The 70,801-nt window shown below is 46.1% G+C and overlaps 1 protein-coding gene and 4 pseudogenes across 6 annotated transcripts; 3 read left to right on the forward strand and 2 right to left on the reverse strand.

The window, feature by feature from the left end:
- Positions 1-2,166: 2,166 nt before the first annotated feature.
- LOC100396163 (protein shisa-5 pseudogene) lies at positions 2,167-2,963 on the reverse strand (annotated as a pseudogene).
- A 3,113-nt stretch (positions 2,964-6,076) lies between these two features.
- Positions 6,077-6,617, forward strand: LOC100399299 (small ribosomal subunit protein eS10 pseudogene; annotated as a pseudogene).
- A 7,675-nt stretch (positions 6,618-14,292) lies between these two features.
- DDX3X (DEAD-box helicase 3 X-linked) lies at positions 14,293-29,990 on the forward strand. 6 transcript variants are annotated; one of them, XM_002762799.7, is made up of 17 exons: positions 14,293-14,430; positions 17,582-17,639; positions 19,027-19,074; positions 21,206-21,338; positions 22,226-22,384; positions 22,468-22,567; positions 22,944-23,079; positions 23,735-23,820; positions 23,949-24,047; positions 24,171-24,331; positions 24,985-25,129; positions 25,212-25,356; positions 25,954-26,135; positions 26,221-26,338; positions 26,580-26,733; positions 27,027-27,166; positions 27,348-29,990. In XM_002762799.7, exons 1-17 carry the CDS (start codon positions 14,386-14,388, stop codon positions 27,425-27,427), a joined length of 1,989 nt encoding a protein of 662 aa, XP_002762845.2. In that variant the 5' UTR covers positions 14,293-14,385; the 3' UTR covers positions 27,428-29,990. The 6 variants fall into 6 exon arrangements, with proteins under 6 accessions (XP_002762845.2, XP_008987404.1, XP_054107457.1 ...); XM_008989156.5 differs by having other exon boundaries at positions 27,030-27,166; XM_054251482.2 differs by having other exon boundaries at positions 19,030-19,074.
- Positions 29,991-49,392: 19,402 nt separating this feature from the next.
- Positions 49,393-49,931, reverse strand: LOC100400508 (large ribosomal subunit protein uL11 pseudogene; annotated as a pseudogene).
- Positions 49,932-52,325: 2,394 nt separating this feature from the next.
- LOC100396531 (glutathione S-transferase A3 pseudogene) lies at positions 52,326-53,730 on the forward strand (annotated as a pseudogene).
- The last annotated feature ends 17,071 nt before the right edge of the window (positions 53,731-70,801 follow it).

The raw sequence follows: 70,801 nt of genomic DNA on the forward strand, positions 1-70,801 counted from the left end.
ACCATGGTCAGTAGATGGTCAGCTCCATGAGGTGAAGGACTTCTATCTTTCTTGTTTGTCACCATATTTCCAGCTGACAGGACCATGCTTTGTGGATTTTGCTGAGTAAATGAATGAACCATCCCCTCCAACCATTGTTTCCAAAACTCACTGCTTCCAAAAGCTCCTTTGTCATTCCTATCCCCCTCCCGACAAGTCTCTGCACACTAGGTGTCTTCTCCTCATCCCCGAGCCAACCCCACCAGAAATAGCCTTTTCGCTCCCATCTGATGATCTGAATCCTGCCCGTGTTTCCAGGTGTGAGTCAAATTCCAACTTTGAAGTCTTCACAAACATTTTTCTTTCTTTTTCTTCCAAATGATTGCATTTATTCTAAACAAGGGTACAGACCCCAAACTCTCAGAAACACAGCAACAGATACATACAAAGCTAAGCCAGCTCTGGTGAAACAGTAACAGGGAGAGAGCTGCCAGCCAGGGCCCCATACCCCACCTTTGGTCCAGACGGCCCCTTAGCCTTGGTGTCCCTGCTGTGGGAACACACTGGACTGGGGTACAGGAGTTGTAGATTCGCTGAGGCCGGCGTCGGGGGAAGCAGGCACTCAAACATGAGCCAGGTTATTCCTCTCCTCCAGGCCAATTTCCCTCCACAACCCAGGGGCTTCAGTCTCACATCACATTTTTATTTTTTGAGATGGAGTTACGCTGTTGCTACCCAGACTGGAGTGCAATGGCACGATCTCGGCTCACCGCAACCTCCGCCTCCTGGGTTCAGGCAATTCTCCTGCCTCAGTCTCCCGAGTAGCTGGGATTACAGGCACGTGCCACCATGCCCAGCTAATTTTTGTATTTTTAGTACAGACGGGGTTTCACCTTGTTGACCAGGATGGTCTCGATCTCTTGACCTCATGATCCACCTGCCTCGGCCTCCCAAAGTGCTGAGATTACAGGCGTGAGCCACCATGCCCGGCCGTCACATCACATTTTAAAACAGAAAATAGGCAAAATGGGCTGGGCGCGGTGGCTCACGCCTGTAATCCCAGCTCTTTGGGAGGCTGAGGTGGGCAGATCACGAGATCAAGAGATTGAGACCATCCTGGAGAACATAGTGAAACCCCGTCTCTACTAAAAATACAAAAATTAGCTGGGCATGGTGGGGCGTGCCTGTAGTCCCAGCTACTTGGGAGGCTGAGGCAGGAGAATCTCTTGAACCTGGTAGGTGGAGGTTGCAATGAGCTGAGATCATGCCACTGCACTCCAGCCTGGTGAGAGAGCAAGACTCCTTCTCAAAAAAAAAAAAAAAAGAAAGAAAGAAAGAAAGAAAAGAAAAGAAAATAGGCAAAATGTTTGGCTAAAATAAAACAAAAATGCTGCAGGGAAGAGACCTACTGTGCTGGTGGACGGGCTGCCCTGCTCACCTGTGGGAAGGGCAGGTCCAGCAAAGGCAGGAGAGCTCCCAGTGGGCCGCTAGGCTGTGTGTGTGTGTGTGGTCCTCCACGTGGTGCCAGGGAGGATGCACGGACAGGGACAGTCCAGGCAGACAGCTATCTGGTGAGCAGGTCTCTGCCTGAGGTGTTCTGGCATCAGGAGGCTGCCTGACCCCCAATGGGCATGACACATGCTCCAGGGAACAAGGGGACATCTGCCCAAAGGATAAAAGACCAACTTGGTCAGAGCCCAAGCTTTGCCTGCGTCATGGCCCTGGCTCTGCAAAGGGTACCCCCAACTCTGGGAATAAGCCATGGCCTCAAGCAGCAGCTGGCTATGCTGCTGAAACCAGGACACATCTGCATCAGACTCACAGAAAGCTGCGCCATCTTAGTGTGACAGGCCACACTCGGTAACCCCAGGGTAAGCTGGAAAAGAACTCCAGATGTGCCTTGGAGAGCCCCCCACCTCTAAGGAGCCACCTCCCAGGGAGCCCCCACCAGCCCATTCTTCAAGTTTGGCTTGAGATTTTAGGAAGCATGATTTCAGGTGAGGAAGAGAACAAAGTCCTGTCCCGGCCCACTCTGGCAAGGATCACTTCCTACCTCATCGGCATCAGAGGAAGTCACATATACAGACAGGACACACACAGCATGCACGGGGCTCGAGGAACCACGCCTGCACACCACTCCCACACACACGACATAACCAAGTGGCAGTCAGAGAGGCCCAGGCACACTCAGGGGGCCGCCTTTGGGGCATCCATGTAGGCCGGGTTGGAAGGAGGCTGGCTGGTGGGATAGGGTGCAGCTGTTCCTCCAGCCAGGGTCTCGTGGTAGGACAGCAGGCCAGGTAAGGTGGTGGGTACTGTTTTGGGTAGGGTGCTGCTGGCATCGCTGGCTGGGGAGGACATGGGGTGGTAGCCCTGGTAGCTTGGTCCAGGGTAGCTGAGCCTCACACTTGGATGCTGAGGGTAAGGGGCATGCACCACAGTAGTGGACATGGTGGTGGTCACAACTGGACACAGTCGGCCTCACATCTTGTAGAGGGAGCAGCAGGAACAGGTGAAGCAGATGATGATAGTGACAACAGACAGCACAAAGATGGTCAGGCTGATGGCCACTGTTGTGCTGAACCCCTTATTAGCCTCTGCTTTCAGCCAGGGGCTTCCTGTACCCCTGGACTTCCTCTCTTTCCATCATGGGCCACTCAGTTTCAATTTCCTCTCTTTTCAGAGAAAGGGAAAGCAAGTCTCCTCTGGATGACATCAGCCACAGGAAGGACTGCTTCCTGAACCTTTGAGCCCACAATGGTACCTTCCTCCTGAGAACAGCTACTGTGTTTTCGGTACTATTCATTCATTAGTCCCACATTCAGAAAGGTGAATAGAATGCAGGCCCTGCCATTGAGGAGCTCACAGTCTAGATGGCCAGCTACATATTGCCTCATGTAGCATGTGTCTTGTCTCTCCAGTTCCATGACAGCAGAAGCCATGTCCTAAACTTCTTTGCCTTTCCCAGAGCCCTTACGTAGCATGGTGTTCAGTAAACATCTCTCTCTCTCTCTTTTTTTTTTTTTTTTTTTTTTTGAGATGGAGTCTCACTCTGTCACCCAGGCTGGAATGCAATCTCGGCTCACTTCAACCTCCACCTCCCAGGTTCAAGCGATCCCCTGAGTACCTGGGATTACAGGTGCATGCCACCATGCCCAGCTAATTTTTTTTTTTTTTTTTTGTATTTTTAGTAGAGACGGGGTTTTGTCATGTTGGCCAGGCTGGTCTCAAACTCCTGACCTCAGATGATCCACCCACCTCAGTCCCCCAAAGTGCTGGGATTACAAGCGAAAGCCACCACGCCCAGCCAATAAACATCTTTTGAACGAGTAAAATAATTTGATTTGATTTGATACTTTCCCCCTCTGTGGTTTACTTCTGCCACCTAGGTAAAATATCACCCATATGTAGAAACGTATTTTATTTATTTATTATTATTATCATTATTTTTTATAGAGATGAGGTCTTGCTTTGTTGCCCAGACTGGTCTTGAACTCCCAGGCTCAAGTGATCCTCCCACCTCAGCCTCCCAAAGGGCTGGGATTACAGGCGTGAGCCACTGCACCCAGCCTAGAAATTTATAAGTGAGGAAACTGAGGCACGGAATGGTGAAATAACTTGTTCTGCACTTCAAGTGACTCATGGTTGCTTCATCCAGAACACATGCTGGACAGCTTTGAAACCAAAGACAGCTCTGTGTCCTTGGTGCCAGTATTTACATGTCTCTTAGATTCTGAGATGCAAATTGTGCCCCATATACACATATGCAGACTTCATCAAAATCATGCATATGTTTGAAGTCAGACTTTGGTTTATGCAGAATGATTAATATTTTTTCTTATATTCAATATCAAGTTGTGTGAAAGGTAACACATGATAGATTCAGAAATATTCCAGAGAGGAAAGAGTGGGTGGCAGTTGGTGAGCTGCAACATTTTTCCTTTCACAGAACAATTCTTGTAGAAGGAACAGCGCTGCTGACTTTTTCTATTTTCAGCACAAAGTAACACTTAACTAATTAATATTCAAGTGAAGGTGTATAGCCACAGACCTCATTTAATCAGCAAGTGCTGCAAAACAGCAAACTAACCCACAGCAGAGGATGCAAATAGGTGGTCTGCTGGCGAAACTGAACTCACAGAAAGGGTTTCAAGGTTTCTCAACTTAATTTTGAATACATATGAAATGATATTTATGGCCGGGCGTGGTGGTTCATGCCTGTAATCCCAGGTACTTTGGGAAGCCAAGGCAGGTTTACCTCCCAAAGTACCTGGGATTACGAGGCCAAGAGATTGAGACCATCCTGGTCAACATGGTGAAACCCCCATGTCTACCAAAAATACAAAAAAATTAGCAGGGCGTGGTGGTGCACACCTGTAGTCCCAACTACTCGGGAGGCTGAGGCAGGAGAATTGCTTGAACCCGGGAGGCAGAGGTTGCAGTGAGTCAAGATCGTACCACTGCGCTCCAGACTGGCGACAGTGCGAGGCTCTGTCTCAAAAAAAAAAAAAAAAGAAAAGAAATGATATTTATACATTTTTTTCTTTTTTTCTTTTTGAAACAGAGTTTTGCTCTTTCACTCAGGCTGCAGTGCAGTGGTGCAATCTCAGCTCACTGCAACCTCTGCCCCCCGCCCCACCCCTCCAGGTTCAAGCAGTTCTCCTGCCTCAGCCTCCTGAGTAGCTGGAGTTACAGGCACCCACCACCACATGTGACTAATTTTTATATTTTTAGTAGAGACGGGATTTCACCTTGTTGGCCAGGCTGGTCTTAAACTCCTGACCTCAGGTGATCCACTCGCCTTGGCCTCCCAAAGTGCTGGCATTACAGGCGTGAACCACCATACCCGGCCGATATTTATATTTCTATAAGGCAAGAAAAATACAGGAAAACCAAAGGCTCACATACCCATCAATCTAGCCTGAAAAACAGAACAGCACCAGTAGCCCTGAAGGCTTCTAGACACATACAGTGCACTGAAATAATCGGAATTAGCTGTCAACAGTTACAAATTGGGACATTTCACACAAAAATCTGGATTTCCAGCCTCTCTTGAAAAAGCTGGCACCACGGCGCCTATGTTCCCATAGGGAAATATGGGGCTGGCACTGCATGGGATGGCCGTACGGATCACCCCATCCCACCCTTATCTGTTCTCTGCTGCCTCCTCCATCCACATGACCCATCGAGCCCTGGAGGCACCTGCGTTGGTAACCCATGCATTTCCTTTCTGGATTGGCTCCTTCTCCCTTGATGCTGTGCAAGCTCTCCATTTCCCTAGTTCTCCTGCCTATACTTTGGGATATCTCCTTTCCTGGTGGAGCAGGACCTTTAAGAGGCACTAGAAGTTCAGGCAAGGTGGCTCATGCCTATAATCCCAGGATATTGAGGGGCTGAGATGGGAGGATGGCTTGAGCCCAGGAGTTTGAGACCAGCCTAGGCAACATAATGAGACGCCATTTCTACAAAAAAAAAAAAAAAAAAGAAAGAAATTTAAACCTAGCCAGGCATGGTGGTGCACATCAATGGTCCTAGCTACTCAAGAGGCTGAGGCAGGAGGTTGATTTGAGTCCAGGAGTTCCAGGATACAATGAGCTATGATCATGCCACTGCAACTCCAATAAGGGTGACAGAGTGAGACCCTGTCTCTTTAAAAAAAAGTACAAACCACAGTGCTTCAAATAGTCATAAAAAAAAAAAAAAAAGAAAAGAAAAAGAGCCATTAGGCTCCATGGAGATGTGCAGACAAGGAGAAACTGTCTGCCTTCAATGGACGAGTATCCATGGAGGAAAATGACCTGTGGATCAGGCACAGTGACTCACACCTGTAATCCCAGCACTTTGGGAGGCTGAGGTGGGAGGATCATTTGGGGCCAGGAGTTTGACACCAGCCTGGCAAACATGGTGAAACCCCGTCTCTACTAAAAATACAAAAATTAGCCAGGCATGGTGGTGCATGCCTGCATTCCTAGCTACTCGGGAGGCTGAGGCAGGAGAATCACTTGAACCCGGGAGGTGGAAATTGCAGTGAGCGGAGATTGCACCATCGCACCAGCCTGGGTGATAGAGTGAGACTCTGTCTCAAAAAATAAAAAATAATAGACTTTCCAGCCCTGGACCCGGACTCTACAGCCGCCGAGATGTTGATGCCTAAGAAGAACCGTATTGCCATTTATGAACTCCTTTTTAAGGAGGGAGTCATGGTGGCCAAGAAGCATGTCCACATGCCTAAGCACCCGGAGCTGGCAGGCAAGAATGTGCCCAACCTTCATGTTATGAAGGCCATGCAGTCTCTCAAGTCCCGAGGCTACGTGAAGTAACAGTTTGCCTGGAGACATTTCTACTGGTGCCTTACCAATGAGGGTATCCAGTATCTTCATGATGTCCTTCATCTGCCCCCAGAGATTGTGCCTGCCACCCTCCACCGCAGCCGTCCAGAGACTGCCAGGCCTTGGCCTAAAGGTCCAGAGGGTGAGCAACCTGAAAGACTCACAAAAGGGGAAGCCGACAGAGACACCTACAGATGGAGTGCTGTGCCACCTGGTGCCAACAAGAAAGCTGATGCTGGGGCTGAGTCAGCAACCCAATTCCAGTTTAGAGGTAGATTTGGTCGTGGACGTGGTCAGCCACCTCAGTAAAGCTGGAGAGGATTATTTTGCATTGAATAAACTTACAGCCAAAAAAAAAAAACCTTAAAAATAAATAATAAGGCCAGGTGTGGTGGCTCATGCCTGTAATCCTAGCACTTTGGGAGGCTGAGGTGGGTGGATCACCTGAGGTCAGGAGTTCAAGACCAGCCTGGCCATCATGGTGAAACCCCGTCTTTAAAATAAATAAATAAATAAATAAATAAATAAATAAAATGCCTTGATAGTGAGGTCTAGACTGGTGTTTGACCAAATATTTGGGGTGGACGTGGTCAGCCACCTCAGTAAAGCTGGAGAGGATTATGACCATGACCTAGCCAAATTGACACATTAAAATTAACCGTTTTTCATTGGCTGGGTGAGAGTGTATGCAGGGACTGGAAGGTGGAAACACAGGTGCCAGAAGGGGGCGTGGTGAACAAGGTGCTGAGGTGGGAAGATGCTGAGCACTCTCAGAGAATCGAGAGAAGCCCAGCAGAGGAGCAAAAAGTACAGCATGGGGGTGAGGTGGTAGAAGGGGGCAAAGTGCACAAGAGGGGTGGGGAACCGTGGAGGACAGGAGCAATTGTGACTGGATGAGCGAATGCTGTGGGAGGTGTCAGAGGTTTTCAAGCAGGGAAGTGGCACAACAGGACTGTGTTCAAGAAGAAAACTCTGGTAGACACATAAAGGGTGAGGTTGAGGAGGACAGATTGGAAAGTTCTTCTAGACAAATGATCCAGTTTTGTTTGTTTGTTTGTTTGTTTTGAGATGGAGTTTCACTCTTTCACCCAGGCTGGAGTGAAGTGGTGCAATCTCGGCTCACTGCAACCTCTGCCCCACGGGTTCAAGTGATTCTCCTGCCTCAGCCTCCCGAGTAGCTGAGATTACAGGTGCCCTCCAACACGCCCAGCTTTTCTTTTTTTTTTTTGTAGTTTTAGTAGAAACGGGGTTTCGCCATGTTGGTCAGGCTGGTCTTGAACTCTTGACCTCAAGTGATCTGACACCTCGCCCCCCAAAGTCTTGGGATTATAGGTGCCCGGCCTATTTTTTTTTCTTTTTTGAGACAGAGTCTTGCTCTGTCACCCAGGCTGGAATGCAGTGGTGTGATCTCAGCTCACTGCAACCTCTGCCTCCCAGGTTCAAGGGATTCTCCTGCCTCAGCCTCCCAAGTAGCTGGGATTACAGGCATGCGCCAGCACTCCCAGCTAATTTTTTTGTATTTTTAGTAGAGATGGGGTTTTACCATGTTGGCTAGGCTGGTTTTGAACTTCTGATCTCAAGTGATCCACCCACTTTGGTCTCCCAAAGTGCTAGGATTACAGGTGTGAGCCACAGCACCCGGCCTTTTTTGTTGTTGTTGTTAGATAGGGTCTCACCCTGTGTTGCCCAGGGTGAATGCAGTGGTACGATCATGGCTCACTGCAGTGTTGCACTCCCAGGCTCAAGAAGTCTTCCCATCTTAGCTTCCTGAGTAGCTGGAACTACAGGTGCATGCCACTACACCTGGCCAATTTTTTATGTTTTGTAGAGATGGGAGCTTGTTATGTTGCCCAAGCTGGTCTCAAACTTCTAAATTCAATGGATCCTCCCACCTTGGCCTCCCAAAGTGCTGAGACTATAGGCGTGAGCCACTATGCCTGACCCAGATTTTCAATTTCTTTCTTTTTCTTTATTTAAGAGACGGGGTCTTGCTCTGTCACCCAGGCTGGAGTGCAGTGGTGCAATCATAGCTCACCACAGCCTTGAGCTTCTGGGCTCAAGTGGTCTTCCAGCCTCAGCCTCCCAAGTAACTAGGACTACAGGCATGAGCCACCGTGCCCAGTTTGTATTTCTTGAGAGGACACTAGGTTGGACAGTTATAGCAAGATGTCTTTAAAGGGCTGGGTGTGGTGACCCATGCCTATAATCCCAGCACTTTAGGAGGCTGAGACCAGAGGGAGGATCACCTTAGCTCAGGAGTTTGAGGCTGCAGAGAGCTATAAGTGCACTACAGTCCAGTCTGGACAGCAGATCGAGACCCTGTGTCTTTAAAAAAAAAGTATTTTAAAAAATCAAAGTTAAAACCTTGAAAAAGTTTTAAAAACTTTAAAAATGAGCCGGGCACAGTGGCTCACACCTGTAATCCCAGCAGTTTGCGAGGCTGAGGCGGGCAGATCATGAGGTCAGGTGTTTGAGACCAGCCTGATCAACAGGGAGAAACCCCGTCTCTACTTAAAAATACAAAAATTTGCCGGGCATGATGGCGCGCACCTATAATCTCAGCTACTTGGGAGGCTGAGGCTGGAGAATTGCTTGAACCCAGGAGGCGGATGTTGCGGTGAGCCGAGATCATGCCACCGCACTCCAGCTTGGGCGACAGAGTGAAACTCCGTCTGATGAAATCTAATAGACATCAAGGTCTGTAGGACAATAACAGCAATAATCTATCTGTAAGTAGGAAGGTGTAGGAGAGAGTGAGTTGGTTTGAAGTATGGAGTATAAAATTTCAACAAGGGACTGATATGCAGCCCACAGCCCTGTGAGGTATGGCTAGGCTTTCAGTTCTGTATCACCTGAGAGTGATTGCTAAAAATGTTCCTACTACCTAAGAGGCAGCGTGGCCTCCTGAGGGCATGTGACTCAACCCCCTTCACTGTACTTCCAAGACTACAGTCTTCCTTCACTTTGCATGAACAAAGGCAGCAGTGCACTAAGCTTTGCTGTTTGAAAATATTTTTTACTAATTTTAGCGGTAGAGAAGATGCCCTTTGATACAATTTTGGTTTTGGTCTTATCTTCTTTGCGGAAGGAAAGCAGATTCCAGGCTGTATCTGCTGTTCAGGAGTACAACAATTGCCTAAAACATTCCTAGTTTTGTATGGACCAGACCCCAGCCTAGAGTAGAAGGGCTTACGGCAATATCCTAGAGCCTAAGATCTCTGCTTTGCCCTTTAGAACTTGAATTGGCCTCCATAGTAACATTTTCCTAATTACCATAAATCTGATTATTTGCTTTATCAGAAGCTGCAAACAAATGAACAAGCCCAAAAAGGCTATGACATTTTAAAACACAAAAAGAGAATAAGTAGGTCTGGGTGCAGTGGCTCATGCCTGTAATCACAGCACTTTGGGAGGCCAAAGTGGGCGGATCACTTGAGGAGTTCAAGACCAGCCTGGCCAACAGGGTAAAACCCCGACTCTACTAAAAATATAAAAATTAGCCGGGCATGGTGGCAGGCTCCTGTAATCCCAGCTACTTGGGAGGCTGAGGCATGAGAATAGCTTGAAGCCGGGAGGTGGAGGTTGCAGTGAGCTAATATCACGCCACTGCACTCCAGCCTGGGTGGCAGAGCGAGATTCTGTCTCAGAAAAAAAAGAAAAAAAAAGGGAGCGAGAGAAAGTAGGGAACTGCATTGACCTCCACACCTATAATTATCCTTATTATAGGGAAGTTCCATGTCTGAACTTTATTCCAAATCCACCCTAACGAAAAGTATGAATCAGCTGGCCCTTCCCCTGGACCTTGCAGAAAAATGACTAACAATTATGAAGCTCACTAAAGGCTTTAAGTTACCTATCTCTTGGAATCCCTTTTACAACTCCTTTTCTTCTAGCTTCGGAATAGCCCATCTTGTGCCAAGTTTTAGGTTACTTGGGCACATTATTTAGGTGCATTGCGATCATGTGATTTTAGTCTATCTTGGTCTCCACCCTGCATAGAGAAGTGTGACAAATTTTCTGCCCTCTGTGGGCTCACACACAGCTGCAGTACCACACGGAATTACAATGGCGGTTTGAACAGTGGAGACTGTGGAAGCCCAGTGCAGAGAGCAACCTCCTCTACTAGGGTAGTTGAGAGGATGGGGAGCTAGACACGTATATGTGGATCCAGATGCTACCTGGTGCTAAGCTCTTACTCCCTGCAAAGCACTTAAAAAAAAAAAAAAACAACAAAATTTAAACACTACCTCTCCTCCCTCACCCCCCTTTTTTTTGAGACTGGGGTTTCACTCTGTCGCCCAGGCTGGAATGCTGTGGCGCAATCTCAGCTCACTGCAAACTCTGCCTCCTGGGCTCAAGCGATTCTCCCACCTCAGCCTCTGGTGTAGCTGGGATTACAGGCGCGCGCCACCACGCCGGAACTCCTGGACTCAAGTGACCCCGCGTGCCTAGGCCTCCCAAAGTGCTGGGATTACAGGCATTATCCACCACGCCCTGCCTCAAAAAGCACTTTCAATTCATGCACAAGCCCTTGAATCCCAAACACTCTCAGAGGCAGAGACTACTTTTTGGGGTGGGGGAGGGGGACCGAGTTTCGCTCTTGTTGACCAGGCTAGAGTACAATGGCGCGAATCTCGCCTCCCGAGTTCAAGCGATTCTCCTGTCTCAGTCTCCCGAATAGCTGGGATTACAGGCATGCACCACCACGCCCGGCTAATTTTGCATTTTTAGTAGAAATGGGGTTTCTCCCTGTTGGTCAGGCTGATCTCAAACTCCCGACCTCAGGTGATCCGCCCGCTTTGGCCTTCCAAAGCGTGAGGCTGGGCGTGAGGCATCGCGACCGGCCGGCAGGGACTACTTTTATTCTAACTTTATAAATAAGGAAGCCGAGACACTGTCAAGGGAGTTGCCCCGTGCCTGTAAGCAGGGAGCTGAACTGCTAGTTAGAGGAATTGTAATTCCTAGGCTCTGGTTCACTGCGCACCGCCAGGGATGGGGGTGGAAGAAGGATGGGGTGGCGTTGCAGGAAGTACATTCGCATCAAGCACTCAAAATGCCTGGAAACATTAAGAAAGGGAGCGTGCAAAAACATTTCCCTGGTTTCAGCCATCTCTAGCCCTTTTTAGGTCACTTCAAATAAAAATTGCAAATAACTGCCATGTGGAGAAGATATGCAAATGCTGCTTAATGGAAAAGTCATTTGGAGTGCTGTGAAAGTTGGCTCATTTATTTAGCTGCCTCAAGTGTGCACATCATTCTTTTTCAGGGTGACTGTGTTTGAAGACAAAGCTTTGTATGTTTTCCCGCTTCCTCTCCAATTGGATTTTCCAATTATAACATATTGATTAACAAAATACCCTGGTGGTTTGAACCGAGTATGCCTATGAGCAGGGGTTAATTGAAAATAGGGAACTGCTGTATATTTTAATTCTTTTTAGGTACTCCCATGGCGGTACCCTGTACTCGGCTCTACTCTAAAGTAAAACAAAGCCCAGAACCAGGGTAGTCAGTGCATCCCATTGTTGCTATATGCAGTTTGAAGAGCTGTCGGAACTCGGTTTTTGAACATGATTCATGTTTGTCCTGGTTCATAGGAAAACAAAACTGAAACAAAACCGAGGTCCCTCACCAATGCTCCATGAAAATCCGCTAATCTCCGGGCAGAAAGGGGCCTTAATGATCATTAAACCTAGTGGCTCTCAAAGGGGCATTGTAGACATCTGTGTATTTCTGATTGTCACAATGACTGGCGAGAGCTACTGGCATTTAGTGGGCAGGAGCCAGGCATGCTAGGATGCTCTGTGATGCTGGTCAGTCCCATACAGCGAAGAACTGAACCGCTGGACACTGATGTCGGTGAAAAACTAGTTCATTATCATCTAAGCTTAGAACTAACCCTGTTTTACGAAGGAACACAGAATATCTTTGCCCAGTTTCCATAGATCCTGAATTTTCCACAAATGCAACTACTGTTTCGATTGAAGGAAGATTGTACTGTTTTATTTAAACATTATTAATAGTTCATCGTTTTGGAAAATGAGGTTCCCAGTAGCAATGTTGCTCATAGAACTTGAGTTGTGAAATCAATACACCTTTCCAGTTTGCATTTGTGGCTCTACTGGGCAAGTATCTTACCATCAGTTAGTGTAGCTGTGCGGGGGCATTTGCATATTAAAATACATATGGTTTTATTATAATCATTTTGCAATCGTTTGTTAATAGGTCCTGTTCTTTTAAATTATTTGTAAGTTCACATTATATTACCTATGATTTGTTATTTCAGTATGGTTAAAGGGGGCGTTAGAAAAGACTAGTTATGAAAAGGAGGAGTTGGGTCTTTCACAGGGTTATGGAATGTAGCTGACTCCTTTCATAGATGAGGAAATTGAGACTCAAAGCCGTTAAACAACTTGCCCCGACACAGTGTGATATTCTCCCGGTCACGTTCGAATTTCCGTTTCGATTTTAAAAATTGGGAAGGGAGAGAAGTTATGTGTATGATAAATTATGTGATGAGCACGAACTATTTGAATTCTGGCAGCAGAAGTCCCTTTGGGGGTGGTGCAAACCACTGCGTTTTATTTAATTCCGTCGGGCTGAGGGTCATAAGAGAGGGGGGAAAGCGCTCATAAGAAACCACGGATGTGCGGCCGCCAGCTCAAAGAGGGGATGCACTAGTAAACACATTTTCTCCTATTTAAGGTCCTGCGGCACCGAAGCCGAGACTTTGGGGTAGCCTGCCTAGAAGGGAGCCACGGGAAGAGGTTCCTCCGACGGCAGAAACCCATTTCCTCCCGTTCTTTATTCACCGCAGCGGCCAAAAGGGTCACCCCGAGCCCAGGCCGATAACCTCGTTGCAGTCCCTCCGGCAGGCCCAGGCTGCACCAGCTACAAAAATTCCCGACACTCTTGGGCCCTAAAAGAGCCGTTCGCCACCCCCGGAGTCCCCGCAGTGCCGGTGGCCACTGGCCCTAAAGCGCTGGGCACCCCGTGGGAGGAAACTAGGGGCAAACGTAGCCCGCATTCCTGCGGAGAGCCGGGGTCCCGAGAGGGCGCGACTGCGGCGGCTCCGGATCAGCGCGTGACTGTCTCATTGTTCCCTCACCGCGGGGGGCGGGGGCGAGCGCGCGCACACGTCGGGGGGGTGGGGCGGGAGGGGCCATTGTGTGTTTCTAGGCGGCGCCCCCCGCTGCTTAGGCTACCGCGTAGCGAGGTGCCCGGCCACCACAGCGCGCCGCCGGCTCCCCTCCATTTTCCCCCCGACTCCCGCCCCGGTGACCATCCTACCCTCCTCCCTCCACTTCCCTCTCTTCTCTCCTCCTCTTCCCACCCCTCCCCCCTGTCCCGAACACTCAATATTCACGCCACCGTTTCCTGCTTCACAAAATGGCCACCGCGCGACACCTGCGGTCACGTGGCCTGCCGCCCTCTAGGTTTTGGGACTCTGCCTAGCTCCGACTTCGAGGACGCTACACGCAGAAGAGCGAGGGAAGATTAGACTGGAGAAATCCCACCACATCTCCAAGCCCGGGGACTGAGAGAGGAAGAGTGAAGGCCACTGTTAGACAAAAAAAAAAAAAAAAAAGGAAAAACGAAAGCTGAGTACTTAGGGTTGGAAAGGGGAGTGAAGAGGCTTAGATTAACATTTTCAGGGCTCCTAGCTGGCGGAAAGCGGGAGACTCCAGTTCTCGCGAGATCTCGAGAACTCCGAGGCTGAGAATAGGGTTTTAGCAGAGAGTAGGGGAAGTGTAGCTCGAGATAACTGGGACAGCATTTGGCGCCCTGAGCTCCAAGGCAGGACGACTAGTGGCGACGGGACTGAGTAGGAAATCCCGTGAGATTAGACCTGAGGGAGCGCGCAGTAACTGGCCAGAAGTCGCCGCGGTGGGGGATTGCGGTGTGAAAGGGAGGGCACACGCTGTACGTGCTGACGTAGCAGGGTTTCGAGCGGGTATATTAGGTCCGTGGCCGCGCCGTGCGCTCCAGAGCCGCAGTTCTCCCGTGAGAGGGTCTTCGCGGTGGAACAAAAACACTCGCTCAGCAGCAGAAGACACCGAGTTCTCGGTACTCTTCAGGGATGAGTCATGTGGCGGTGGAAAATGCGCTCGGGCTGGACCAGCAGGTGAGCTGCAAGGACCCCACCGGGCTGGCTGCTGCGAGAATCCCTTGACCTAATCTGGCTAATGGCGCAGCGCTAACCGGCACCCTTACTTTCTAGTTCCTGAGTGCCCCGGGGCTATGGAGGGTCAGGGAGGCGGCAGGAACGTTGGTTGGGGCTGTCGCCAGGGCCCGAGCTTAGCCCGCTGTATTGTCCCCGGGCCGAGCACAATGGCGGCTTTTGTGTGTGCTTGCGCAGGCGGGCGGTTGCGGAGGGGGGGGAGTGCGCGCTCTCTCGCGGGGACGCGCACGCGCGAAACCCGACTGAGGAGTGACCGGGGGAGGTGGGGGGCTTGGAGGAGTGCGCGGTGCGGCAGGACGCGACTGGGGACCCTTTTGGCCTGGAGGGCTTCAGCCCTTAGTGCTGCGCAGCCTGGATTCCCGTCCGGGAGACCCAGCGGCATCCGGTGTTTGCGTGCTTGCGAGCAAGGGGTGGAACGCGGCCCAGGAATGTGGGAGGGGGCGGTGCGGCGCTGTGGGGGGGGTGGCCTTCGCTCCGGGTAATGGCGGCGGCCTCTTTTGTGTGGTGCTGGGCGGCGCTGTGGCCCACTCCCGGGAGATGGCGGGTCCCTGGAGGGCGAGGGCCTGGAAGGGAGGATGGAATGGGCTGCTTGTTTCTCCTGGGCTTCTTCCGCCCGCCTTTTCGCTTCAACCCAGTTTCCACAGGGTCGGCGGGCCAGGCGCCGCGGCCTGGGAGGCCGCGTTTCCGGAGTGGAAAGTTTTGTGACGCAGAAGATTGGGGAGGAGTGGGGGCGGGGCGGGAAGGGGAGGAGAGGGGAGGGGAGGCGAGGCGAGGCGGGCGGGAATGGGCCGCTGCGCGCTGCGCTCTGGAGACGGGGAGGTTGGACGCGGCGGGGAGGTTAGGAAACCAGCGAGGCCCTTTCTTCTCCTTGCTTGCCCCAGATTGTCCCTGTGTGGCGAATTAGCTGGGGGCCGCCCGTTGTTTTTCTGGGGTGAAGAGGCCATCGCGGACTGTAGGAGTGCCTTCATGTTAGTGACGTTTGATCCAGGAATCCGGCATTGGAAAAACACCCGGCTTGGGGGGGGAAATAAACAGTTTTGTTGTGGACTTGTTGCTGCCTGTGTAATAAAGTCTTGCAGTGGGTCCGAGGCCCCCACATATTTTCTCTTAACCAGAACCCCCTTTTCTAAGGGTTTAGAGGCGGAGGAGAGAAGGACGTGTGATCTGAGAGGAGAAGGTTATGGGCTTTGGTGGCAGGAAGTCTGCATCCAGCCGCAACAGTGGCACCAGGCTTCAGATAAGTTCTTGTGTGGGTTACGCAGAGCCTTTAAATAAACTTCTGCCTACTGTGATTAGGAGAGAGTTGATTTCACAAACTCCGGAATCATCCTGAGATGAAGTTTAGTGGCACAAATTAATTGAATATATATTTTCATGTAGTCATGTGTAATATTTATTTTTAAGGAATTGAACGATCTGTTCCTTTGGGAGCATTTTCCCTGTTAATGAACCAATTATATTAAATCTTCTAATTGCTGACGCTTCATATGTTGAATTGAACACAGATATTTAAAAAATCTCCTACCAGCAGCACAGAGTATTCCCAGTTTTACCATTTAGCTATAGTGTCTAAGGATTCCAGGCAGCAGTGAACCTTATTTAAAAAGCAAAATGTACTACTACAAGTACATAAAGTTTGTTTCTATCGTGCTTTTAAATTATCAGTTTCTTAACTAATGGCAGCAAGAGAGAGAGCGTGGCGGTGTTTTTGCTCATAGAAATTCTGGAAATGAGGTGCCTGAAGTCTTAGAGTCATCTTTTAAACATTTTATTTAAAAGTGTAGCATCTGCTTCCAATTTTCGGTGACTCCATTTGATGATGCATACAGTTTGGCAGTATCATACTAAGCTTTAAACACACGATTTATAAACATGGTATAGCGTGTCTTTTGCAAACAGGTTGGCAGCAGTACCGTGTGACTTGGTTTTTTGTGGCTTTTTGAGAAAAATGAAACACTTTTTGCATTTACAGTTCTAACCCCCTACTTGTTAGTTCCTGGTTAGTTACAAATCATTATCAAGGTAGCATATAACCCTTTTCTAGAATGTTGAAGCTTTTGAGCTACCAATGTAAGGGGATGGGTAGAAATAGAGATTAAAGGCACTAAAATGTCCTACTCTTTAAGAGTATCAAATGCCAGTTATGCCATTTATTCAAAGCCATCTTTGAAGTTCTGTTAAAATGGGAGAATAAATAGGTAACTACTTCAGGCTGGGCTTGTGCTTGTAATCCCAACACTTTGGGATGCCAAGGCAGGTGATCACCTGAGGTCAGAACAGCCTGGCCCAGTAGGGAAAAATCCCGTCTCTACTAAAAATACAAAAAGTAGCCGAGCGTGGTGGCGCACCCCTGTAATCCCAGATACTTGAGGAGGCGGAGTTGGCAGTGAGCTGAGATCATACCGCTGAATTTCCAGCGTGGGTGACAGAGGAAGAGACTGTCTCAAAAGAAACAAATGAAACAACAAACTGCTTCAGAATTGTGCTTAACACAGTGTTCTGTAAGTGGTGGATATATTGCTTTTTTTTGTTGTTGTTCTTAAGAGTACTACCCTTCTGAAAATACTTGTGCAGTATTTGGGGTGAAAGAACTAAAGAACAGTCAATTCAAAATTTGTCTTGACATTTTTCAGGTGTGATGTGCATTTTAGTTTTGAAATATCAAGTATTATAGAAAGTTGGCATTGGAAACATTTATGATTGGCACTAAAATCCCTTATCTATTTGACATTTAAGAATAATTTTGAGATTCAGTGAAAGCTTTAGTCTGGTGATTTAGGGAGCCTATACTATGGAACATGCTACAGTGAGAATTTATTTTGAGTGAATGAATTAAATTTGGACAGTTTCTACTGGATAGCACAAGCATCTTGGTGTGCCGCCTTCTGCAGTATATACAATAACAATATTTTGCATTACTTAGAGCATTACAAACTTGAAAGAATTCTTAATCACATTCCCATTAAGAGTATCCACCCTGTGAGGTGGACGGGACAACTACTTGAATGCAGTGCTGACAAATGCTAGCAGGACTAGTTTTGTCCTAACATAGTATGTGAGAACATGGGCTGCTAACCATCTCTCTCTCTTCTAGTTTGCTGGCCTAGACCTGAACTCTTCAGATAATCAGAGTGGAGGAAGTACAGCCAGCAGTAAGTAAAACATCTTATGAATATATTGAATATTATAGAGCTTAATATCTTAAGATTTCATTGGGCTTACCTAAATTTTAAGAAATCTACATTTCAGCTTTTACTGCATAAAGAATTATGTAGACTTTGTGTTACAAAATTATGTAGTACTTACTGATCAATATACAGCATCGTTGCCTTTCTTTTTTCTTCATCTTTTTTTTTTTTTTTTTTTTTTTAACTTTTGAGGCGGAGTTTCGCTCTTGTCACCCAGGCTGGAGTGCAATGGCGCGGCTCCCCGCAATCTCCGCCTCCTGGGTTCAGGCAATTCTCCTGCCTCAGCCTCCTGAGTAGCTGGGATTACAGGCACGCGCCACCATGCCCAGCTAATTTTTGGTATTTTTAGTAGAGACGGGGTTTCACCATGTTGACCAGGATGGTCTCGATCTCTTGACCTAGTGATCCACCTCGGCCTCCCAAAGTGCTGGGATTACAGGCATGAGCCACCGTGCCCAGCTTCTTCATCTTTTTTTTTTTTCTGAGACAGAGTTTCGCTCATGTTGCCCAGGCTGGAGTGCCATGGTGTGATCTCAGCTAACCACAGCCTCTGTCTCCTGTGTTCAAGTGATTCTCCTGCCTCAGCATCCTGAGTAGCTGGGATTACAGGCATGTGCCACCACGCCTGGCTAATTTTGTATTTTTAGTAGAGACGAGGTTTCTCAGTGTTGGTCAGGCTGGTCTTGAATGCCCAACCTCAGGTGATCTGCAGCCTTCCAAAGTGCTGGGATTATAGGTGTGAGCCACTGCTTCCAGCCTGCTTTTGCTTCTTTACCACAGTTTAAGCTATATTCTGCCTGCATACGGAGCAACTATCAAGTTTCCTTAAACTCAGCAAGCCCCAAATTAAAACCTGCAATACCTTGAAATTAACTTCCCTTTGCAGCTTTTTCTTGTGTATTTATTGTATGTTTTGCAACTTAACTGGCATAGAAACAAAAGACTCTTGGTGGCTGATTGTGAGATTTAATTACGTGAGTAGTCTTAGGTTGTTACAGTAATAATACTTAATGCTATAAGTGATCCTCTTAGTTTTTAGTGACAGTTCTCTTAAATCTAACAGGCCTTTTTTTAAAAATCACGTTAAATGACCACTAGTGGCTAAATGTGTTCAATTTGTGGATTTCAACTATTAGGTTCCAAATCAGCTTTTTGTTAAAAACGCCTTTGAGAGTTCTCCTTATGAAGCAGTAACCCATTTAAAATTAAAGTAGATTCTTCCCCTGCCCCTCAATTTCCAGGTAAGCAGACTGGAAGGCTGGAGATTTTAATTTCCTAGGGCCATTTTTTAGTAGCAGAAATTTAAATGGAAGGTTTTTGGCATTTAATTGATTGTATAAATATTTTTTAGAAGGGCGCTATATTCCTCCTCATTTAAGGAACCGAGAAGCTACTAAAGGTAAGTCCTCACAGGTAACTTCATAGGTTTAATTTTTGCCTCATTTTTCGAAGTTGACGCCTAAGGAGAATGAGGCATTTTGGGGAAGTCTGAACATTGTGTTCTTCCCTTATGCTTCTGTCAGCATTGGTTGGGAGTGATTCTCTGATTTCATCTCCTTGCCTTGCTGCTTTTGAAAGGTTTTGTCCAAAATGTATTATAATATCTGGTGTCTTCCTGTTGCAGTTGTAACGTAGTGATAGGTAACAGCTAGTATATGTTTCATATTATGGGACAACTGTTCGGGTGCTTTATATTATGTAAAATAGGCCATCTAAAATTTGGAGGAAAAGGGAAGGTCAGGAACACTGAAGATCAGGAGGAGGGATGATACTGGATAAAGAAGGCAGATTGGAAGTGTGGAGAGTCCAAAGGGGAGCACATGGTTTGCTGTTGTTCCCCCATCTCCACATGTAGTCTATATTAGTTTCACCGACCTGGTGATGCATGGATATAAAATCTGCATTGTTTCTACCAGAAGAACACTTTTTTTTTTTTTTTTTTTTTTTTTTTTTGAGAAGGCACCTCGGTCTGTTGCCCAGGCTAGACTACAGTGGTCCAGTCTCAGCTCACTGCATCCTCTGCCTTCTGGGTTCAAGTGATTCTCCTGCCTCAGCCTTCTGAGTAGCTGGGATTACAGGAGCCTGCCACCATGCCCAGCTAATTTTTCTATTTTTAGTAGAGCCGGGGTTTCACCCTGTTGGCCAGGCTGGTCTCGAACTCCTGATCTCAAGTGATTTGCCCGCCTAAGCCTCCCAAAGTATTGGAATTACAGGCGTGAGACGCCACTCCTGGCCAGTATTATATTCTTTTTAGAGGAGGCTACTGTGTAATTTGTCTTTATCATCATGGATGTTCTCAGTATTCCTAGTATACTAACCAGAATTGACCCTCATGTATATGGCAGCATCACAGAGGTTTTAGAGCTGGAAGAGATGTGGCAATCTCACTCAACTCTTGGCTAGCAAGGGCTGTTGGTCACCGGACTAGCCTAATGGTAGGAGGTAGAAGATAGAAGGAAAGTAACTGAATTCAGTAACTGAATTCAGAAACTATTTAATAAGGTGTTGCTGAAGCTAGTTAAACCCTCTACTTGTCTTTAAATCCTCTACCTGTCTTTGGGCTAATTTACATGTTTGTCATCCCCTTACGTGGATATTTATAGCTATCCCCAGGAACGTTGTTTATACTGAGAATATATAGCGATGAGGATTTTTCTTTTTCCCAGGTATTCCTGATTGTCATCAAGCTTATAACAGATGAACCACTAAAATAATAGTACCATTTGACAGTAGTATTCTTGTACTTTATGCTATTGAAATGAAAAAATATTAATATTAAGTAACTTGACAGTCTAAGAATGTTCTAAATGAATGCCACCTCTAAGAAATACGGTGGTAATGGTTTCCTTGTAAACTAATTCACACCTATAAAATTAAATCGTGATGGTTGTATTACAATATCATAATCAATGTGTTAAAGGCAAAGCTATTGACCGCTTAGAGGTGGTATTCATTCAAAAACATTCTTAGACTGTCAGATTGCTTGATTTAGTGTACAGGATTTTCTTTTTCTTTTTTTTTTTTTTTTTTTTTGAGACGGAGTTTCACTCTTTGCCCAGGCTGGAGTGCAGTGGTGCAATCTCTGTGCACCATGACCTCTACCTCCCGGGTTCAAGCAATTCTCCTGACTCAGCTTCCCGAGTAGCTGGGATTATAGGCATGCACCACCACGCCTGCCTAATTTAGTATTTTTAGTAGAGATGGGGTTTCTCCTTGTTGGTCAGGCTGGTCTCAAACTCCCGACCTCAGGTGATCCACCCACCTCAGCCTCCCAAAGTGCTGGAATTAACAGGTGTGAGCCACTGCCTGGCCAGTGGACAGTAATTAAAAACATTATCTTGGTGACAAGAAAACCAGCTCTAAATCTTGGTTCTCTTACAGTGCCATGGTAGGAATACCTTGAGATTGAACCTCAAGCCCACAGAGATAAGATAGTCAGTGGAGGCCTTCAAATTCAGAAAGATTGATAATACCTTAACATGGTTCCTATTTCTCATTAATAAAATGGATTTGTGTTTTTTTAATTGAAGGTTTCTACGATAAAGACAGTTCAGGGTGGAGTTCTAGCAAAGATAAGGATGCATATAGCAGTTTTGGATCTCGCAGTGATTCAAGAGGGAAGTCTAGCTTCTTCAGTGATCGTGGAAGTGGATCAAGGGGAAGGTAAGTGATTTCTTCTCACCTTATAGGTGTGTAGAGTAACAGTTTAATAAGTTCTTATTCTGACCACCTATTTGGATGTGAGAGGCTTTTGCTACATTGAACCTGTTAAGTTGAATTAGATGAAAATTGGAATATGGTCATTGGCATAATGTGTAATCAATTTTTTTTTTTTTTTATTTCTCGAGTTTTATATGTTCTACTTAGTACATCTAGTGAATGGCCTAATTTGGTTGGGATTTTTGTGGACTCTATAACAATTTTAAACACCTTGGATTTTTTTATTATGCAAGTATGGTGAACTGACCCCACGTGCCTAATAGCTGTGGTTAGTCCTGTGTCCTGATTTTTCGCAAACAGGCCTAAAATTCTAAAAACATCTTAGTTCAAGTAAGGATTATTTTCTACCTTTTATCCAAAATCTGTCACACAGGTGAATTGTCCTTTAGTATAACTAGGATGATTGATATTTGGTGTATTATTTTCTTTTCCCCACCACTAAATATATTTGAATGAGCACTTTAAATGAAGGTTGTGAGCTGTGTGCCCATTTCAGATAAAACCTTGATCCTTTTTTTTTTTTTTTTTAACCTGTGAAGTGAAGGAATTAACCCAAAAACGTCGTTGATTCTTAATTGTGGCATCTATGAGACCTTTTAGGCTATACAACTTTATAGAGATATAAAGGTTACTAATTTTAGAAATGATTTTAGAAATATCAGTAAATGGTATTGGTTAGAGACCCTTATTTGTCAAATAACTCAGAATTGGCTTGTTGACATCTTTGTAGTTAGCCATAACTTAAGTCTCCAGATACAGTTCTAGAGCAGGGGTAGAAATCTGATAATGGTTAAATGATGTGATTCTGATTATTCACTTGTGCTGTTCAGATTTGATGATCGTGGACGGAGTGATTATGATGGCATTGGCAGCCGTGGTGACAGAAGTGGCTTTGGCAAATTTGAACGTGGTGGAAACAGTCGCTGGTGTGACAAATCAGATGAAGATGATTGGTCAAAACCACTCCCACCAAGTGAACGCTTGGAACAGTAAGTTTTTGAAATGTATGTTACTTGTGATGAAGCTTTATTAGCTAGTATAACAAATGAATTTACCAATCTTTTGATTTGAGGGAACTCTTTTCTGGAGGCAACACTGGGATTAATTTTGAGAAATACGATGACATTCCAGTTGAGGCAACAGGCAACAACTGTCCTCCCCATATTGAAAGTGTAAGTATTTTTGCTTGACTTTTTAAGACACGGGGAGATGTAAATGTTTTCATGGTACATTAGAATGTGAGATGGGCTTCATAAAGTCATATGTAGACCAAAGGCTTCATAGGTTTGTGGAAAAGGAGTGAGTTCAGTGTCACCGTTAGAAATAATTTATTACCTGAAATAGAAAATGGGTCAAACACAGGAAGAACCCACAGTCTTCTCCAGTGTAAAGCCTGGGGATTCATTTTTCTCAAAGTATAATATGATAATTTTACTTAAAGCAACTATAAACTGAGTTACAAATTAGCTGTTAGTTGGTTATTTCTATTATCATAAAACAAAAAATGGCTCTAGATAGCATTTCTAACCCCATTGAATTTCTTAACAGTTCAGTGATGTTGAGATGGGAGAAATTATCATGGGAAACATTGAGCTTACTCGTTACACTCGCCCAACTCCAGTGCAAAAGCATGCTATTCCTATTATCAAAGAGAAAAGAGACTTGATGGCTTGTGCCCAAACAGGTAAGCTCAGCCGATAAGAGTAAACATTATCATATTTGTTCTATAAAGGACTAGATAATAAAATATTTTGGTTTTTATGGGCCATGTGGTTTTGTAACTGCTCAAGCACTGCTATTGGAGTGTGAAAGAAGCCATAGATGATACGTAAATTATTGGATATGGCTGTATTCCTTAAGAGCTTTATTTACAAAAATAGTCTGTTTGCTGACTTGTCTTATAGATGGACCAAAGAAGCCACTTTTTGGAAAACTTAATTTGAGCATAAACTAAAAGTCCTAATTACTAGTAATAAGGCAGTTAAACACTGTCATGGGCAGGGCACAGTGGCTTATGCTAGTAATCCCAGCACTTCGGAGGCTGAGGCTGGTGAATCACAAGGTCAGGAGTTCAACACCAGCTTGGCCAACATGGTGAAACCCTGTCTTTACTGAAAATACAAAAATTACGCGGGCATGATGGTGAGAGGCTGAGGCAGGAAAATTGTTTGAACCTGGGAGGTGGAGGTTGTAGTGAGCTAATAAGATCGCACCACCGCACTCCATCCAGTCTGGGCGATAGAGCAAGACTCCATCTCAAAAAAGGGCCAGGGGACACTCATCTACCAATGTCTGTTCAAAAGTAATGAGCAGGGTTTGTTTTGTTTGTTTTTGAACAGGGTCTGGAAAAACTGCAGCATTTCTCTTGCCCATCTTGAGTCAGATTTATTCAGATGGTCCAGGCGAGGCTTTGAGGGCCATGAAGGTAGACATTTCTTTATAAAATGGGAAATTATTGTAGAACTTCAGTCTAATGAAAAACAGTTTTCAAGTGTAATCTGTAAATTACAAAAGTATAGGTGGAGTTAACCTAAAAATTAACTCATTTCTTAGGAAAATGGAAGGTATGGGCGCCGCAAACAATACCCAATCTCCTTGGTATTAGCACCAACGAGAGAGTTGGCAGTACAGATCTACGAGGAAGCCAGAAAAGTAAGTATGAGTTTCAGTGGTTACTAGCTTTTTCATTGATTCTAATTAAATGTTTTATGATCATGTAAAAATGATAGTGTAAAAATTTTGACTTTGAAGTTCATAACATTTTTTTGCTTACAGTTTTCATACCGATCTAGAGTTCGTCCTTGCGTGGTTTATGGTGGTGCTGATATTGGACAGCAGATTCGAGACTTGGAACGTGGATGCCACTTGTTAGTAGCCACTCCAGGACGTCTGGTGGATATGATGGAAAGAGGAAAGATTGGATTAGACTTTTGCAAGTATGTTTTTTGTTTGTTTCTTTGAGATGGTGGTGGGGTTTTTTTTGTTTTTTTTTTTTTTTTTTTTTTTTTGAGATGCCATTTCGCTGTTGTTGCCCAGGCAGGAGTGCAATAGTAATGATCTCCGCCCACTGCAAGCTCTGCCTCCCGGGTTCAAGCAGTTCTCCTGTCTCAGCCTCCCAGTAGCTGGGATTACAGGCATGTGCCACTGTGCCCAGCTAGTTCTTGTATTTTTAGTAGAGCCAAGATTTCTCCATGTTGGTCAGACTGGTCTCGAATTCCTGACCAATTGTAAGATTGAGAAGTGACATATTTCAGTCATGTAACTTCTACGAAAAGCTTGTTTGTTGTAATTTTAATGTTGAAAAATCAGTAACATCTTGGTGGAGGCTTAGAATGACCAGCTCATGGGACAGTCATATTTAGGAAGAGCTAATTTGGCTTTGTGATTTTGGATGACTTACGTAATGGCAAGAATCCTGTGCTGTGTCTTTAAAATTATGCAGTATGAGGAACCACCTTAATGAATATATAGTTGTAATAATTTTTACATTGGTAATTACAATTATACTAACAGCCATACCAAGACCATCTCTTGATTTCTCCTCAAATTCTAAACTAAGGCTTTTTTTTTTTCCCCCATGACACGATAGATACTTGGTGTTAGATGAAGCTGATCGGATGTTGGATATGGGGTTTGAGCCTCAGATACGTAGAATAGTTGAACAAGATACTATGCCTCCAAAGGGTGTCCGCCACACTATGATGTTTAGTGCTACTTTTCCTAAGGAAATACAGGTACTGTTTGATGTTGGAAATTTTATTTATTTAGAAATTTGTTTATCTCAGCAGCTAATGAAAAAAATTTTTTTTCTTCCAGATGCTGGCTCGTGATTTCTTAGATGAATATATCTTCTTGGCTGTAGGAAGAGTTGGCTCTACCTCTGAAAACATCACGCAGAAAGTAGTTTGGGTTGAAGAATCAGACAAAAGGTCATTTCTGCTTGACCTCCTAAATGCAACAGGTAAAAATTAACGAGTTTTTTATTTTTCTAGAGATGAGGGTTTTTCTGTGTTGCCCAGGCTGGGGCATAGGGGTTATTCACAGGCACAATCCCATTACTGATCAGCACAGGAATATTTGACCTGCTCTGTTTCTGACCTGGGCTAGTTCACCTCTCCTTAGGCCACCTGGTGCTTCCTTGCTCCCAGGAGGTTGACATGTTGATGCCAAACTTAGTGTGGACTCCTGATAGGCATAAGCCCTCCAGAGTGGCTGGGACTATTGGCACAAACTACTGTGCCCAGCTAAAATTATGAGTAATTTTAATTTCGCAATGCCTGTAGTCCCAGCTACTTGGCAGGCTGAGGCTGTAGTGTGTCATGTCACCTGTGACTAGCCAGTGCCCAGCCTGGGCAATAGAGCGAGAACCCCATCTCTTAAATATATTTGGATTACCTTCATTAGTTTTCCTTCTCGATTTAAAACATGCTGTTAAGAGCCTGTTTTTAAGAAGATACATGTTTGTATTTTAATTTACATTAAAATTGTGCATATTTTGTAAGTGCAAAGAGAACTAAGTCATATTGGTGATTAAAAACCTGTGATTTTTCAACTATAGGCAAGGATTCCCTGACCTTAGTGTTTGTGGAGACCAAAAAGGGTGCAGATTCTCTGGAGGATTTCTTATACCATGAAGGATATGCATGTACAAGTATCCATGGAGACCGCTCTCAGAGGGATAGGGAAGAGGCTCTTCACCAGTTCCGCTCAGGAAAAAGCCCAATTCTAGTGGCTACAGCAGTATGTATAAACATCTTTTATTCAAGTTGAGCATGTTCAAGTATTTGTTTTAAGTGGGCCATATCTAATAAAATTTATTTTCCAGGTAGCAGCAAGAGGACTGGACATTTCAAATGTGAAACATGTTATCAATTTTGACTTGCCAAGTGATATTGAAGAATATGTACATCGCATTGGTCGTACAGGACGTGTAGGAAACCTTGGTAAGTATTTGATTACTTGATGGTCATCGTTTTTCTTTGTGATGCATGCAGCAAAGAGGTGGTTACTAGGATCTAAAATATATTTTTAACAATGAACGTGACAGAAAGGTTAGGTTTTGCTCAAATCACTTGTTTAAATATTAGATTGTAATATTTAAAATGTTTCTACATGAGAAAAGAACAGTCGCAAGTTACTTTATGGAAGACCTTTGTTTATATGCTTTTTTGGGAACTCTTTCAGGCCTGGCAACCTCATTCTTTAACGAGAGGAATATAAACATTACTAAGGATTTGTTGGATCTTCTTGTGGAAGCTAAACAAGAAGTGCCATCTTGGTTAGAAAACATGGCTTATGAACACCACTACAAGGGTAGCAGTCGTGGACGTTCTAAGAGGTGAGGTATACAGATGGCATATAAAGAGGGGAATGGGTGTTCGCTTACAGTTCCTAGTGTTTCCTCTGCATGCATAACATCCAGGGTTAACTTTACAGTATTCAAAAAGCTTAATCATCTTAGGCTTCCTAGATTCTTCAGGTAAGGGGTTGTATCTGTTGGGGAAAATATGGCTGGATGGGAAATTGTTTGAATGGAAAAATTAGAAATTGGTCATTGGGAAGTATATAAGAGTTAGGTTACTTTAGTGGAATTTCATCTTCATGTGAACCAACACAATTTTTTTCCTATAGTAGCAGATTTAGCGGAGGGTTTGGTGCCAGAGACTACCGACAAAGTAGCGGTGCCAGCAGTTCCAGCTTCAGCAGCAGCCGTGCAAGCAGCAGCCGCAGTGGCGGAGGTGGCCACGGCAGCAGCAGAGGATTCGGTGGAGGTAGTGTTAATCTATACCTTCATAGTTTTGGGAAGGGCTTTTAGTCATCTTTTTCAAAGCCTAATTAAACCATTGGGGAAGTTCGGCACTATGGAAATTTGATGGCAAAGTACTTAAAGGGAAGGGTTGTATTTAATGATGGATAACTTCATTAATTTATCTCTTTTAAATCTCTCATTAGGTGGCTATGGAGGCTTCTACAACAGTGATGGATATGGAGGAAATTATAACTCCCAGGGGGTTGACTGGTGGGGTAACTGAGCCTGCTTTGCAGTAGGTCACCCTGCCAAACAAGCTAATATGGAAACCACATGTAACTTAGCCAGACTATACCTTGTGTAGCTTCAAGAACTCGCAGTACATTACCAGCTGTGATTCTCCACTGAAATTTTTTTTTTAAGGGAGCTCAAGGTCACAAGAAGAAATGAACAATCAGCAGCCCTGTTCAGAAGGTGGTTTGAAGACTTCATTGCTGTAGTTTGGATTAACTCCCCTCCCGCCTACCCCCATCCCAAACTGCATTTATAATTTTGTGACTGAGGATCATTTGTTTGTTAATGTACTGTGCCTTTAACTTTAGACAACTTTTTATTTTGATGTCCTGTTGGCTCAGTAATGCTCAAGATATCAATTGTTTTGACAAAATAAATTTACTGAACTTGGGCTAAAATCAAACCTTGGCACACAGGTGTGATACAACTTAACAGGAATCATCGATTCATCCATAAATATTATAAGGAAAAACTTATGCGGTAGCCTGCATTAGGGCTTTTTGATACTTGCAGATTGGGGGAAAACAAACAACAAACGTCTTGAAGCGTATTAATGGAATTAGTTTCTAATGTGGCAAACTGTATTAAGTTAAAGTTCTGATTTGCTCACTCTATCCTGGATAGGTATTTAGAACCTGATAGTCTTTAAACAAGCCATTCCAGTCATGATGAGGTGTGATGTATGAATACATGCATACATTCAAAGCACTGTTTTCAAAGTTAATGCAAGTAAATACAGCAATTCCTCTTTCAGCGTTTAGGCAGATCATTAATTAATGAGCTAGCCAAATGTGGGCATATTATTACAGGGAAAGTTTAAAGGTCTGATAACTTGAAATAGGTTTTTAGGAGAATTCATCTACTTAGACTTTTTAAATGCCTGCCATAAATGAAATTGAAATGGTAGAATGGCTGACCACAGCAATGACCAGCCCTCATTAGGGCCCTGGATGATTTTTGATCTTATAACGCATGCTAGTGTTGATGTTTTTTGGTCAAGAGGGTATGAACAGGAAGAATTAATGCAGCAGGCTTTATTTTAAATGCCGATTCACATTACTCTGTTCAAGCTGCGTTGAGATGTTAAACTGGCTTACTATAGACTTTGTAAAAATGGCTCCAGAAGAGTAAAACTGAAATCTGAGATCACACAGGTTGGAAATATGTACATAACTGCACAAGGTGTCGATTCTGCTCTACAGTGCAGTTTTAGTCAGTTTTAGTTGCATAGGTTTCCATTGTATTTATAGTCTGTTTATGCTAAATCTGGCCAAAGATGAGCATTGTCCACCACTAAAATGCCTCTGCCACTTTGAATTCTGTGCTAATTTTGTGGCCAGAATGCGGTGATCAAAACGCTCCATCTTTTTACAGTGGCATAGGAAGACGGCAAAAATTTCCTAAAGTGCAATAGATTTTCAAGTGTATTGTGCCTTGTTCTAAAACTTTTATTAAGTAGGTGCACTTGACAGTATTGAGGTCATTTGTTATGGTGCTATTTCAATTAGTCTAGGTTTAGGCCCTTGTACATTTTGCCCATAACTTTTTACAAAGTACTTCTTTTATTGCACATTCAGAGAATTTTATATATATGTCTTGTGTGCGTGTCCTTAAACTTCCAATCTTATTTTGTCTCTTGGAGATTGTTGAACGCAGCTTGTCTAGGAAGGGGATGGGACTAGATTCTAAAATTTATTTGGGACCATGGGAATGATAGTTGGGAAGAAAACTATTTGCACACGACAGATTTCTAGATACTTTTTGCTGCTAGTTTTATGTAATATTTATTGAACATTTTGACAAATATTTATTTTTGTAAGCCTAAAAGTGATTCTTTGAAAGTTTAAAGAAACTTGACCAAAAGACAGTACAAAAACACTGGCACTTGAATGTTGAATGTCACCGTATGCGTGAAATTATATATTTCGGGGTAGTGTGAGCTTTTAATGTTAAGTCATATTAAACTCTTAAGTCAAATTAAGCAGACCCGGCGTTGGCAGTGTAGCCATAACTTTCTGATGTTAGTAAAAACAAAATTGGCGACTTGAAATTAACTCATGCCAAGGTTTTGATACACTTGTCTTAAGATATTAATGAAACACTTCAAAACACTGATATGAAGTGTCCAGATTCTCAGATGTTTGTTGTGTGAATTTTGTTTAGTTGTGTGTTTTTTGTTTTTGTTTTTTTTTTTCAGTGAATGTCTGGCACATTGCAATCCTCAAACATGTGGTTATCTTTGTTGTATTGGCATAATCAGTGACTTGTACATTCAGCAATAGCGTTTGAGCAAGTTTTATCAGCAAGCAATATTTTCAGTTAATAAGGTTTCAAAACATGTAAGGATTTAAACTTGCTGAATGTGAAGATTGAAACAAGTCACTGTAGCTTTAGTAATTGCTTATTGTATTAGTTTAGATGCTAGCACTGCATGTGCTGTGCATACTCTGATTTTATTAAAATAAAAAGTTGAACTGCACAGTCTCCTTTGTTGTTGTTAATTGTGGTTTATTTTCAGAGGTGAAAATAAAGTTGTGCTCTTGCCTGAAAAATTGTAAAATGTTATTTTTTGGTTGTCCAGTGTTATTTTTTTGGGGGAAACAATGATATAAGTATTCGCAATGAAAGATGAAGATGGGCCGGGTGCGGTGGCTCACACCTGTAATCCTAGCACTTAGGGAGGCGGAGGTGGGTGGATCACCTGAGGTCAGGAGTTCAAGACAGCCTGGCCATCATGGTGAAACCCCATCTTTTAAAAAAAAAAAAAGTATGTTGGAAATAAAGTGAAACAGGATTTTTGTAATAGATGGAAATCTGAAAGGCTCTTATTTTGATATACAGCATGTATTAGAAATTGGCTTGTACTTTGAACAATTTGACATGGGTGAGTCTCTGTTCTTTGAAGTATCTGATGAAGAATGGTCAAACAGTGAAAGAATGAGCAGGATAAAAGTCAAGTGTTAGTACAAGTATGTACTTGGGGAAGGAATCAAGAATGTATTTGGGCCAGGTGTGATGATGGTGTGGCCCTGTAGTGCTAGCTTACTTTGAAACAAGGGCAGGAATTGCTTGAGGCCAGGAGTTCACGTCCAGCCAGGGCAACCGTACAGCAAGACCTTGCCCCTAAAAAAAGCTTGTAATAGATGTTTCCCGTACATCTAGCTGCCTACTGTACATGCTGCTGCAGTTGGCTACTACAACATGTGCATAGGTGTGTCGTTATGTTGAGCCATAAGAAATTACTGGTTTGGGGTAAAAATGGCCAAATACCAGCAGTTTGATATGGTTCAACCTAATGAATATGTGTATTCAGCTTTTGTTTCACTGTAAGTTGAAGGTTTGCAGTATGATTAATAGTTTTTTGCATGGTAAGGAAGCATGGTTGAACTCAGCCTAAGTATTTAGGACAGAATTTTGAAACCTGGCCATATGGATTTTGAAGATAGAGAAAACGATGGTACTTGAGTCTGTTTAGTCAAAATAAGCATGGAAAGGCTTGGAATTGCTAGATCGAATAATAGCCAAAAGTGACTGGTGGAGTGAAATTGGATGCTAAGTAGAGTTCAAGGTCCCCTTTTTGAACACGACAGTCTGCCCTGGCGGAACTGCAGAAATTTGAGATTATTTCTAGTCTAGCATGGTTAGGATTATGGTGACAAATTCATTTATGTTTACATACTACATTAATCCCTGGTTTAGTTTTAATTGCATTTAAATGGAATTGTCACTCTTGTGCTCTGTTAATGTGTTTCTTGGATTCTTAATTTCAACTCGGGATTTTTTTTTTTTTTTTTGAGACGGAGTTTTGCTCTTGTTACCCAGGCTGGAGTGCAATGGCGCGATCTCGGCTCACCGCAACCTCCACCTCCTGGTTTCAGGCAATTCTTCTGCCTCAGCCTCTTGAGTAGCTGGAATTACAGGCACGCGCCACCATGCCCAGCTAATTTTTTGTATTTTTAGTAGAGACGGGGTTTCATCGTGTTGACCAGGATGGTCTCGATCTCTTGACCTCGTGATCCACCCGCCTCGGCCTCCCAAAGTGCTGGGATTACAGGCTTGAGCCACCGCGCCCGGCTCAAATTATTTTTTATTGTTGTGAGGTGCAGAGTTACGAAACCTTGCATCTGGCTAAGGGCAGTTCTTTTTTCTTTTCTTTTCTTTTTTTTGAGACAAAGTCTCGTTCTGTTTCCCAGGCTGGAGTGTGGTGGCTCAATCTCGGCTCACTACAACCTCCGCCTCCTGGGTTCAGGCAATTCTCTTGCCTCAGCCTCCCGAGTAGCTGGGATGACAGGTGTGTGCCACCACGCCCAGATAATTTTTGTATTTTTAGTAGAGACGGAGTTTCGCCATGTTGGCCAGGATGGTCTTGAACCCCTGACCTCAGGTGATCCATCCACCTTGGCCTCCCAAAGTGCTGGGATTACAAGTGTGAGCCACTGAGCCTGGCCTCAATTATTTTTATCTATATAGTAAGTCTTAACGTTGGGTAGAGTAATTCCTCCCACTTTGTTATAGTTTTGCCAAAGTGATTTAGCTCTTCTAGTTAATTCACCTTTCCACATACATTTTAGAATAAGCTTTTTTTCTATGTACAAAAAAATCTCTCTGGGATTTTGATGGTAATTCTGCTAAACCTATAGATCAGTGATCAGTTTTGAGGAGAATTGACGTTTACTATGTTGAGTCCAAAACTTTTTATTTTTTTTTTTTTTGAGACAGGGTCAGGTCTTGCTCTGTCACTGGGCTCAAGCAATCCTCTTGAATTCACCTCCTGAATAGCTGGGACTACAGGTACACACTACCACGCCTGGCTAATTTTTGTATTTTTATTTTTAGTAGAGACAAGGTCTCGCTGTGTTGCCCAGGCTGGTCTCCAACGCCTGAACTCAAGTGATTCTCCCACCTCAGCCTCCCAAAGTGCTGGATTACAGGCATGAGCCACTGCGTCCAGCCTAAACTTACTTTTATGTTGTGAACTTAGAATATCCAACCAACAGTAAAGATTGCCTAGTACTTCCTAACATGGAATTCTCCTATTTGTTCATCCTAGGATCATGCTCCTCTGTGGAGCAGGTGCCTCCAGGAAATACCATATTTTGTGAAGAAAGTACATATAGAAATATTCAGGAATCCAGTGTGTAGTCACGGCAGCCTTAGATATTTGAGACCAACCAACCCTCCTGCTGGAGACAACCATAACTCATGCAGGCATGAGTCTGTAAGCATTCTTAGTCTGTAAGAAGGTTTCCTATCTGGGACAGAGATAGATGCTTTCTAATAGTCAAGTAAGTTAATAACTGCCTGGGCAGAAAATGCAGTATTCAGCTAATTCCAAACTTGGAAGGAATTTGCTACCTTTAAGTTTCATCTTCTTAAAACTCATCATTTTGAGAGTACTTTGGAGTTACTTGAGTATTAATTCTCAGCATGCATTCAACCTAATTACCTTAATGTCCCAAGATTTTAATAACACAATTTTTCCATGTCAATTTTCATCAGGGAGACTTGTCCTTGAATGCTGCTGCTGTGACTTCCTGTAGAAGGTCTTTAATTGGAACACACCTGGGCAGAGCCTTCCCTTTCACATGGAGCACAGAAGCAGCTGCCATGCTCAATTTGCTGTCCTCTATTGCACGGGGATTTTTTTTTTTTTTTAGGAGTTTAGGAGTGGAGGTTTAATAGTAAGAAAAGAAAGAGGAAAACAACTCTTTCTCTAGTGGAAGAGAGGGAACTTCTGAGAGGAAAAGACTTTGTTTTTTGAGATTGGGTTTTGCTCTTGTTGCCCAGGCTGGAGTATAATGGTGCCATCTTGGCTCACTGCAACCTCCACCTCCCGGGTCCAGGCAATTCTGCCTCAGCCTCCTGAGTAGCTGGGATTACAGGCGCCCACCACCACGCCTGGCTAATTTTTGTATTTTTAGCAGAGACAAGAGTTCACCACGTTGGTCAGGCTGGTCTCAAACTCCTGACCTCATGATCTGCCCGCCTCGGCCTCCCAAAGTGCTGGGATTACAGGTGTGAGCCACCGCGCCCGGCCTGTACAGGGATTTTGAAGAAATCAACAGTGTTAGCAGAACCCATGGGTATCAGTGTCACAAGTATGCTTTGCATCTAAGAAACATGTTTTCTTAGAAGCAACACTGGGGAAACTATGTGATTTCACTCTTACCCACCCACAGGAATGAAGTATTACTGCATTTATGAGCATTACCCATGGTTGGATCTTCGTTTATTTATTTTCTGTTTTCCAACCTTTTCATTTTCTTGCATGTACACCTGAAAGTTGCCTTCAGGCCAGGTGGCTCACGCCTACAATCCCAGAGCTTTGGGAGGTGGGCAGATCACCTGAGGTCAGGAGCTTGAGACAGCCTGGTCAACATGGTAGAAACCTCTACTAAAAATACAAAAATTAGCCTGGCATGGTGGTACGCACCTGTAATTCCAGTTAGTAGGGAGACAGAGGTTGCAGTGAGCCAAGATGGTGCCACTGCACTCCAGCCTGGGCCACAGATTAAGACTCCGTCTCAAAAAAAAAAAAAGTTGCCTCCAAATTCTTGAGTGAGATAAGGTATAAGAATATAAAATGGGCTGGGCACAGTGGCTCACGCCTATAATCCCAGCACTTTGGGAGGCCGAGGAGGGTGGATCACGAGGTCAAGAGATCGAGACCATCCTGGTCAACATGGTCAAACCCCGTCTCTACTAAAAATACAAAAATTAGCTGGGCATGGTGGCGTACGCCTATAGTCCCAGCTACTCAGGAGGCTGAGGCAGGAGAATTGCTTGAACCCAGGAGGCGGAGGTTGTGGTGAGCCAAGATCGCACCATTGCAGTCCAGCCTGGGTAACAAGAGCGAAACTCCATCTCAAAAAAAAAAAAAAATATATATATATATATATATAAAATGAAACTTTAAAGCTATTTTTTAAAAAATGGGCTGGAAGGTGGCTCAGCTCCTGGGGAGGCTGAGGTGGGAGAATTGCTTGAACCTGGGAGGTGGAGGTTGCAGTGAGCTGAGATTGAGCCGTTGCACTCTAGCCTGGGCAACAGAGCAAGACTCCATCTCAAAAAAAAAAAAAAAAAGAAAGAAAGAAAAGAAAAAGTATACGGTTTTGGTTTTTTACCAAACAAGAAGGGATATTTTGAGACAGGAGACTTTAGATTTAACAGTGATAATAAAAAGAAAAATGGGAGGAAGCTGTCTTACGTGAAGTTTGGCAGCAGAGTTACCCAGGTCATCCTATTAATATCCTGCTTAGGAAAAGTTGGGACACAACTCTTAGGTTTTATCTAATTCTACAAGGAGGTAGGGTTTTATCTCCCTGAATTGTTTTAGAAACCATTGTTTTATCTTCCTTGCAGAAGCTCATCACAACTGGATGGTTCCTCTGACTGTATTCTCTACTAAGGTAGATAAAATCACTAATAGTGTCAATAGAGTGGGCACAGCTATAGACTTACTATGTTTTAATGATTAAGCAGTCAAAGGTGTTGTAAGATGTGTTTAGTACTAGAAGATAAGCATGTATGTTGGAAATAGCTCTCTTTAAAACCCCAAGAGAGGAAGTAGTGTCACTCCAGCCATGCTTGTGCCTTTTCTTCCCTTAGAAGCTTTTTGGTGGGCATGGTGGCTTACGTCTGTAATCCCAGCACTTTGGGAGGCCAAGATGGCTGGATCACGAGGTCAAGAGATTGAGACCATCCTGGCCAACATGGTCAAACCCTGTCTCTACTAAAAATACAAAAATTAGCTGGGCGTGGTGGCGTGTGCCTATAATCCCAGCTACTCGGGAGGCTGAGGCAGGAGAGTCACTTGAATCCGGAAGGTGGAGATTGCAATGAGCGGAGCCTGCACCATTGCATTGCAGCCTGGGCAGCAGAGTGAAACTCTACCTCAAAAAAAAGAAGCAGCAGCGTTCATTTTCTCCTAGTGGGGGAGGTATGGAGTGCTTCTGTTTGTTTGTTTCTTTGAGACAGGGTCTCACCCTGTCACCCAGGCTGGAGTGCAGTGGCATGACCTTGGCTCACTGCAACCTTTGTCTCCTGGGTTCAAGAGATTCTCCTGCCTCAGCCTCCCAAGTAGCTGGGATTACAGGCACGTACCACCACGCCCAGCTAATTTCTGTATTTTTAGTAGAGACAGGGTTTCACCACGTTGGCCAGGCTAGTCTTGCACTCCTGGCCTCAAGCGATCCACCTGCCTTGGGCTCCCAAAGTGCTGGGATTACAGGCTTGAGCCACCACGCCCAGCCAAATCTTCTATTTGTTTCTCAGAAACCTAGTGCTTGTGCTCGTCTGTCATCTCTTCATGCTTCATCTATATTTCCCCCTCTACTTGCTTGCTCCCTCAATATCACCCATCTTTTTCTGGGGGGGGGTGGTTGGGGCACAGGGTCTCACTCTGTCACCTAGACTGGGGTGTAGTAGCACCATCGGGGCTCACTGTAGCCTTGACCTCCTGGGCTCAAGCAATCCTCCCACCTCAGCCTCCCAAACTGTTGGAATTACAGGCATGAGCCACCTTGCTCGGCCCAGTATCAACCGCCATGCCCTCTCGATCTCATGTCCCTCTGCAGCTTGCTGCTCTGTTTTCTTGTACTGCTCCCTGCTTCCTGCAAGACCTCAAATTCACTGAGTCTACTTCCTTGCCTTATTTTTATTCTACTCTAATCAGCTTTTATCGTCCCAACGAAGTGGCTCCTATTAAAGTCAGTCACTGGCCAGGCGCGGTGACTCACACCTGTAATCCCCAGCACTTTGGAGGCTGAGGCGGGCGGATCACGAGGTCAGGAGTTCCAGACCAGCCTGACCAACATGGTGAAACCCTGTCTCTACTAAAAATACAAAAATTAGCTGGGTGTGGTGGCGCGCGCCTGTAGTCCCAACTACATGGGAGGCTGAGGCAGAAGAATCACTTGAACCTGGGAGGCAGAGATTGCAGTGAGCTGAGATTGCACCACTGTACTCCAGTGTAGGCGACAGGCGAGACTCTGTCTCAAAAAACAAACAGAAAAAAAACCAAAAAGTAAAGTCAGTCACCTATTCTTTGTGGTTTTATTAGAATGAAACAGCAGCACTGGACACTGAGCACACCCTCATGGACATGCTTTAGTCCCTAGGTTTCCTCTTTGGCCTCTCATGCCTGGCCCTCTTCCTCCTTCACAACCCAAATATTAGACAATATATCACAAACAAATACTAGAGGCCCTCGGGATTCAGTTACTGACCAGCCTCTCTGACTCCAGTCTCTCCCTAAGTGCCTTCACCCATCTTTGTGGCTTTAGATGTCATCTCTTTTAATGATTTAAGTTTTAAAAAAAAGTTTGTTTTTTTTGAGATGGAGTCTTGCTCTGTTGCCCATGCTAGAGTGCAGTGGCTCAATCTCAGCTAACTGCAACCTCTGCCTTCCAGGTTCAAGGATTCTCCTGCCTCAGCCTCCTGAGTAGCTAGGATTACAGGCATGAGCCACCATGCCTGGCTAATTTTTGCATTTTTAGTAGAAACGGGGTTTCATCATGCTGGCCAGGCTGGTCTTGAACTTCTGACCTCAGGTGATCTGCCCGCCTCAGCCTCCCAAAATGCTGGGATTGCAGGCGTGAGCTACTTCTTTCCTCATCTGAACTACTGGAACAGCCTCCTTACCTGGTCTCCCTGCCTCCATCATGACTTACAAGACTTCTGCCAACCTTCCCTCATCCACTGTGTCCCTATCATATCAGCCCCCTTTTAATCCTTACTTGTGCCAAGTTCATTCTTTCTGCTGGAACCTTCTTTCTTCACATGGCTGTCTCCTCCTCATTCAGGACTCAACTCAAGTGTCACCTCTCCAGAGAGGTTCTCCCTGACATTCCTAGCTAACTACACTAATTATAAAGTTCCAAGGACGCGCTACAGAAAAGACATCCATCCGCTGACAGGGCTCTGGGCTAGTCTCTTCCCTATGGGAGGTGGGGCAGGAGCAGCTGAGGGTTATGATTCTTCTTCAGCCATCTGACACCCAGCCGATGAGGGACAGGTCGAGGACAGCCTGTGCTTCCACTGGCTCCTGGTCATTACATGTAGTGCACTCCAGGTAGACATGTTCTTCCTGGCTCCCGTATTATGAGCTCTGTCCTCTGCTGTCTTCCTGCCTTGAAGGGATCTAATATGAAAGCACTTTTACTTTTTTTTTTGACTGAGTCTCGCTCTGTCACCCAAACCCAGATTGCAGTGGCTCGATCTCGGTTCACTGCAACCTCCACCTCTCGGGTTCAAGCGATTCTCCTGCCTTCCTCAGTCTCCCGAGTAGCTGGGACTACAGATGTGTGCCACCACATCCAGCTAATTTTTGCACTTTTAGTAGAGATGGGGTTTCACCGCGTTGGCCAGGATGGTCTCAATCTCCTTACCTTGTGATCCTCCCATTTCGGCCCCCCAAAGTGCTGGAATTACAGGTGTGAGCCACTGCGCCCGGCAGCACTCTTTTTTTTTCTCTTTTCTTTTCTTTTTTTTGAGATGGAGTTTCGCTCTTGTTATCCAGGCTGGAGTGCAATGGCGCGATCTCGGCTCACCCACAACCTCCGCCTCCTGGGTTCAAGCAATTCTCCCACCTCAGCCTCCCGAGTAGCTGGGACTACAGGCATGCGCCATCATGCCCAGCTCATTTTTTTTTTTTGTATTTTTAGTAGAGACGGGGTTTGACCATGTTGACCAGGATGGTCTCGATCTCTTGACCTCATGATCCACCTGCCTCGACCTCCCAAAGTGCTGGGATTATAGGTGTGAGCCACCGCGCCTGGCCTCTTTTCTCTTTTCTTTTCTTTGAGATGGAGTTTTGCTCTTCTTACCTGGGCTGGAATGCAATAATGTGATCTTGGCTCTCTGCAACCTCTGCCTCCTGGGTTCAAGTGATTCTTCTGCCTCAACCTCTTCAAGTGGCTGGGATTACAAGCATGCACCACCATGCCCAGCTAACTTTGTATTTTTAGTAGAGACAGGGTTTCACCATGTTGGTCAGCCTGGTCTTGAACACCTAACGTCAGGTGACCACCCACCTCGGTCTCCCAAAGTGCTAGGATTACAGGCGTGAGCCACCACGCCCGGCCAGCACTTTTACTTTCTTAAAGTAAAATGTTCTCTATTCATGGGAAAGAGATTATCACCTCACCGACTGGGAGCTTCAGCTAATGCCTTTACGTCTGGGCATTGCTTTCTTTGCTATGAAGTAAGAACAGTACTTACCCTATACAATTAAGGGGTGATCTATTCAAAGAGTCACTTGATGACTGGGCGCGGCGGCTCACACCTGTAATCCCAGCACCTTGGGAGGCCGAGGCGGGCGAATCACTTGAGGCCAGGAGTGCAAGACCAGCCTGGCCAGCATGGTGAAAATTAGCTGGGCGTGGTGGCATGTGCCTGTAGTCCCAGCTATGGGCTGAGGCAGGAGAATCGCTTGAACTTGGGAGGTGGAGGTTGCAGTAAACCGAGATTGCGTCACTGCATTCCAGCCTGGGTGACAGAGCGAGACTCCGTCTCAAAAAAAAAAAAAAAAAAAAGCTGGGCACACTGGCTCACACCTGTAATTCCAACACTTTGGGAGGCCAAGGTGGGCAGATCACCTGAGGTCAGGAGTTCGAGAGCAGCCTGGCCACTACGGCAAAACCCCATCTGTACTACAAAAATTATCCAGGCATGGTGGCAGGGGCCTGTAATGCCAGCTACTTGGGAGGCTGAGACAGGAGAATCGCTTGAACCCAGGAGGTAGAGGTTGCAGTGAGCTGAGATTGTGCCACTGTATTCCAGCCTGGGTGACAGATAAAGACCTTGTCTCAAAAAAAAAGTCAGTTGATGATTCCATGGTTCGTATGGACGTATAATAGTAGACTATTGGCCAGGCGTGGTGGCTCACGCCTGTAATCCCAGCACTTTGGGAGGCCGAGGCGGATGGATCACCTGAGGTCAGGAGTTCAAGACTAGCCTGGCCAACATGGTGAAACCCCATCTCTATAAAAAAAGAAAAAAAAAATAGTAGACTATCACAAAACATGTAACTCTGCCCCAATCCTGCCCCAATCCTTCTACTACTCTCTCTCCCATGGGAGGAAGCTCAGAGCCACCCTGACCACTCTGCATTTCACCACCTCTCTCCATTAGTCAGTGACCTAAGGCTGCCTCATTTTTTCTGAGCACTGCTCATGTCAGCTGTTCTTCCATGCTTCCTTCAGCCTAGACCCCAGAAACAGCTGCCCCTCCACCTTCATTCTCTCCCCGTTCTGGGACAGATATTGACTTCCATTCCTTCCTTCCTAACAGAACCCCAATTTGGTTCAGGATGGCAATGTGCCTAACAATACTTGCGGCCGGGCTTGGTAGCTCACACCTGCAATCCCTGCACTTTGGGAGGCCAAGGCAGGCAGACCACCTGAGGTCAGGAGTTCAAGACCAACCTGGCCAACATGGTGAAACCCCTGTCTCTACTAAAAATACAAAAAATAGGCCGGGCGCGGTGGCTCAAGCCTGTAATCCCAGCACTTTGGGAGGCCGAGGCGGGTGGATCACGAGGTCAACAGATCGAGACAATCCTGGTCAACATGGTGAAACCCTACTAAAAATTACAAAAATTAGCTGGGCATGGTGGCGCGTGCCTGTAATCCCAGCTACTCAGGAGGCTGAGGCAGGAGAATTGCCTGAACCCAGGGGGCGGAGGTGGCGGTGAGCTGAGATCGCGCCATTGCACTCCAGCCTGGGTAACAAGAGCAAAACTCCGACTCAAAAACAAACAAACAAACAAAAAAAAACAAAAAATTAGCCGGGTGTGGTGGTGCACGCCTGTAATCCCAGCTACTTGGGAGGCTGGAGGCAGGAGAATCACTTGAACCCGGGAGGCAGAGGTTGCAGTGAACTGAGATCAAGCCACTGCAGTCCAGCCGGACCAACAAAAGCGAAACTCCATCTCAAAAAAAAAAAAAAAAAAAAATTTGGCTCCTCAGCCTTGCACCCCATGGGAGATTTGCCTTCCAGTTCCAGTTAATGTAATAATGGGAGTAGCTGGGAGTAGCAGGTGGAGTCCATGGGGCAGGTGCCCCTTCCCAAACAAAGCCTCACAAGAGACTTTTGGCTCTGTTCTTTTTTCTTTCCTATAACCTGCAGTGTGATGCCCAGAAGTGTGTGAACTGGTCTGTGACCACAAAGATGTTAACTGCACACTGAGACTGGTGGAATGGAGACTTCAGTGAGCCTACATGCTCACTGACACGGTGACACCAGTGACACCAGATGACATGGTGACACCAGTGCCCAGCCTGAGCTGTTTTCTTCTGGCTCTCTGATTACATGAGAAGAATAAACCCCTTTGCACCTTGGCCTCATCCCCTGGGCTGTCAATTTTTGCAACTTTGGGGAAGGTTTAAATTTTTTTCTAAATTAAAAATTGGGGCCAGGGCACAGGCCTGCAATCCCAGCACTTTGGGAGGCTGAGGCAGGCGGATCGCTTGAACCCAGGAGTTACCAATGAAATGAAGTGATGTCTGGGATTTTTGCTTCAAAATAGAGGGGAAGTGGGTCAGGCGATAGATGAAACAGGGTTGATCATAGTTTAGTTGACAGTTGTTGGAGTTGGGTGATTGGTAAGTCTTTTTTTTTTTTTTTTTGACACAGAGTCTCATGCTTTAGCTCAGACTAGATTGCAATGGCGCCATCTTGGCTCACTGCAACCTCTGCCTCCTGGGTTCAAGCAATTCTCCTGCCTCAGTCTTCCGAGTAGCTGGGATTAACACTACCACACCCGGCTAATTTATTTTGTATCTTTTTTTTGTAGAGACAGAGTTTCACCGTTGGCTGGGCTGGTCTTGAACTCCTGACCTCGTGATTCACCTGCCTCAGGCTCCCAAAGTGCTGGGATTATAGGTGTGAGATTATCAATCGCACCTGGCCGATTGATAAGTCTTAAAAAAAAATTATCTTTTGATAAATTCCCAGAAATGTTGTGTGGACACTTAGGAGCCTGGCATTGTGTTATGAATTGATTCTTTTATTTTTTTTTGAGAGACAGAGTCTTGCTCTGTCACCCAGGCTGAAGTGCAGTGGCTCGACCTTGGCTCACTGTAACCTCCGCCTCTGGGGTTCAAGCAGTTGTCCTGCCTCAGCTTCCCAAGTAGCTGTCACTACAGGCATGTGCCACCATACCCGACTAATTTTTGTATTTTTAGTAGAGACGGGGTTTCACTATATGTTGGTCAGCTGGTCTTGAACTCCTGACCTCAGGTGATCCACCTGCCTCAGCCTCCCAAAGTGCTGGGATTACAGGTGTGAGCCACCAAGCTCAGCCGTTTTTTTCCTTTTTTTTTTTTTTTTGAGACGGAGTTTCGCTCTTGTTACCCAGGCTGGAGTGCAATGGCGCGATCTCGGCACAACCTCCGCCTCCTGGGTTCAGGCTATTCTCCTGCCTCAGTCTCCTGAGTAGCTGGGATTACAGGCACGCACCACCATGCCCCGCTAATTTTTTGTATTTTTAGTAGAGATGGGGTTTCACCATGTTGACCAGGATGGTCTCTATCTCTTGACCTCGTGATCCACCCGCCTCGGCCTCCCAAAGTGCTGGGATTACAGGAGTGAGCCACCGCGCCCGGCCTTTTTTTTTTTTTTGAGACAGTGTCTCACTCTGTCACCCAGGCTGGAGTGCACTGGCATGATCTTAGCTCACTGCAACCTTCACCTCCTGGGTTCAAGCAAACCTTTCCCCTCAGCCTCTCGAGTAGCTGGGACTACAAACACCCACCACCGTGCCTGGTTAATTTTTGTATTTTTTGTAGAGGTGGGGTCTCACTGTGTTGCCCAGGCTGGTCTCAAACTTCTGGGCTCAAGGGATCCTCCCAACTTTGCCTCCCAAAGTGTTGGGATTACAGGCCTGAGCCAGCTCACCTGGCCTGAATCAGTTAGTTCTTTCCGCACTGCTGATTGCTACGTGCTTAAACTCCATGGTTTGTGGTTCCTGAAACACATTTGTCTTCTCCTAATGTAAATGATTTGAAAAGGAGGTAAAAGGTATGCTGGTTCCCGCCCCCCCCCCCCCCCCCCCGAGCATGGGCTAATGGGACACAAAAGGAAAAGGATGCTGTTAGTAAGAAAAGGATTATGTAGGGCGGGTGTGGTGGCTCACACATGTAATCCCAGCACTTTGGGAGGCTGAAGCAGGCGGATCATGAGGTCAGAAGTTTGAGACCAGCCTGACCAACATGGTGAAATCCCATCTCTACTAAAAATATAAAAATTAGTTAAGTGTGGTGGCGCATGCCTGTAATCCCAGCTACTCGGAAGACTGAGGCAGGAGAATCACCTGAACCTGGGAGGCAGAGGTTTCAGTGAGCCAAGATTGTACCATTGTTTCTGAGCTTCCTTTGTTGTATAATATTCCGTTTCATGAACACCACAATGTATTTATTTATTTATTTGTTTCATTTTTAAGACAGAGTCTTGGCCGGGTATGGTGGCTCATGCCTGTAATCCAAGCACTTTGGAGGCCAAGGTGGGCAGATCACCTGAGGTCGGGAGTTCAAGACCAGCGTGACCAACATGGTGAAACCCCGTCTTTTTAAATAAATAAAGAAAGAAAGAAGGAAAAAGAAAAAAAAAAAAAAGACAGAGTCTTGCTCTGTTGCCCAGGCTAGAGTGCAGTGGCTCGATCTCGGCTCACTGCAACCTCTGCCTCCTGGGTTCAAGTGATTCTTCTGCCTCAGCCTCCTGAATAACTGGGATTACAGGCATGCACCAGTATGCCGATCTAATTTTGTGTTTTTTCAGTAGAGATGGGGTTTCTCCATGTTGCTCAGGCTGGTCTTGAACTTCTGACCTCAGGTGATCGGCCTGCCTCGGCCTCCCAAAGTGTTGAGATTACAGGCGTGACCCACCATGACTGGCAATTTTTGTAGTTTTAGGAGACACGGGGTTTCACCCTGTTGGCCAGGCTGATCTCAAACTCCTGACCTCAGGAGAACCCCCAGCCTCGGCCTCCCAAAGTGCTGGGATTACAGGCATGAGCCACCGTGACCGGCCAACCACAATATATTTAATCCATTTTATTATTGCTGGACATTTGAGTTGTTTCCAGTATTTTGCTATTGAGAACAACTGCAAATCAAGATTAGTGGTTGCAGAATTTTCAAACCAACGCAAAAGTAGAGAAGGAATGGTATCATGAACCCCCATAGCGCTATCTGCAGCTTCAACAATTAACACTGCAATGCAATTGTTTGTAACGAGCAATGCACATCAGAATCTCTGGAGGTGACTTTGCCAAACACAGAGGCTCCAGCTCAATCTCTGGAGATTCTGAGTTGTTGGCTTGGTTTGCGGGTTGGGAATATGTAGTTTGCAAGCATTCCCCACATGACTTGGGGGCACACCTCTGGGTAGGAATCACTGTTCCAGTGGCTCCCCCTTATGCGTATTCTTTAATGTGACTGATATCGCCTGATTCCTGCTTTAGCTTTCCTTTTTCCTTTCATTTATTTATTTATTGAGACAGAGTCTTACTCTGTTGCCCAGGCTGGAGTGCAGTGTCGATATCTCGGCTCCCTGCAACCTCCGCTTCCCAGGTTCAAGTGATTCTCCTGCCTCAGCCTCTCGAGTAGCTGGAACTACAGGGGTGCTCCACCACACCGAGCTAATTTTTGTATTTTCAGTAGAGATGGGGTTTCACCATGTTGACCAGGCTGGTCTTGAACTCCTGACCTCTGGTGATCTGCCTGTCTCGGCCTCCCAAAATCCTGGGATTACAGGCGTGAGCCACTGTATCTGGCCTATTTATTTATTTATTTATTTATTAGAGGGAGGGCTTTGCTATATTGCCCAGCCTGGTCTTGAACTCCTGGGCTCAAACAATGATCCCACCTTAGCCTTTATTTCCAAAGTCGAATTATAGGCGTGAGCCACTGTGCCCAGCCCCTACTTTTTTTTAAACTACTCCTTCCTTCATTCTCACACTAGCCACACCGAGACACGTTTATTCTTGTGATCTTTTTTTTTTTTTTTTTTTTTTTGAGACGGAGTTTCGCTCTTGTTACCCAGGCTGGAGTGCAATGGCACGATCTCGGCACAACCTCCGCCTCCTGGGTTCAGGCAATTCTCCTGCCTCAGCCTCCTGAGTAGCTGGGATTACAGGCACGTGCCACCGTGCCCAGCTAATTTTTTGTATTTTTAGTAGAGACAGGGTTTCACCATGTTGACCAGGATGGTCTCTATCTCTTGACCTCGTGATCCACCCGCCTCAGCCTCCCAAAGTGCTGGGATTACAGGCGTGAGCCACCGCACCCGGCCAATTCTTGTGATCTTTTTCTCACTTCTGGCTCTTGCACATGCAGTTTCTTTCTTTCTTTCTTTCTTTCTTTCTTTCTTTCTTTCTTTCTTTCTTTCTTTCTTTCTTTCTCTTTCTTTCTTTCTTTCTTTCTTTCTTTCCTTTCTCTCTTTCTTTTTTCTTTCTTTCATTCTTTCCTTCTTTCTTTCTTTCGAGGCAGTCTTGCTCTGTCTCCCAGGCTGGAGTGCAGTGGTGCGATCTCGGCTCAGTGCAATCTCCACCTCCCAAGTTCAAGCGATTCTCGTGCCTCAGCCTGTGGAACAGCTGGGATTACGAATATGAGCTACCACACCTGACTAATTTTTGTATTTTTAGTAGAGATGGGGTTTCACCATGTTGGCCAGGCTGGTCTTGAACTCCTGATCTCCTGATCTGCCCACTTTGGCTTCCCAACGTGCTGGGATTACAGGAGTGAATTACATGCAATTTCTGTCAAAGACACTCTTACCTTTCTCCTTCTTCTAATTTATCCTTCAAATCTCTTTATAGTGGCTGGATCAGTCAGGGACCTGAGAGAAAACAGAAGCACACCTGGCAAGATTTTTTTAACTTGTATTTTTTAAAGTTTACATAGAGTAAAACTGAACTTTTGAGGCTGTACAGTTCTGATTTTAATACATACACAGACTGTGTAAACACCACCCACAGTCAGGATACAGAGCACCTCCATTATCTCTAAACTCTCCCTCTTGCTGTTTCTATCACACCCTTCCCTGACAACCAGTTATCTGTTCCTCATCACTGTGGTCTTGCCTTTTCCAGAGTATCATATAAATGGAATCATATAGCATGTAACATTTTGGACTGGCTTCTTTCACTCTACATGCCTTAGAGATTCAACCATGTCGTTGTGAGCATTAGTACATCTTTCTTTTTATCTTGGAGTAGATGCAGTATTTCATTGAATTGACATACCACAATTAGTTTAACCACTGACATGTTGAAGGACATTTAGATGGCTTCCAGTTTTTTGTGATTATGAATAATGATGCCACAAACATTCAGGTACAAGTTTTTCTGTGAAAATAGTTCTTATTTCTCTAGGGGTAAATATCTACAAGTAGCATTATTGGATCACATGGTAAGTGGATATTTAACTTTATAAGAAACTGCCAAGCTGGTTTGTATTTATTTATTTATTGAGACAGCATTTCACTGTGTCACCCACGCTGGAGTGCAGTGGCATGATCTCAGCTCACTGCAACCTCTGCCTCCAGGTTTAAGCAATTCTCCTGTCTCAGCCTCCCGAGTAGCTGGGATTACAGGCTTGTGTCACCACACCTGGTTAATTTTTGTGTTTTTTGTAGAGACAGAGTTTCATCATGTTGGCCAGGCTGGTCTCAAACTCCCGACCTCAGGTGATCTGCCTGCCTCGGCCTCCTGAAGTGCTGGGATTACAGGTGTGTGCCACTGTGCCCAGCCCCAAACTGTTTTCCAGAGTGGCTGTACCATTTTGAACTCCCACCAGCAGTGGATGCGAGTTCCAGGGGCTCTTCCGTCTCAGCAGCACTTGGTGTTGTCAGGGTGTTTTTTATTTCAGACATTCTAATATTTAAGTTGGTATCTCATTGTGATTTTGTTTTGCACTTCCCTGACAGCCAATGATGTTGAGCATGTATCCATGTGCTTATTTGCCATCTATCTTATCTTATTTTGTGGAATATTCATTCAAATCTTTTCTCCATTTAAAAGATTGGCTTGTTTGTTTTCTTATTGTTCAGTATTGAGAGTTCTTTATATATTCTAGATATAGGTCCCTTGCCAGATATGTGATTTGCAAATATTTTCTTCCAGTCTGGAGCTTTTCTTTCTATTCTCCTAACAGTGTCTCTCTCTTGATTTTTTTTGAGACAAGGTCTCGCTCTGTTACCCAGGCTGGAGTGCAGTGGTGTGATCGTAGCTTACTGTAGCCTCAACCTCCCAGGTGTCAGCAATCCTCCCCTCAGCCTCCTGAGTAGCTGGGACTACACGCGTGTGGCAACACACTTGGCTAATTTTAAACCTTTTTGTGGAAACAGGCCTTGCTATGTTGCCCAGGCTGGTCTCAACCTCCTGGGCTCAAGTGATCCTTCCACCTCGGCCTCCCAAAGTGCTGGGATTGCAGTTGTGAGCCATGGTGCCTGGCCCTAACAGTGTATTTTGGGGATCAAACTATTTTTAATTTTGGTGATGCCCAATTTACTGATTTTATCTTGCATGGGTCAACTTTTGGACACATGTCTAAGAACTTCTTTTTTTTAATAAAGATGGGGTTTCACCATGTTGGCCAGGCTGATCTCAAACTCCTGACGTCAAGTGATCTGCCCACCTTGGCCTCCCAAAGTGCTAGGATTACAGGGGTGAGCCACCACGCCCAGGCTGTCCAAGAACTCTTATTTTTTTTTTTTTTTTTGAGACGGAGTCTTGCTCTGTCACCCAGGCTGTAGTGCAGTGGTATGATCACAGTTCACTGCAGCCTTGACCTCCCAGCTGAAGTGATCCTCCCACCTCAGCCTCCTAGGTAGCCAGGACTACAGATGTGTGCCACCACAGTCAGCTAATTTTTGTATGTTTCGTAGATGAGCTTTCATCATGTTGCCCAGGCTGGTCTTGAACTCCTGGGCTCAAGCAATCCTCCTGCCTTAGCTTCCCTAAGTGCTGGGATTACAGGCTTGAGCCACCACGCCCAGCCAGTTGGAAGGTTTTAACTATAAATTCAATTTCTTTATTAGACATGGGACTATTCCACTTATATATTTCTTCTTGGGTAGTTTGTGGCTTTCAAGAAATTGGTTCATTTCATGTAAGTTGTCAAATTTATGTAAATAAGAGTTATTTATAGTATGCCCTTACCTTTTTAATTTCCATGGTGTCTTTTGTGATACCCACTCTTGTTCCGGACATTGGCAATTTGTGTCTTTCTTTGTTTCTTTGTCTGGTTAGAGGTTTATCAATTTTACTGATTTTTTTTTTCCAAAAAACTAGCTTTCAGTTTCATTGATTTTCTTTTTATTTATTTATTTGTTTGTTTCTTTTTGTGGTTTTATTTTATTTTTTTAATTTTTATTTTATTTTATTTTTAAAAATTTATTATTATTATTATTATTTTTTTTAAATTTTTTATTTGATTATAGGTTTTGGGGTACATGAGCAGAGCATGCGAGACAGTTGCGTAGGTACACACATGGCAGTGTGCTTTGCTTTTCTTCTCCCCTTCACCCACATTTGGCATTTCTCCCCAGGCTATCCCTCCCCACCTCCCCCTCCCACTGGCCCTCCCCTTTTCCCCCCAATAGACCCCAGTGTTTAGTACTCCCCTTTCTGTGTCCATGTGTTCTCATTTTTCATCACCCACCTATGAGTGAGAATATGCGGTGTTTCATTTTCTGTTCTTGTGTCAGTTTGCTGAGGATGATGTTCTCCAGATTCATCCATGTCCCTACAAACGACACAAACTCATCATTTCTGATTGCTGCATAATATTCCATGGTGTATATGTGCCACATTTTTCCAATCCAGTCTATTATCAATGGGCATTTGGGTTGATTCCAGGTCTTTGCTATTGTAAACAGTGCTGCAATGAACATTCGTGTACATGTGTCCTTATAGTAGAACGATTTATAGTCTTTTGGATATATACCCAGTAATGGGATTGCTGGGTCAAATGGAATTTCTATTTCTAAGGCCTTGAGGAATCGCCACACTGTCTTCCACAATGGTTGAACTAATTTACACTCCCACCAACAGTGTAAAAGTGTTCCTTTTTCTCCACATCCTCTCCAGCATCTGTTGTCTCCAGATTTTTTAATGATCGCCATTCTAACTGGCGTGAGATGGTATCTCAATGTGGTTTTGATTTGCATCTCTCTGATGACCAGTGACGATGAGCATTTTTTCATATGATTGTTGGCCTCATATATGTCTTCTTTCGTAAAGTATCTGTTCATATCCTTTGCTCACTTTTGAATGGGCTTGTTTGTTTTTTTCCTGTAAATCTGCTTGAGTTCTTTGTAAATTCTGGATATCAGCCCTTTGTCAGATGGGTAGACTGCGAAAATTTTTTCCCATTCTGTTGGTTGCCGATCCACTCTAGTGACTGTTTCTTTTGCCGTGCAGAAGCTGTGGAGTTTCATTAGGTCCCATTTGTCTATTTTGGCTTTTGTTGCCAATGCTTTTGGTGTTTTGTTCATGAAGTCCTTGCCTACTCCTATGTCCTGGATAGTTTTGCCTAGATTTCCTTCTAGGGTTTTTATGGTGCCAGGTCTTATGTTTAAGTCTTTAATCCATCTGGAGTTAATTTTAGTGTAAGGTGTCAGGAAGGGGTCCAGTTTCTGCTTTCTGCACATGGCTAGCCAGTTTTCCCAACACCATTTGTTAAACATGGAATCCTTGCCCCATTGCTTGTTTTTGTCAGGTTTATCAAAGATTGTATAGTTGTATGTATGTTGTGTTGCCTTTATTTTTTTTTAAGATGGGGTTTCACCATGAGGGCTAGGCTGGTTTTGAACTCCTGACCTCAGGTGATCCACCCACCTCGGCCTCCCAAAGTGCTAGGATTACAGGCGTAAGCCACCGCTCCCAGCCTCACTGACTTTCTTTATCGACTTTCTGTTTTCTTTTTTTTTTCTCCACCAGTTGTTAAATGACCTTTATTGAAATGTTTTCCTTTGTGCTTCTTAACTAGCTGGGCATTCCACAGCACCACTGTTGATGTCATCTATGATGTCATGAGGGTGGCGGCCATCAACATTACAGCCCACAGACTGGGCAGTCCCCAGGATCTCTTTAATGGTTCCAGAGAGTTCTCTGGCTAAAGATCGGTGCCCATCTGTCGAGCAATGTTGACAATCTTATCGAAAGTGATATTCCCGCTGTGTTTAATGTTTTTCTGTTTCTTTCTGTCTCTTGGTGGTTCCTTAAGGGCTTTGATGATCAGGGCAGAGGCAGAAGGCACCACCTCAATCTGGGCCTGTCTGTTCTGAATGGTCAGTTTCACTGTAATCCTAAAGCCCTTTCAGTCACCCTTGGCAATGTCATCATCAACCCTTTTTGGAGACAGACCCAGGGGGCCGATCTTGGGGGCAAGCGCAGAAGTGGCACCGACTTCACCCCCAGTGCACCTCAGGTATACAACTTTGATCTCGTTGGGGTCGAACTTCGGCGGCATGGTGGAGGCGGCTGGTGTCGGATTGGCCTCCTCCGAGCCGAAAGCCGAAAGCTTTTTTTTTTTTTTTTTTTGAGATGGAGTTTCACTCTTGCTGCCCAGGCTGTAGTGCAGTGGCACAATCTCGGCTCACTGCAACTTCCACCTCCTGGGTTCAGGCGATCCTCCTGCCTTAGCCTCCTGAGTAGCTGGGACTACAAGCGCCTGCCACCACACCCAGCTAATTTTTGTATTTTTAGTAGAGATGGGGTTGTGCCACGTTGGCCAGGCTGGTCTGTAACTCCTGACCTTAGGTGATTCACCCGCCTTGGCCTTCCAAAATGCTGGGATTACAGGCGTGAGCCACTGTGCCCGGCCTAAAGAACACATTCTATATGATTTCAATTATCCTGACTTTGTTAAGGTTTGTTTTACGACACAAGATATGGTCTACTGTGGTAAATGTTTCACGTGCACTTCAAAACAACGTATATTCTGCTGTTGTTGGCTGGAATGTTCTACATTCATCGATTAGAGATTAGATCCGGTTGGTTGATGGTGTTTCTCAATTATTTTATATCCTTGTGATTTTCCTTCTACTTGTTCCATCAATTATTGAGAGAGGAGTGTTAAAGTCTGTAACTATAATTGTAGGTTTGTCCATTTCTCGTTACAATTCTCTCAGTTTTTGCTCCCCATATTTTGAATTTGGACACTTGTACACATTTAAGATTATTCTGTCTCCTTGGTAAATTGGCCCTTTTGTCATTTTGTAATGTCCCTCTTTGTCCCGGATATTTTCTTACTCTGAAGTTTACTTTGATTTTTTTTTGAGACAGAGTCTTGCTCTGTCATCCATGCTAGAGTGCAGTGGCGCTATCTTGGCTCACCGCAACCTCCACCTCCTGAGTTTAAGCGATTCTCCTGCCTCAGCCTCACAAGTTGCTGGGACTACAGGCTCACGCCACTACATTCGGTTAATTTTTGTATTTTTATTAGAGATGGGCCAGGTGCTGTGCCTCATGCCTGTAATCCCAACACTTTGGGAGGCCAAGGCAGGCAGATCATGAAGTCAGGAGTTCGAGACCAGCCTGGCCAACATGGCAAAAACTTGTCTCCACTAAAAATACAAAAATGAGCCAGGCGTGGTGGTGGGCGCCTCTAATCCCAGTAACTTGGGAGGCTGAGGCAGGAGAATCACTTGAACCTAGGAGATGGAGGTTCCAGTGAGCCAAGATGGCACCACTGCACTCCAGCCTGAGTGACTGTCTCTCTCTTTTTTTTTTAGAGACGGGGTCTCACTATGTTGCCCAGGCTGGAGTGCAGTGGCTATTCACAGGCGCCATCCCACTACTGATCAGCACGGGAGTTTGATCTGCTCCCTTTCTGACCTGGGCTGGTTCACCACTCCTTAGGCAACCTGGTGGTCCCCCACTCCAGGGAGGTCACCATATTGATGCCGAACTTAGTGCGGACACCCGATCGGCATAGTGCACTACAGCCCAGAACTCCTGGGCTCAAGTGATCTTCCCATCTCAGCCTCCTGAGTAGGTGGGACTACAGGCACGTGCCACTGCGCTCGGTGACAGTTTATTTATCTCCTCCAGAACTCTGACCCAGCACACAAATATTTTTGTTTTTTAATTATTTTAAATTTATTTTTTGATTTATCTTTGGAGACAGAGTCTCACTCTGTTGCCCAGGCTGGAATGTAGTAATAATATCATAGCTCACTGCAGCCTGGAACTTCTGGGCTCAAGCAATCCTTCTGCCTCAGCCTCCTGAGTAGTTGGGACTACAGGTGTGTACCACCAAGTCCAGCTAATTTTTAAACTTTTTGTACAGACAGGGTCTTGCTATGTTGCCCCGGCTGGTCTTAAACTCCTGGCCTCAAGCAGTCCTCCCACCTCTGCCTCCCAAAGTGGCATGAACCACTGTGCCTGGCTGTGCACACAAATAGAGTTTTCTTGCCCTTTCTTATGAACTGAGTTGTATCCCCCAAAACTCGTATGTTGAAGCCCTTATCCCCATTGGGATTGTATTTGGAGAAAAGGACTTTGGGCTGTGATTAGGTTTGGATGAGGTCATTGAGGGTGGGGCCCCCACGGTGAGGTTAGTATCCTTAGAAGAGACACCAGAGAGCTTGCTCTCTCTATGTGATAGACTGAGGAAATGCCATGTGAGAACACAGTGAGGTGGCTGTCTGCAAGTCATAAAGAGAGCCCTCTCCAGAGGCTGATTGTGCTGGCACCCTGATCTCAGACTTCCGGCCTCCAGAACTGTGAGAAATAAATGCCTGATGCTTAAGCCACCCAGTCTGTGGCATTGGTTATAGCAGCCTTAGCTGAGTAAGACATCCCTTGAGGTGACAAATGCCCCACACCCTGCCCCAGTTCTAGGGGTAGGGCTCACCAGCCTTGGCTGCAGAAGCTGCTGATGGACCTGGATCGTGGTAATAGCTCAAGATGCTGGGATCCTGGGGTAAACGGCCCAACACAGAGAACTGGGGCAGATGTGGGCCTGGCTCAGGGGATTGGTGGGGGTGGTGCTCTGCAACCGACCTGGCAGAGCAGGACTCCAGCCTGAAGCGCATTTGAGGTTCTTAGTAGCTTCTGGAGTGAAGTTTAAGTCCATCGCACCCACAGCCATGCACCACTCTCACCCCTTACCATGCTGAGGTTTAGCTCCTTTAACAAGCAGGCTGGCCAGGCGCAGTGGCTCAAGCCTGTAATCCCAGCACTTTGGGAGGCCGAGGCGGGTGGATCACGAGGTCAATAGATCGAGACCATCCTGGTCAACATGGTGAAACCCCGTCTCTACTAAAAATACAAAAAATTAGCTGGGCATGGTGGTGCGTGCCTGTAATCCCAGCTACTCAGGAGGCTGAGGCAGGAGAATTGCCTGAACCAGGAGGCGGAGGTTGCAGTGAGCCGAGATCGCGCCATTGCACTCCAGCCTGGGTAACAAGAGCGAAACTCTGTCTCAAAAAAAAAAAAAAAAAACAAGCAGGCTGGTCACCGAGAAGCAAGATGCGTGGCACAGGGCATCCCAGGGTCTTCAAGGGTGACACTCCCAGTGTTTAGGGCTTGCCCTGTGCCCTCTGGGTTGAGCTGGCCAGCCTCCCTGGGCTGATTAGAGAAACTAAGGACTGATACCATGGCGGGAAAGCCAAGCTTCACTCCTTCAATGCATGGGGCAGAATAGAGCCCATCCAGTGCTCTTGGCTGCAGCTGGAGTGGAGTTTGAAGAGAAATTTCTAGAATCTGCAGAAGATTTGGAAACGTTAAGAAATGATGGGTATTTGCTGTTCCAGCAAGTGCCAATGGTTGAGATTGACGGGATGAAGCTGGTGCAGATGAGAGCCATTCTCAACTACATTGCCAGCAAATACGACCTCTATGGGAAAGACGTAAAGGAGAGAGCCCTGATTGATATGTATACAGGAGGTATGGCAGGTTTGTATGAAATGATCCTTCTGCCCTTATGCCGACCTGAGGAAAAAGATGCCAAGATTGCCTTGATCCAAGAGAAAACAAAAAATCGCTATTTCCCTGCCTTCGAAATAGTGTTAAAGAGCCACAAACAAGACTACCTTGTTGGCAACAAGCTGAGCTGGGCTGACATTCAGCTGGTGGAACTTCTCTACTTTGTGGAAGAGCTTGACCCCAGCCTTATCTCCAGCTTCCTTCTGCTGTAGGCCCTGAAAACCAGAATCAGCAACCTGACCACGGTGAAGAAGTTTCTGCAACCTGGCAGCCCAAGGAAGCCTCTTACAAATGCGAAATCTGTAGAAGAAGCAAGGAAGATTTTCAAGTTTTTTTTTTTTTGTGACGGAGTTTCGCTCTTGTTACCCAGACTGGAGTGCAATGGCAAGATCTCGAGTCACTGCAACCTCTGCCTCTTGGGTTCAAGCAATTCTCCTGGCTCAGCCTCCCGAGTAGCTGGGATTACAGGCACGCACCACCATGCCCAGCTAATGTTTTTGTATTTTTAGTAGAGACGGGGTTTCACCATGTTGACCAGGATGGTCTCGATCTCTTGACCTCGTGATCCACCCGCCTCGGCCTCCCAAAGTGCTGGGATTACAGGCTTGAGCCACCAGGCCCGGCCTCTTTTCTCTTTTCTTTTCTTTTCTTTGAGATGGAGTTTCACTCTTCTTGCCTGGGCTGGAGTGCAATAATGTGATCTTGGCTCTCTGCAACCCGCGATTTTCAAGTTTTAATAAAGCAGCCATGGAGGCCAAGAATCTGCAAGGCCAATATTCTAAAGCTTTGCAACAATAAAGTGCTTTACCTAACTGTTGATTGTGCCTGTTGTGAAGTTAATGAACTCTTTCCACTTATATGCAAATTAAATAATAAAAACTCCTATTTTCCAGAAAAAAAAAGAAGGAAGTGTGTTTTAGATCCTTAATATTTATGAATTCTTTTACCCTGTGCAAGTAGCCTGGTGTTCATTTGTCCAAATGCATTTATTTATTTTTATTTTTTTTTGAGACAAGAGTCTTGCTCTGTCACCCAGGGTGGAGTGAAGTGGCATGATCTTGGCTCACTGCAACCTCTGAATCCCGGGTTCAAGCAATTCTCCTGCCTCAGCCTCCCAACTGGCTGGGATTATAGGCACCCATCACCACACCTGGCTAATTTTTATATTTTTAGTAGAGACGGGGTTTCGCCATGTTGGCCGAGCTGGCCTCAAGTTCCTCACCTCAAGTGATCCACCCACCTCAGCCTCTCAAAATGCTAGAATTACAGGTGTGAGCCACCGCGCCTGGCCAAAGGGTACTTACTTTTGAGAACAAACTTTGCGGTTGCCAAATGTGTCCACAGATGCCGATGCCTCCCCTGTGAGCAGGATCCCAGGCCCACTCACCTGCTCCAGCTCTTGTCCTCATCCTCACTACCTTGGCCAGGTGCTGTCGCCATGAACAGCCACTGCCATGGGCAGCCTGTTCCACTGTCCCCTCTGCCGACTTGCCCTCTGGCTGCTGCAGGGGCTTGGCACGTGGGGAAGGTTATGTTGCAGGCTTCCTCCCTGGTTTTTTTTTTGAGACGAAGTCTTGCTCTGTCACCCAGGCTGGAGTGCCATGGCATGATCTCAGCTAACTGCAACCTACGCCTCTCAGGTTCAAGCAATTCTCCTGCCCCAGGCTCCTGAGTAGCTGGGATTACAGGCGTGTGCCACCATGCCTGGCTAATATTTTGTATTTTAGTAGAGACGGGGTTTCATCATGTTGGCCAGACTGATCTCTAACTCCTGATCTTGTGATCTGCCTCAGCCTCCCAAAGTGCTGGGATTTAGGCATGAGCCCCCATGCCCAGCCCTGGTTATTATGTGTGTGTTTTTCTGTATGTCCTGACCCTTCTTCACTGCACCTAAAAGTGGTGTCCGGGTGCAGGCCTAACCAATGGTGGATCCAGAAATAAGAACTTAGTGTGATAAGATTTTGTTTTCGACACGGAGTTTTTGTTCTTGTTGACCAGGCTGGAGTCCAATGGTGCGACTTTGGCTTACTGCAACCTCTGCCTCCCAGGTTCAAGTGATTCCCCTGCCTCTGCCTCCCGAGTAGCTGGGACTACAGGCACGAGCCACCAAGGCCAGCTAATTTTGTATTTTTAGTAGAGACGGCGGTTCTCCATTTTGGTCAGGCTGGTCTCGAACTCCCAACCTCAGTTGATCCACCCGCCTCAGCCTCTGAAATTGCTGGGATTACAAGCATGAGTCACCGCGTTCGGCAGTGATAAGATTCTTACAATCTGTCCCTGTCTTACACCTGGCCGGTGCCTGAACCCTTGGTCTTTTTCAGGAGCTGGGTTGTCTACACCTGTTGAAAATGAAACTGGAGCGGACAGGCGCGGTGGCTCACACCTTAGATCCCAGCACTTTGGGAGGCTGAGGCAGGTGGATCACCTGAGGTAAGAAGTTCGAGACCAGGCTGGCCAACATAGCGAAACCCCATTTCTACCAAAAATACAAAAATTAGCCAGGTGTGGTGGCACATGCCTGTAGTCCTAGCTACTTGGAGGCTGAGACAGGAGAATTGCTTGAACCCGGGAGACGGAGATTGTAGTGAGCTGAGATCACACCACTGCACTCCAGCCTGGGTGAGACAGAAAGGCTCCTTTTCAAAAAAAAAAAAAAAGCAAAAAGGAAAAGGAAATGAAACTGGAATTCCTGACATCGGAATTCGGTGTTTTCTCCTCACTCCACCAAAACACTCACTTCTAGAATAGGGGTTCAGGAAATTGGCATGTGACGTCCAGAGTTGTTTTGGAATGTGACAGTCTAGACTTATTTTATTTTCTTTTTTTTAACTGAAAGGTACCTAGCAGTGGCCAGGGACGTGGTCAGGGAGCAGGTTCTGTCTTCATGCTTCCTTTAGGGATCCTGGGGCTGAGTCTGCCTAGAGCCCCATCCTAGAACCATGTTAAGCACCTTTTGTAGACATTGTGTGTGTGTGTGTGTGTGTGTGTGTGTGTGTGTGTGTGTGTGTATTTTGAGACAGTTTCACTCTTGTTGCCCAGGCTGGAGTGTAATGGCAGTATCTCGGCTCATCGCAACCTCTACCTCCCAGGTTCAAGAGATTTTCCTGCCTCAGCCTCCCAAGTAGCTGGTATTACAGGCATGTGCCACCATGCCTGGCTATTTTTTTGTATTTTTAGTAGAGATGGGGTTTCTCCATGCTGGTCAGATTGGTCTAGAACTCCCGACCTCAGGTGATCTGCCTGCCTCAGCCTCCCAAAGTGCTGGGATTACAGGCATGAGCCACTGTGCCCGGCAGATATTATATTTTTATTAAAATGTCAAATCTGTGTTCCTGTAACAGTGCAGAGCAGTATTTCTGAACCATTTGACACATGAGGCAGGATGGAAACTGTCAGCGTTGTCTATATGCCTGTGTGGGCTGCAGTCTGGGTCCTGGGGACCCAGTGAGAGCTGTCCAGTGATGTGGCACCTGCAAGGCCCATTCCAGAAGGAACCTCGCTGTCCTCTGGGGATTTGAGTGCTGGGCACCTTCCAACCCCTAGCTCCAGGCCTCCTGCCCTGTGGGACAAGTCTGAAGGGTTGGGACGCTCACATTGCCTGATCTTGTGACAGCATGGGCTGCTCATGGAGCAGAACATGGGAACCCTGCTGCTTGGATGTCACACTGCGCCAGGCTGACCAGGGCCATGATGGTGACCAGCCACATGGTCATGGTTTCTAAACACACCTTTTATATAAGGAGATGATTTAATAAAGCATTGTCGTAAAAAAAAAAAAAAAACAACTGGGCAGATGGAAAAAGTTTTCATTCTTGTTGAACAGGTTGCACTGGGTATCCTTCAACCGCAGCAGTAGGGGTGGAGGCTGCACAAGGAAAACATGCGGTTGGCAAAAATGCTGAACTCCAGAATGGTGCTGGGTAGAACGTGACCATTTCCGTTTGGGGTTGTTTGTTTTGTTTTGTTTTGAGATGGAATTCTCTCTTTGTCGCCCAGGCTGGAGTGCAGTGGCGTGATCTCGGCTCACTGCAACTGTTGCCTCTCGGGTTCAAGAGGTTCTCCTGCCTCAGCCTCCCAAATAGCTGAGATTACAGGCATGCACGACCCCACCTGGCTAATTTTTGTATTTTTAGTAGAGATGAGGTTTCCCCATATTGGCCACGCTTGTCTCAAACTCCTGACCTCAAGGGATCTGCGCACCTTGGCCTGCCAAAGTGCTGGGATTACTGGCGTGAGCCACTGCACCCAGCTTAAATGTGACTGTTTTCTACATGAAATTGCTGTATGAGCTCATTTTGAGCTTTGCGTATTTATTTTGGTAATGAGAACTCTGTGGGATTATACTTCAGAAATCAACAATATACATCTATCAAAACTGAATATACACATTCTCTGACCCAGCAACTCCACTCCTAGGTAGATAGCCAATGGAAATGCTAATATTTTGTTTACCTAAAGGCAAAAATGTCCATAGCTCTACCTAATAGCCCCAACAGAAAACCACCCAAATACCCAGTTGCCTACCGCCTATAGGGAATGGAGAAGTAAATGGTTTATTCACCCAGTGGAATACTTACTATACAGCAACAAGAATCAGTAAGCTCTTGAGAAGACATGGAGGAGCCTCATCACGTAATGGTGAGTAAGCAGGCCAACAAATATAGGAGTCCAGACTGCATGATTCCACTCATGTTCCAAAACAGGCCAAATGAATCCAGACAACAGAAGTCAGGACAGTGGTTATAGTTCACAGAGTTTTAAAAAATCCATGATTGCAAATGGTTTACAGGGTACAAAGTGCCTTTGCATATGCATTATCTCATGTTTTGCTCATTTTCATGCCAACCGGGCTTGTCGAGGTATTATTTACACACAAAGTGCATAAATTTTAAGTGACAAGTTCAACGAATTTTACCAGGTAATCCACACTGAGATCAAGCTACAGAACATTCCAGAACTTCTGAGAGTTCCCTCACATGATTTCCTTTGATCATCATGACAAGCACAGGATGGCAGAGCCATTATCTGCCCTTGTCACCTCTGAGGAACATCAGCCTGAGAGGCCGAGACCTGCCATGGTGCCAGTGCCCCCCTCAGGGTTGGGATGGTGCTGCCCTCATGGCAGAGAAATCGCTGAGAGGCTCTCAGCAGCCTTCTCAGAACCCTCTGACTTGAGCTGGCATCATTAGCCTAGAAATTCGCTTTCTGGAAAATGAGGCTCTGTCCCCTTGATACATAGCTGAGCAGGGAACTGGGGAGGTGAGGTGGGTGGCACTGGCTAGTTATTTATTATTTTTATTTTATTTATTTATTTATGTTTGAGACAGAGTCTTGCTCTGTCGCCCAGGCTGGAGTGCAGTGGCACAATCTCAGCTCACTGCAACCTCCGCTTCCCCGGGTTCAAGCAATTCTCCTTCCTCAGCCTCCTGAGTATCTGGGATTACAGGCACGCACCACCAAACCAGGCTAATTTTTGTATTTTTAGTAGAGATGGGGTTTCACCATGTTGGCCAGGCTGGTATGAACTCCTGACCTGAGGTGATCTGCCCACCTTGGCCTCCCAAAGTGCTGGGATTACAGGCGTGAGTCACTGTGACAGGCACTGGCTAGTCATTTTTAAACTCCATTTATTTTCCAGAGCTATCTCCCAACTATCACCATTCTAGACAATGCCCTGGAGTCTGAGGGTTGGCAGTGCCAGGTGAGGGATGCTGGTGTTTGTGAGAAACTGCTCTCAGGGAGGGAGTGGCCACCAACCAGCCCAACTGGGTGGGCAGGGCGTCTGGGAGAGACAGGCAGGTGCTGCACAGGAGCGAGGCTAGTGTGGGCCTCATGCTGAAGCTTCAGGGCCGGCTCAGTGTAGGTGCACTCAGGGTTCGAGTCTCACTGTCCCCAGTCCCGGCCTGGGCCTGGGTGAGGTTTGAGGGATGACCCAAGGCAAGCCCAGAGCAAATTCAAGGTGCACATTGAGCTTTCCTGCGGCCTTCTCTCTCCAGTTCCAGCCCCTTTCTCAAACTGACTGCATCACCAGGACAGGGCCCTGGGGGCCAGGTTGGAATCCCTGTGTGGCCTCTTTTTTCTTTGGGGGCGACTGGTGGGCTCCTCTGGGGCAAGGATGCCCTTCCTCACTTTGCTCAGAGCTCTGGGAAATGAAGGTCCCCATCCCCCACTGGAACTGGAACTCTTTGTTCTGGAAAGCTGAGTACTACAGGGCGGCCTGGGTCACAGGCCACTGCCTGGTGTTCCCTCGGGGCAGAGTCCCCTCTAGCCACACTCTCACTGGCTTCTGAAAGAGGAAAGCTGGGGAACTGGGTGACTCATCCCATTTCTGGAAAAGAGGATCACAAGTTCAGATGGGGGTGTTTATGACTGAGGTCTGGATGAGATGACACGATAAACATAAGGAAGGGCTTCACAAAATGTAACAAAGACTTGCGCAGCAGCCCATGAAGAAACCTTTAGTTTTTCTTTTTCTTTTTCTTTTTTTTTTGAGACAGAGTCTTGCTCTGTCGCCCAGGCTGGAGTACAATGGTGTGATCCTGGCTCACTGCAACCTCCACCTCCCAGGTTTAAGCAATTCTCCTATCTTAGCCTCCTGAGTAGCTGGGATTACAGGCATCTGCCACCACACCCGGCTAATTTTTGTATTTTTAGTAGAGATGGGGTTTCACCATGTTGGCTAGGCTGCTCTCAAACTCCTGACCTCAGCTGATCCACCTGCCTCGGCCTCCCAAAGTGCTGGGATTACAGGCATGAGCCACCATGCCCGGCCAAAGAAGCCTTTAGTTTTTCTGTTTAAAAAAAAAAAAAAAAAAAGCCAGCTGGGTGAGGTGGCTCATGCCTGTAATCCCAGCACCTTCGGAGGCCGAGGTGGGTGGATCACCTGAGCTCAGGAGTTCGAGATCAGCCTGGCCAACATGGTGAAACCCCGTCTCTACTAAAATTGCAAAAATTAGCCTGGCCAGGTGGTGTGCACCTGTAATCCCAGCTACTCTGAAGGATGAGGCAGGACAATCTCTTGAACCCGAGAGGCAGAGGTTGAGGGAGCTGAGATCACACCATTGCACTCCAGCCTGGGCGGCAAGAGTGAAATTCTGTCTCAGGAAAAAAAAAAAAAAAAAAATTCCAAAGCCACAGATGAGCCTACACCATCTGCCTGAGTCCAACTCCAAGAGGTAGGAGAGGGTGACCCTTGGTGGCTGAGAAGGATGTGACGGCTCTCTGTGGGGAACAGCTGTTTATTCTCAATGAATAGCTCCATATTGTTGTTCTTTTTTTTTTTTTTAAAGATGGGGTTTCACCATGATGGCCAGGCTGGTCTTGAACTCCTGACCTCAAGTGATCCACCCACCTCCGCCTCCCAAAGTGCTACGATTACAGGCGTGAGCCACACTGCGTCTGGCCGATTTGCTGTTCTTTAAAACATGGCAGAAAAAAACCCGAAACAGAAATTCCTGTGTATACCAGTCACCCCTTCTCTCTTCTGTTTTTTGGCTAACATCAGGCCAGGGACACATGGTGGCCCTAGCTCTGTCTTTCCTGGAACTCGGTGACAAGCCTAGGGACAAAGAAAGACCAGTCTCTATTTCGACCTACCCCAAAGGGTACCCATTAGGGACAGGGCAAAGAAACGCACATTGTGATTTTTACAGGGAAATCTCAAGGGATTAAGGTTTCACTCACTCTGGTAAAACAAAAACGAAAACAAAAAAGCCCTCCTTCTGTTCCCCGGAACTGAGCTTCTGAGTAACAACTGTCAGCCTCTGCCCACACACAGCTCAGTCTCGATTTGCAACAAGATCCTGAATGCTGGGCTTTGATATGAATGCTAACCCTTTGATTTCAGCACCTGTCTGTCCCGGCTGGGTTGTAAAAGTAGGGCGGGGGTGGGAAGCTATAACCACTTCCAGACAGGAAGTTATTTAGGCAAAAAAACAGGTGAAGTGTTGCAGCAGTACAAACGTAGCCACACCTCAGCCTGGGGTTCCTTCCAGAGAGATAAGGTACCAGACGACAAAAGTCACACTACTCCATGCGAGCTGGGTGAAGGCAAACTTCCTGTTTATTTCAGTCCCTTCAACCTGGGGGCAGGGAGGGAGCAGAGCTGGAAGCTGTGCCTATTACTTTCACTAAGAATCAAAACTGCTGAATTAGTCCAGAAGATTGTGGCATTGCCTGTCCTATCAACCATGTCCTCCCGCTCCCACCAAGGACACGACAAAGATAATACCGTGAGAATATATGAGTTGCTCAAAACTGGCACCAGATGCTGTCAGCAGGCTCATTTTAACTTCACAGCATCCTTCTGGGGATGGGAGCATCCCTGGATAGGAGGGAGCAGATAGATACAATCCTCTTTTTTTGTTGTTGAGACATAGTCTCACTGTCGCTCAGGCTGGAATGCAGTGGTGCAATCTCGGCTCACCGTAACCCCTGCCTCTTGGGTTCAAGTGATTCTCCTGCCTCAGCCTCGTGAGTAGCTGGGATTATAGGCATCAGCCACCATGCTCAGCTAATTTTTGTATTTTTAGTAGAGACACGGGGTTTCACCATGTCGGTCAGGCTGATCTGGAACTCCCAAGCACAGGTGATCCACCCGCCTCAGCCTCCCAAAGTGTTGGGATTACAGGCAGTGAGCCACGCTCAGCCATTTCTTTTGTTTATTTTGTTTGTTTGGTTGTTTTTTTTGAGACGGAGTTTCACTCTGTTGCCCAGGCTGGAGTGCAGTGGTGTGATCTTAGCTCACCACAATCTCTGCCTTCTGGGTTGAAGTGATTCTCCTGCCTCAGCCTCCCAAGTAGCTGGGATTACAGGCGCCCACAACCCCGCTCGGCTAATTTTTGTATTTTTAGTAGAGACAGGGTTTCACCATATTGGCCAGACTGGTCTCGAACTCCTGAGTTCAGGTGATCCACCCGCCTCGGCCTCAGGAAGTGTTGGGATTATAGGGGTGAGCCACTGCACCCGCCCTAAATGACGAAATCACAGTTGAATAGCAGCTCAGAGGCTGAATCAGGACCTGGCTTGGTCTCAGACCCTGCCCCCACCCCAGCTACTTCCTTGATATCTCTAATCGCTCAGTTTCTTGGGCCTTTAGTTTTAGCACTGGGACTGCCCTGATGAATTCCTTTAGCAATGCTCACACCCATAGGTACGCCATTTCCGCCCTCCCCACCCTGGGGCTCTCTGGGGAAGATGATCCAATTCAGGGCCACCCAACACCTCAGAGCAGTGCCAGGTAATTCTCAGGATGGTAGAAAGGGCTTCTGAGCTCAGCGCAGGAATGCCAGACCTTGTTCACGCCTGTGAAGAAAGGTAGAAATCCACATGTGGAGGATGCTGAGAGGCTGGATCCCTCATGCATTGTGGGAGGGATTGCTAAATGTTGCAGCGGCTTTGAAAAACAGTTTGGTGGTTCCTCAAAAGGTTAAACAAAGAGTTGCCATTCGCCACAGCAATTCCACTTTTAGTGTAAATCAAAAAATGACTGATGGCAGGGCTCAGCGGCCCATGCCTGTAATCCCAGCACTTTGGGAGGCTGAGGTGGGCAGATTACTTGAGGTCAGGAGTTGGAGACCAGCCTGGGCAACATGGTGAAACCCCATTTCTACTAAAAACTCAAAAGTAGCTGGTTGTGCTGTCTTATGCCTGTAATCCCAGCTACTCGGGAGGCTGAGAAGAGAATTCCTTGAGCCCAGGAGGCCGAGGCTGCAGTGAGCCAAGACGGTGTTATTGCACTCCGGCCTGAGACAGTGAGACTCTGTCTCAAAAACAGCAATAACAACAAAAAAACCGACTGAGACAGGTTTCAATGAATTTAGAGGTTTATTTATCCAAGGTTGAGGACATGTCTGGGGAAAAATAAAACACAAGTCACAGTAGAATCTGTGTTCTGTGCTGTTTCTAAAGAGGGTTTGGGCACTTCAATATTTAACGGGGAAAGAACAGCTGCGTGCGGTGGTTCACACCTGCAGTCCCAGCACTTTGGGAGGCCAAGGCTCAAGCAAGCTCAGGAGTCCAAAACCAGCCAGGGCAACATGACGAAACATGACGAAACCTCGTCTCTACTGAAAATACAAAAATTAGCCTGGCATGGTGATGTGTGCCTGTGGTCCCAGCGTCTCAGGAGGCTGAGGTGGGAGGATCACCTGAGCTCAGGTGATAGAGGCTACAGTGAGCCAAGATCATGCCACGGCATTCCATCCAGCCTGGGCAACAGAATGAGAGCCTGTCTCAAAAAATAAATTACTAAATAAAAAAAAATAAATGAAAAATGAAGGGGAAAGGGCCAGGTTTGGTGGGTGGCTCACACTTGTAATCCCAGCACTTTCGGAGGCCGAGGCCGGTGGATAATTTGAGGTCATGAGTTCAAGACCAGCCTGGCCAACATGGTGAAATCCCGTCTCTACTGAAAATAAAAAAATTAGCTGGGCATGGTGATTTGAGCCTGTAATCTCAGCTATTCAGAAGGCTGAGGCACGAGAATCGCTTAAACTTGGGAGGCAGTAGTTGCAGTGAGCCAAGATTGCACTACTGCAATCCACCCTGGGCAACAGAGGGAGACTCTATGTCAAAAACAACAACAGCCCGCCTGCCCGTCAGTCTGGCACGGAGGCACGGAGGCACGGAGGCACGGAGGCACGCAGGCACGCAGGCACGCAGGCACGCAGGCACGCCAAAAAAAAAGAAAAAAAGAAAATGCCAGGCGCGGTGGCTCACGCCTGTAATCCCAGCACTTTAGGAGGCCGAGGCGGGTGGATAACGAGGTCAAGAGATCGAGACCATCCTGGCCAACATAGTGAAACCCCGTCTCTACTAAAATATAAAAATTAGCTAGGCGTGGTGGCGCGCGTCTGTAGTCCCAGCTACTCGGAAGGCTGAGGTAGGAGAATTGCTTGAACCCAGGAGGCAGAGGTTGCAGTGAGCCGTTCGCGCCACTGCACTCCAGCCTGGCGCCTGGCAACAGAGCAAGACTCTATCTCAAAGAAAAAAAAAGAAAGAAAAAGAAAACAACAACAAAAAACAATAAATAAATTTAAAAAGTAAAGAGAGGGTGCCAGCCATGGCGGCTCATGCCTATAATCCCAGCACTTTGGGAGGCCGAGACAGGCGGATCACCTGAGGTCAGGAGTTCGAGACCAGTCTGGCTAATGTGGTGAAACCCCATCTTTACTAAAAATACAAAAAATTCGCCGGGCGTGGTGGCACGCGCCTGTAATCCCAGCTACTCCGGAGGCTGAGGCAGGATAATCGCTTGAACCCGGGAGGCGGAGGTTGCAGTGGGCTGAGATCGCCACCACTGCATTCCAGCTTGGGCAACAAAAGGGAAACTCTGTCTCAAAAATAAATAAATAAATGGCAAAGAGCAATCAGGAGGGGGAAAAAACAATAGGGTGGGTAGGCAATGAGGCATGTGGTTACATTCTTATGAGGCAGTGAATTTATGTTTTACATGTGAAAAGAAAGGGGATGGAGAGAGAGTCAACTCTGCATCCCCGCCACTCAGTAAATATAGGTTTTGCATAAGATAGAGTAAGCATGTGAAATTACAGCTCTCTGTTTGGGAATGAAAGGAAGGCAGTTTTTGCATGACTCAGTTCCCAAGTTTGACTTTCCCTTTGGCATAGTGAGTTGGAGTTCCGAGTTTCCATTTTTCTTTCATGCTAGGTATCTACCCAAGAGAAATGAGAACGTATGTACGCATAAAACTCCTACACAAGTGACTGTTCACAGCAGTATTATTCATAATAGCCCCAAATTGGAAACAACCCAATTATCTATTGAGAAAAGAAAAATAGCTCAGAGCAGGCCCAGGGAGACATGAATATGGGACTTCAGTCATCACCTCCCCAGCCCCCACTGCATACCTAGAGACAATTGTTTAAAGTCACTTTGCTCCTGACTAGCTGCCTCGCCTATTATCTTCACGTACCTGAGATTTGTGATACAAAGACGAATATATAGCCAACCAACAGCTTATTTTATTTTTTTATTTTAGTTTGTTTGAGACAGAATCTCGCTTTGTCACCAGGCTGGAGTTTCTGTCACCAGGCTGGAGTGCAGTGGCGAGATCTTGGCTCACTGCAACCTCTATCTCCCGGGTTCAAGAGATTCTCCTGCCTCAGCCTCCCAAGTAGCTAGGACTACAGGTGTGTGCCACCATGCCCAGCTAATTTTTGTATTTTCAGTATAGACAGGGTTTCACCATGTTGCCCAGGCTGGTCTTGATTGCTTGACCTTGTGATCTGCCAGCCTTAACCTCCCAAAGTGCTAGGATTACAGGCGTGAGCCACCATGCCTGGCGCCTGTGTTATTTTAATGTAAATTTGTGGTAAACAACTCAGGAACTATCACTTCCTGTACTTTAAAAATCCACTCGGAGGCCTGACGCAGTGGCTCATGCATGTAATCCCAGCCAGGCATGGTGACGTATGCTTGTGGTCCCAGCTATTTGGGAGGCTGAGGTGGGAGAATTACTTGAATCAAGGAGGCGGAGGTTTCAGCGAACCCAGATCACACCACTGCACTCCAGTCTGGGCAACAGAGTGAGACTCCGTCTCAAAAAACAAAAACGAACAAATAAAAATACAAACATTCACTGGGCATGTTGGCACAGTCCTGTAATCCCAGCTACTTGGGAGGCTGAGGCAGGAACCCGGTAGGTGGAGGTTGCAATGAACCAAGATGGCACCACTCCACTTCAGCCTGAGAGAGAGAGCAAGACTGTCTCAATTAAAAAAAAAAAATCCACTTGTAACTGCTGCTAAGCAGAATGTATATTCAGGGCAGCCTGAATCTGTGCTCTCACATAGCAATCTTTTTTCTTTTCTTTTTTTTTCACCAGGGAAGGTTTATTGTAAGAACTGTGTAAAGGAGCCTGCCTGCCGGCCTGGCGTGGGACCCGTTCCCCCTGGACCAGGCAGGAATGGGCGTCAGATAGCAATCTTAAAGCTTGGCCCAGATAAACTCTCTACTTATATTAATTTTGATCCAGCTTCTTCCTTTTAGGTTGACTCCATCAAGTGACAAATGGACAAACAAAATGTGGTATATCCAGACAATAGAATATGATTCAGCAATGAAAAGGAATAAGTACTGTTACATGCCGTAACACTGGTGAAACTTGAAAACATGTTCACTTTTTGGATACAAAGGCCACATATTGTATATTGTATGATCCCATTTATATAAAATGTCCATAATAGGCTGGGCGTGATGGCTCACACCTGTAATGCCAGCACTGTGGGAGGCCAAGACTGACAGATCACTTGAGGTCAGGAGTTCAAGACCAGCCTGGCCAACATGGTGAAGCCCCGTCTCTACTTAAAATACAAAAATTAGCCAGGTGTGGTGGCGTTCATCTGTAATCCCAGCTACTCAGGGGGCTGAGGCAAGAGGATCGCTTGAACCCAGGAGTCGGAGGTTGCAGTGAGCCGAGATTATGCCAGTGCACTCCAGCCTGGGTGACAGAGCTAGACTCCGTCTCAAAACACACACACACACACACACACACACACACACACACACACACACACAAAGCCAGGATGCATTGGGGCAGGGGATATGGAGCCAAAGGCCATTGTGACAACATGAAGAAAGTAGAGTTTAAGAAGGAGTAGCCTGGCATTTATGGAAAAATGTCTTAGAAGCAATGACTACCAATAAAAGGACTACCAATAAAAGGCTGATTGAGAGCTGGGGCAGGAATCCGGAAATGAAATGATGAGGGTCTGGGCCAAAGGCTGGAGAGGGGACTGGAGAGAGAAGATCCAATTTACAGTCTAAAGATGAAATTGGCACCAGATTACATGGTCCTGTTAGTGAACCAAACTAGGATCCACTTGCCCAGAGCAGCAAAGCCACTGACATCGGGATAGCAGCGAGAGAAAGTGAGACATTTATTGCAGGACACCAAGCAAGCAGAATTGGCCAGCTAATGCTTAAGACTGGAACTCCATGATGGCTTACAGGTAAGGGTTTTTTTTTTTTTTTTTTTTTTTTTTGAGACGGAATCTCTCTCTTTCGCCCAAGCTGGAGTGCCGTGTCACGATCTCAGCTCACTGCAATCTTCACCTCCCAGGTTCAAGCGATTCTCCTGACTCAGCTTCCCAAGTAGCTGGGATTACAGGTACCTTCCACCTCGCCCAGCTAATTTCTGTATTTTTAGTTGAGACAGGGTTTCACTGTGTTGGCTAGGCTGGTCTCAAACTCCTGACCTCAAATGATCTTCCCACCTCGGCCTCCCAAATTGCTGGGATTACAAGTGTGAACCACTGCTGTGGGTAAGGGTTTTAATCCCAAAGTCCTGGGGTTTCGGGGGTGGGGAGCACAGGTCATAGGTGGATTCAAAGATTTTCTGGGTTTTTTTTTTTTTGAGACAGAGTTTCGCTCTTGTTGCTCAGGCTGGAGTGCAATGGTGTGATCCCAGCTCACTGCAACCTCTGCCTCCTGGATTCAAGCGATTCTCGTACCTCAGCCTCCCGAGTAGTTGGGATTATAGGCATACGCCACCATAACCGGCTAATTTTTGTATTTTTAGCAGAGACGGGGTTTCACCATGTTGCCCAAGCTAATTTCGAACTCCTGATCTCAAGTGATCAGCCCGCCTCGGCCTCCCAAAGTGCTGTGATTACAGGCATGAGCTGCTGGGCCCAGCCAGGATTCAGATATTTTCTGATTAAGGATTAGTTAAGGAGGTGAAGCTTTGTCTAAAACTTTGAGGTCAGCAGAAAGGAATGTTACCTCTTGCTGGTGGGCATGACCTCCTCCGGGGTCCTCAAAAAGAAATCTAGAGCAGAGGTCAGAGTTCAGTCCTCAGTTCCCCGTTAGCTGAGGTTTACATTCCAGCTGAACCCTGTGATGGGGGCCCCGAGTTTCCGAAAAACAACTCAGGGACATATATAAAGATGTTATCTTTAATTTCTCTCTCTCTCTCTCTCTCTTTCTTTCTTCTTCTTTTTTTTTTTTTTTTTGAGACTAGGTCTCACTCCATTACCCAGGCTAGAGTGCAGTGGCGAAATCTTGGCTCACTGCAATCTCTGCCTCCTGGGCTCAAGCCATCCTCCCACCTCAGCTGACTGAGTAGCTGGGATTACAGGCGTGTGCCACCACACCTGGCTAATTTTTGTGTTTTTTGTAGAGACGGGGTTTCACCATGTGGCCCAGGCTGGTCTTGAACTCTTGAGCTCAAGCATTCCACCCACCTCGGCCTCCTAATGTTATCTTTAATTTCTATAGGGAACCAAACATCTCATTATTCTAACTTCCTTGGATGTTGTGTTAAATTACTAATTACCTTCTTGCTTATTAAGTTGCTCATTTACTTCCAGGGCTAGCTAGGTGTCTGGAATTTCCCCTGAAGGAACTCAAGATTTTCCTTTCTTTTTTTTTTTTTTGAGGTGGAGTTTCACTCTGGTTGCCCAAGCCAGAGTGCAATGGCACGATCTGGGCTCACCGCAACCTCCGCCTTCCGGGTTCAAACCATTCTCCTGCCTCAGCCTCCGGAGTAGCTGGGATTACAGGTGCAAGCCACCACACCCGGCTAATTTTTTGTATTTTTAGTAGAAATGGGAGTCCACCATGTTGGCCAGGCTGGTCCTGAACTTCTGACCTCAGGTGATCTGCCCGCCTCGGCCTCCCAAAGTACTGGGATTACAGGAGTGAGCCACGGTGCCCGGCTGATTTTCTCTTATTTTTTTGCTTGGGGGTGGGTGCAGGCCCCTAAGAGAAGTCCCTTCTCCATCTCAGTCCGGGGCACCAAAGGAGAAAATGTCACTGCTTCCTGCATGAGGCTAGGACCTGGTTTAATTAATTCATTAATTAATTTTTTCGAGATGGAGTTTCGCCCTTGTTTCCCGGGTTGGAGTGCAATGGTGCAATCTTTTTTTTTTCTCCCCTGTGGTATTTCAGGAATGGTGCAATCTTGGCTCACTGCCACCCCTGCCTCCCATGTTTAAGCGATTCTCCTGCTTCAGCCTCTCAAGTAGCTGAGATTACAGGCATGCATCACCACACCGGCCTCCCAAAATGCTGGGTGTTACCACATCATGCCTCCCAAAGTACTGGGATTACAGGCATGAGCCACTGAGCCCTGCCATGATCTGAATTATTTAGGATTTATATTTTATTTGTTCAAGAACTTTGGAAAAACCTTCCCTGTTCCCAAGCAGATGGCTACACGCTGCCCAGGGAAAAGGTCTAAAGGGAAATACAAGAAAGAAAAGCACATTTGCATTCTTCCTAGTGTTTCTGCTGTTCCACATGGATTCTCTCGGTTACTGTCAGGACAACCTATGAGGTAGTCACTACTGTTCTTTAATTTTTACAATTGGGAAGATTAAAGCACAGAAAGGTCACGTGGCCCGAGCCTGTAGTCCCAGCTACTCAGGAAGCTGAGGTGGCAGGACGGCCGAGATTGCAACAGTGGCCTATAGCGGTAAGATTGGGATTTAAACTGAGTCCTAGCCGGACACCATGGCTCATGCCTATAATCCCAGCACTTTGGGAATCAGAGGCAGGAGAATCCCCTCAGCCCAGAGGTTCAAGACCAACCTGAGCAACATAGTGAGACCTTGTCTCTAACTCCAAATAAACAAACTTAGTCTGGGTGTGGTAGCAGGAGCCTGTAGTCCCAGCTACTTGGGAGGCTGAGGTGGGAGGATCGTTTGAATCTAGTAGGTGAAGTCTGCACTCCAGAATGGGCTATAGAGTCACACCCTGTATCAAAACATAAAATAAAATGGGCCAAGCGTGGTGGCTCACACCTCTAATCCCAGCACTTTGGGAGGCCGAGGAGGGCGGATCACAAGGTAAAGAGACTGAGACCATCCTGGCCAACATAGTGAAACCCCATCTCTACTAAAATACAAAAATTAGCTGGGTGTAGTGGCATGCGCCTGTAGTCCCAGCTACTCTGGAGGCTGAGGCAGGAGAATTACTTGAAGCTGGGAGGTGGAGGTTGCAGTGAGCCAATACCGCACCAGTGCACTCCAGCCTGGTGACAGAGTGAGACTCAGTCTCAAAAAAAAAAAACAAAAATGAGGCCGGGCGCGGTGGCTCAAGCCTGTAATCCCAGCACTCTGGGAGGCCGAGGCGGGTGGATCACGAGGTCAAGAGATCGAGACCATCCTGGTCAACATGGTGAATCTCCGTCTCTACTAAAAATACAAAAAATTAGCTGGGCATAGTGGCATGTGCCTGTAATCCCAGCTACTCAGGAGGCTGAGGCAGGAGAATTGCCTGATCCCAGGAGGCGGAGGTTGCGGTGAGCTGAGATTGTGCCATTGCACTCCAGCCTGGGTAACGAGAGCGAAACTCTGTCTCAAAAAAAAAAGCAAAAATGAAACAAAAAACAAACAAACAAAATCAACCAGGCCTAGCACGGTGGTCACACCCGTAATCCCAGCACTTTGTGGGGTGGAGGTGGGT

Source organism: Callithrix jacchus, chromosome X (genome assembly GCF_049354715.1).
Source record: "Callithrix jacchus isolate 240 chromosome X, calJac240_pri, whole genome shotgun sequence".
Lineage (NCBI taxonomy): Eukaryota > Metazoa > Chordata > Mammalia > Primates > Cebidae > Callithrix > Callithrix jacchus.

What these genes read in the sequence shown, in the direction of transcription:
- DDX3X (XM_002762799.7), top strand. Translation starts at nt 14,386, where the DNA reads ATGAGTCATGTGGCGGTGGAAAATGCGCTCGGGCTGGACCAGCAG. An exon ending in TGGAGGAAGTACAGCCAGCA is followed by an intron (nt 17,640 to 19,026) that starts GTAAGTAAAACA and finishes AATATTTTTTAG; the next exon opens with AAGGGCGCTATATTCCTCCT. An exon ending in AGGACGTGTAGGAAACCTTG is followed by an intron (nt 26,339 to 26,579) that starts GTAAGTATTTGA and finishes GAACTCTTTCAG; the next exon opens with GCCTGGCAACCTCATTCTTT.